We start from the raw sequence: 72,089 nt of genomic DNA, 5'->3' as shown, positions 1-72,089 counted from the left end.
AGCTGTGAATTACATGTATAGAATTTGAAATTTACAGCCTCACACCCCACAGGGAGGGGTGTTGGCCACAGACATTTGCAGAGTAATCAGTGGGTTGATTGATTGGTTTCACTGTACATGGGGGCAAAGTGTAGAGCTATATATGGGGCAATATTTTTTTTGTGGGACAGATGCCTTTTTTTTAAGATAAGAGTGAGATGTTGGGGAAGGGCTCTAAGTAAGTTTGGGGAGGTAGGTTGATTGGGCTAGGTTGCATTTGCAGACAAACAAGTCAGACAAGACAGCAGGCAGGGGCAGTATATTACACATGAGGGGTAAACACTTTTGACAGAGAGGGTGGTTGGGAATCTGAGGCCCATGAGCCCTGAAATGGATACAGTGGGACTGAGGTCCCCACCCATGGGCTGTCACCACTGTTCCTTCACAGCCCTGAAGGTGGCTGTGCTGGGGTCTGGGCAGGAGGGGTGGGCTGCCCTTGAGGTGCACCAGGTGGCCCTCAATCTGATGCAGCTGCCCACCCAACTCTGTTCAGATGGTGCTGTGCTCCAAACCCTGGAAATGACTGCAGGTGACAGGCTTCTTTCTGTGCCTGCTCCCTGGGGGGGGGGGGCAGGCCCCATCCCCTGAGGTGGTTCCACCTGAAGGTGGTGCAGGACCAGTGGACAAGGAAGGCCCAGGTTTGGTCCCAGATATGGTGGGGCCTGGTGCCATGGCCAGAGAAGGTGGGACAGGCAGATCTGCTGGGATCTGCCTTCCCAAATGTGCTATGGTGTAGAGGTTTTAAAGAATATGTTGGTTAGTCATGAACAACACATTTCCAGATTAGTTATAACAGCATGGATGGATATTCCAATTAACCCCATAAAACAGATCTGAAGCAGTTGCATAGCAAAACAAACACATGCATAACTGGAACAACTGTATGCATCGTAAGAGCATGCCAGTAACATTGATGGCAACAACAGGTCACCAACAATGGTATTTGAACAAGGTATGTTAACATGCAACCAATCAAATATATGTACAATAATAGAACACAAGTCCCAACATTAGGTTTGGAGCAAAACATACCCATAGTATATGAATTTTAGTATTGATCCAGATATGGGGTAGGGGAGAGACAAAAAAGTCCATTAACAACTGTTTATGCTTCTATTTTCCACAACAGTACTGCTCAGTACTCTATGGGTCTGCCTTCACTTTTCATCTGCCTATGGCCCATAGCTTCTGTAGCACAAACATACCTATTAAACTGTCAGCCTGGGATGGTATAGGGCAAACTGTGACAACTCTGGGTACATGCCTAGAGGGGACTCATATATATCAGGGTTACATATCTGACACAGGAGGGGTACCCTGAAGTGCTGTTATGTGAGTGTGCTACTGGCATACTTCAATTGGTTTCCTGTCTGTGTCCAGGGTTATTGGCAGCAGTGATCACTAGCCATGACAGCGTGACATGTATTGGGAAGAGTGCATGTTGTATGTACCTATCCTGCAGTCATTTTCAGGCTTGTGGTGGGGCAGTTGAACAGTTGTACAGGTTATTAGTATACCCTTCATACAGCTACTAGCAACATTTCCTTATCTGTACAACCTGTGGAGAAAATATCTGTTAACACTACCTGACTGTTTTTACATTTATTCCTGATTTCTTGTGTGTAGATATACACACATCTTAGTACCACTCCCTGGATTCAAACCATGTCTGGGTGTGCAAAATTAGCAACTAAGCTATTTCTCATCACACTGAGCTACTGGGGATCTGCTGTTTTTTTGTTTCACTGGTTTCTTCCTAATAGTCTCTGGATGGATAGTCTGAACATGTAATTGTGTGATGCATGCATGACAGAAAGTTATTGCACTGTGCATTAATCCTTTGGATTACTACAATCTTGAAAACAAAGGTTAACACAAGGCAATGCTGGATGGAACACACTTTGAAACTTTGCACATTACTATTCAGGGTTCAGAGCGTAGTGCAATATATATTTCACATTTCAGTTATATCTTGTTTTACAGCTCCACCATCTACACATTTTTTGACAGGTGGTTCACAGAACTACCTGAGTTAATGTATGCTGTCACAGCCACATTTGCTGTGAAGACCCTGTATACATTCTGTATGTCTACAACAACATATCAGAATAAACACAACCGTTTTTTGTAGGCATCTTTATTGCACATCAATATTAGTCGGTGAAACTTTTTTATTTATTCAGTTCACACAGTAACAGTATACCTTCTAGCAGTAAGCAATGTACTCCTTCTTAGCTATTTGACCAACATACTGCAAAGTAAATTTGTACTCACCAGCCTGTTGGCGCAGCCTCAGCAGTTTGTTGGCATGGGATTCTACATTCATAGCCCTTTCAGCTACAGCTGTAGGGGAGAAAAACAAACATTATGTATACCTGTCTATCACATTCTCAGGCTAGTATTTGCTACAAACTACTTGATAGTAATATTTACTCACTACTGGAGCATTCCATGCCTGTGTATCTTGCATCCACTGGGCCAAAAGCACCCCCTTCCTCCACTGTACGTCATCATAGTGTTGCCATACCTGCTCACCAGGCTGGGACATGCCAGTAGCACTGGTGAAATCATGTGCGAGATGGTCCCAGGCCTCTGCTTTGCATTGTGAGCTCTGCTACTGGCCCCGCAGCAGACTCTCCTCATGGTTTTCTACAAGGAGTCCAGCCATGACCCTGGACTCCTGAATGCTCCAGCACTGTGCTTGAAAGTGCACTCCCTATCCAACACCAAGCATGTTCCTGCAGAGATCAAACTAAACAGGTTATGACTGTATTCCCACCTGCATGGTTTAAACAAGGCAATATTCTCACCCTTTGCTATCATTGGAACATTTTGAACATGTTAAGCTCTGCTAAGCAGTGTGCAAATCCACTAAGCTGAGCTGAACAGTGCTTAAAGGGGTAATTGCTGAGCACTGCTTAAAAGTGCGCAAATCCATTTAGCTGAGCTACCTGCTGCTTAGCAATCACATCTAAGTGATGCTTAAACCTTGTAAACATAACTGAGCATTGGTGACCATTGTTCACTTTTCATTTTAAAAAACTATCAGAATAATGACTTCATTTAGTAGGTGTATATGATTTACTTTACATTATATCCCTCTACGTGTTTTCATTACATTAGCAAGGGGTGTGACTATACTGTATGGAACACTTGTGTATACATGGGTGATTTCACATGTTATATACACTTACACTTCCATTTTATACCAGCTACACTTCCCTGGTTGACAAAAAACAGTTACTGCATAATTTAAGTTTCAAAAATGAATTTTAACACTGCTTTCCCATATAAAAATAACTTGCCTGTTTTGCTACTAGAACCATGAACACCTGCATATAAAGACAGGACTCTAACCACTACACTATCGCGGTCTAGGAATTTCAGCTGTATATTTTTATTTTAATCTACACTATCGCGTTCTAGGAATTTCAGCTGTATATTTTTATTTATCTCCTATGGGATGCTTAAGCAATGCTAAGCAGAGGGCCATAATGCGCACACACACTTAGCTACACTTAAATATTCCTTAGCATGTAAAAAAAGTAAACAAAAGATGTGTCAGTACGAAAAAATTTATTATAATCCAAGGCAATAGTAAGCGCGTTCGTCTCTTATGCAAGAGACGTCTTCAGACTATGGCTTTACCATAAAAAACATATGCTTTAAATACTACATTAATTAACATTTTAAAACACCATTTAACATTTGAAAGCACAGTGACATAAAAATGCACAGTAACCATGCATACATTAATGCTTCAACCCCTTTCTTTTTAAATACATTACAAACTCTTCCCTGTTATTTAAACCTGGAGGGAAACAAGCATTTAGTTTAACTTGCCAACAATATTCTAGCCAACCTAGTTCTTCTTCAACATTTACTGACTTAATATTTTGATGCACAGTGTCCAAAACTATACATTTAAAATTAGTTTTACATTTCTTATCAACATAATGTTTGCTCATAGCATTTTTTGTATCTCCATTACTAATAGCATAATTATGTTCATAAATTATTTTGTATAGTTCTCTTTGTTCTTCCCACATAAAATGATCTACATTCTGAACACATCAATAAATAAATAAATAACATTTTTTGATTTACAAGTAAACCTCCCTGGGACTTGGACTACTGTTTTCCCCACGAATAATTCACTACTATCAGTAAATAAATATTGGCAATAGTTACAATTATAACATTTAACCATCCCTTTTCTTACCTCAGCTTCTTTAACTTTATTTAGTTTACTTTGAAAAAGATATTTAAAGTTTCTAGCCCTTTTCTGCACAAACTTGGGTTCATTCCCTATTTTCTCCATAATTTCTCTATTTCCTTTTAAAATTCCCCAGTTTCTCCTCACTATATTCTTTATAGTGTTCAAATCTGTACTATTTTGTATTGCTAATGCTCTACTATAATTTTTATGTGCTTTATCACCAACATTCATATTGACATTATTTCCAATATTATTCCTCTTAATTAATTTATCTGTGAACAACCTTTGTACTTCATCTTGAGAGTATCCTCTTATTTCCATCCTTTTACAAAAATTTAAAGCTTCAAGCTCAAACAATTCATCATCTTTAGTTAAATTACTAATCCTTTTAAGTTGTCCCTTAACAATATTATCTTTAGTTAGCTATGATCAAACATTATGTTGATAAGAAATGTAAAATTAATTTTAAATGTATAGTTTTGGACACTGTGCATCAAAATATTAAGTCAGTAAATGTTGAAGAAGAACTAGGTTGGCTAGAATAATGTTGGCAAGTTAAACTAAATGCTTGTTTCCCTCCAGGTTTAAATAACAGGGAAGAGTTTATAATGTATTTAAAAAGAAAGGGGTTGAAGCATTAATGTATGCATGGTTACTGTGCATTTTTATGTCACTGTGCTTTGAAATGTTAAATGGTGTTTTAAAATGTTAATTAATGTAGTATTTAAAGCATATGTTTTTCATGGTAAAGCCATAGTCTGAAGAAATCTCTTGCATATGAGACAAAAGCACTTACTATTGGCTTGGATTATAATAAATTTCTTCGTACTGGCACAGCTTTTGTTTACTTTTTGGATTTTTGGAGTTATTTGTTTGCTGCTTTTGTTGGAGTGTTTGACATTGTTGCAGCATGTCAGTTATGGAGATTAGTACTGCTCTAGGAATGAACTTTGCAGCTGTATCAGCAATCTGTGTGTTAAACAATACCCAGAGTGGTTTGTTTATTGTAAATGAAGAAGGGACAGTAAACCAACTCATGAGAAACTATTGCAGAGCTGGTTTCAGTAGTAATTGTGAAGAAGAGATTTTAAATGGTTGTTTAGCACCTCCTGTTAATCCTTTCAATGTGGAAGGAAGTGTTTTGTGTGAAGGAACAACAAACTCTTCTTTTAATATTCAGGAATGTTTTCATCTTTTAGAAAAAGATTTCTCTACATTGAAACGTCTTCAGTGGGACAATTTATTCTTTGAGAATTGTTTGAAAGCAAAACAAGTGCCGAAAGGGCTAAGAATTAAAAATATACCAGCAGGTAGAGATTTGCCTAAAGTTCACACAGAGAAATGGCTTGAAATTAATCAAAAGGCGGGGCTTCAGTACATGGAATTGCTTAGTGAAACTTTTGTTTGTGTCTTTCGGCTTTTCCCGGTTAGGGGTCGCCACAGCGGAACTCCGGTCCGCTAATGATTGGCAGTAGATTTTTTACGTGCCGAGTTTGCCAGCCCTGATTCACAACCTTCAATGAAGGTAGCCCCATTCACGCATGTCTCCACACAGAAGACACTCTAACTGAGAATCGAACGGCACAATGTCTTGCTGAGAGGCGACAACGCTACCGCAGCACCACCACCGCAGTATAAGGAATTGCTTAAATCAGTGATTTAACTGCCAAAGTGAAAACCAACTTCAGCATGTTAAAAGACAATACTTCCTTAGAAAATTTTAACAGCAAGATGAGTATTATACAAGAGAATTTACTCAAACTCAATGAAGAGCTATGCCAGAGAAAAACTAAGAATTTTTTCAGGGACCGGAATGAATACGCTGGGAGTGTGGCAGTGGCGTATGGGCTGAAGCTACAAAGTAATAGTGGTATGAAAGAATCCTATGGAGATGGTGCAGTAATAGAGGATGAGTTAAATGTTTTAAGAAGGTCTGAAAGACTAAATAATAAAACCAATGTGGCTGAAACTTCAAAGACAACCACTGTGAATGAAAGAATGGAACCCAGAGTTGGGCAAGGAATTAAAACGATGGAACAAGCAGTTAGACCAAAAACAAAGGAGGTCAACAAAACCAAACCAACAGTAATGGAAATGCAGCAAAAAGGAAATGTAATAGTGGAAAATAATCAAGTTATTGATGTGTATCAAAGAATTGGCAATCAAGTGAGATCGTGGGCTCAAGTGATGGCAGATGGAAGCAATGATAAATTTAATTATTCGAATAAATAGCAGTAACGGCCACAAAAAAAAACTGGTATGGCAGAAAGGGTCTAGAGAAAAACTGGAATAGGAAACAACAATACTGGAAGACTTAGGTACTGTAAATTTCAAAAATATTAATCTATCCAGTAAAAAACTGTCTTATGGAGATTGTTGTGTGTTAAGTAAAGGGTGAAATTTCGCTCCAGCGCAAAGAATGAATAAGTTGGTGATGATCAACGAAATTAGAGACTATGTGAGGAAATTAAATTTGAGAATTTTACTTGGTGCACAAATGCAAGATAATTGTGAAATGTATAAACCCAGTTGCTATAATCCACCGTTAATCAAAGAATTAGAAATGTTCCTTAATGTAAGTGAATTTCAGATTCTTGAAATATTAGATAATGATACCAATTTTAGATATTATAATCTAACAAAAAAAGAAAAGGAATGTTTAGATGCTTTAGTCAAAAATGAAGATGTTTTAATTTTTAAAGCTGACAAGGGTGGTTCTATGGTATTGATGGATAGAAATGAATATGAAAATAAAATGAAAGAAATGTTGTCTGACACAAATTTTTATAGACCTGTGAATATGTCAATAGTAAGAAAGGGATTTTCATTAATTGATTCCTGTGTGGAAGAATGGTTCTACACAGGAAGAATTGATGATAAAACTAAAAAAAATCTATCTAATAACAACCCAAAAATAAGTAGGATCTTTGGTATTCCAAAGATCCATAAAAACCTAGATTCTCCACCATTAAGACCCATAGTGGTGAGTAGAAATAGCAAAACTAAAGTGATGTCAGTGTTTGTTGACAAGCATCTACAGAGGGTAGTACCAAGGGGTAAGACTTATATAAAAGATAGTTATGACTGTATAAAAAAACTGGAAGAGATTCAGGTGTCTGATTCACATATACTGGTTACATTAGATATTAATTATTTGTATACCATGATTCCGAATAAAGAAGGAATGGAGACAGTAAGGGTAGAACTATTAGAATCTAAAGTGTTCTCCCCAAGTACAGTAGGGTTATTAATGGAGATGATTGATTTTGTTTTGAGACATAATTATTTAGAGTTTTATGATCAAATACATGTACAAACAAATGGTGTTGCGATGGGTGCTGCTCTAGCCCCTAGTTTTGATAATGTGTTTATGCAAGGTTAGGAAATAGCCAATATTTTAGAAAGTGAACATCGTAAACATATAGTCAAGATGTTAAGATTTATTGATGATGTCCTTGTAGTGTGTGATGGTACTATTAATGAGTTAAATAACTTTTTAAATTATATTAATAATGTTTGTTCCTATATAAAATTTGCATATAGTTATAATGCAGATAAAACCAATTTTTTAGATCTGACAATATATAAATATGGTAATAAATTAATTTCTAAGATTTATAAGAAAGATTTTCAAAATAATATGTATTTGCATTATTCTAGTTTGCATCCTAAAAGAACTAAAGATAATATTGTTAAGGGACAACTTAAAAGGATTAGTAATTTAACTAAAGATGATGAATTATTTGAGCTTGAAGCTTTAAATAATTGTAAAAGGATGGAAATAAGAGGATATCCTCAAGATGAAGTACAAAGGTTGTTCACTGATGAATTAATTAAGAGGAATAATACTGGAAATAATGTCAATATGAATGTTGATGATAAAACACATAAAAATTAGAGTACAGCATTAGCAATACAAAATAGTACAGATTCGAACACTATAAAGAATATAGTGAGGAGAAACTGGGGAATTTTAAAAGGAAATAGAGAAGTTATGGAGAAAATAGGGAATGAACCCAAGTTTGTGCAGAAAAGGGCTAGAAACTTTAAAGATCTTTTTCAAAGTAAACTAAATAAAGTTAAAGAAGCTGAGGTAAGAAAAGGGATGGTTAATGTTATAATTGTAACTATTGCCAATATTTATTTACTGATAGTAGTGAATTATTAGTGGGGAAAACAGTAGTCCAAGTCCCAGGGAGGTTTACTTGTAAATCAAAAAATGTTATTTATTTATTGATGTGTTCAGAATGTAGATCATTTTATGTGGGAAGAACAAAGAGAGAACTATACAAAATAATTTATGAACATAATTATGCTATTAGTAATGGAGATACAAAAAATGTTATGAGCAAACATTATGTTGATAAGAAATGTAAAATGAATTTTAAATGTATAGTTTTGGACACTGTGCATCAAAATATTAAGTCAGTAAATATTGAAGAAGAACTAGGTTGGCTAGAATATTGTTGGCAAGTTAAACTAAATGCTTGTTTCCCTCCAGGTTTAAATAACAGGGAAGAGTTTGTAATGTATTTAAAAAAAAAGGGATTGAAGCATTAATGTATGCGTGGCTACTGTGCATTTTTATGTCACTGTGCATTTAAATGTTAAATGGTGTTTTAAAATGTTAATTAATGTAGTATTTAAAGCATATGTTTTTTATGGTAAAGCCATAGTCTGAAAATGTCTCTTGCATAAGAGACGAAAGCGCTTACTATTGGCTTAGATTATAATACATTTCTTCATACTGACACAGCTTTTGTTTACTTTTTGGATTTTTGGAGTTATTTGCTTGCTGCTTTTGTTGGCATGTAAAAAAAAGTTTTATTATATTATTATTATACTATTATGTTATATAGTGAGCATTGTGGTTTTCTGATAAGTCATTGAGGGCTGCAGTCAGGAAATAATGGCATACGTTTGACTTTCAGACTTCAGTCCTTTGGAAATTCATGCTAATGCATATCCTGTTTTCTATCAACCTTCTAAGTTTGTAAGGGCAATAGTTATGCAGTTTCCCTATTTTTAGGGCTTTGTCCTCACATTGTTTTTGCCTTTGTCCACATGGACTGCTGTCAGAGAATAATGGCATACATTTGACTTTCCGACTTCTATCCTTCAGAAATTCATGCTAATGCATGACCTGTTTTCTATCAACTTTCTAAGGGATTAATCAATCAGTATCTGTAAAACCTATTCTGGATAATCGAAAGAAATATTGATTAAAAAAATTATAAATATTAAGTTTGATATTTTAATTTGATAAACTAGAAGTTGATTTAGTTAGATAATATATTAGTTTTACTTTTACATATATTTTTTTACTTTTGTACACTATCACGTGTATATGGACAGCCATGACAACACAGTTTTTCTTAAATAATTAATTTACTGCATATTAAGTTTTTTACTGGATTTTCTGGATGAAGGGGACTTATAGGTCCATTTATGAGAATTTGTTAAGAGCTGAATATGAAAATATCTTGATTTTGTCTTATTTGTATTACTTTAGTGTGGTCGCGTTTGTTCAGTGTCTATTAATCAAGTCTATTTTATTTTACACTGGTGAAATTGAGTTTATGACTGTAATTTTTATTATATTTATAGATAGTTGAATTGATGATTTTTTTTTATCTTTAAAAAATTTTTTAGTCATTAGGTAAATGTGAGCATGGTCATAGCCCATTTGTTGTTGTTTACATGCACTCCTTTATACAGCTTATATGCGATAGCAGAAGCTACTTGGGGATTGTCAATGGAATATATAGATGTCCTTGGTTATTAGAAGAGATGAGCAAGGACGTCTGGCTTCACGACAATAGAATGGATTTTCATATCAACTTTTTTTCATTTTGATTGTGATACATATTTGCGACTACATATTGGAAAATCAGTTTTTTTAGCAGTCTTCTAGTTATTGTTTATATTATTAAGACATTAATACGGGTTGTTCCAAGTAATTAAGTGCGATATTCCTTTAAGCACTTCAGATGAGATATTTGTTTTCTTTTGTCACATTGCATTATATGTAGAATAGTAGTTATTGTGAATCTTTTTTTATGGTTTTGATGTATTCGTTTGAATGAGAATTAGTTGCACGATCAGTGATATTTTGATTATAGATTTTTAAATGTAGTTAATTGCAACTCATGAGAGATCTATACTTGTTTTGAAATCTCGGACTTTTTATTATTTACTGTGTACATGAGCAACTTTTAAACAAAAGGTAAAATATGTGAGAGACGTTTTAGGTACTGTTGAGCTCCGGTATTCAGTTGACATGTTTACATTTCTTGTTCACTGTTTCCATGGAGCCCTTAACAACATTTTTCAAACAATACAAATTAACCGGGTTTACCAGCTAATCAAATTGATTCAACCCTACCACAGCAGTGGAGGAGATATAGGCTTTAAAGCGGTAATGCCTCATCACTTCTTAATGTTTAGCCATCTTGAATGTGGTAATATATATGTATTTTGAACCTAATGATGTTTTTTGAAACACATCAGTTGATGTTTTGAACATATGAATGATTAACTATCAGGTAAAACAAGAAAGAAAGTTTTAGTACGTTCCGACTGGGAGTTTGACAAGCTATAAGCCAGCATTGGCAGACCTCAAGTCAACTAGGCTTGCAGCGGTTTAGCGATGCAGTGCCTTCAACATATTTTAGTCATGTATTACTTATTTAATGCATTGTATTTAAAGATTCTCTGAAAAGTCTGTTGTTAAATGAATGTTGAGGTATAATGTTCATTTTTTAAATATTGGTCATTTCCGATTTAACTACAACATCAGCTGATTTAACCATTAGTTAATTGAAGCTTGGCTTCCTGATTTTCGCGCCGAAAGGCTATGTATAAAAACAGTTCATTTGTTTTATGTTATTTACACCTGATGAAGCGTAGTACATCTACGTGAAAGCGCTTGTGTTTTTATGGAAAAATAAAGGACGTTTTTTACTTGGCTTTTCCGTGTGGTGACTCCAGTTTGGATCTACTATTGTCAACTTTCTAAGTTTGTGAGGGCAATATTTAAGTCATGTCCTTATTTTTAGGGCTTTGTCCCCCCCTTATTTGTGCCTTTGTCTGAGGTGTCATGTAGCACTTTTACAATGCAGGGGGTGTGTCACAGAACCTGTCACACACCCCCTGCATTGCTTTCCTGCTCCCCTATGTATTTCAGTATCTGCGGCACTGAAATATAATTTATTTCCTTTCAGTGTCCGCGGACACTGAAATATCATTTATTTCATTTCAGTGCCCGCGTACACTGAAATACTGGCATAATATTAGAGCTATTCTCTAATATTATGCTGCATTTGTTTTAGAAAGTGCTGTACAGCACTTTCTGAGTGCAGGGGGTGTGTTCGTAGTCCGTGCACTACTTAAATATGCCAGTATCAGAGTTGGTATATAAAAGTTCAGGGATGTGAGCGGTTGCCTCTCTTAAACATGCACTCGTTCATGGTCTGTGTCCATTTAGCCTTAACAGCAGTGCTCCTTCATGAATATGCAAGGTGTGCTGCTGTGGCTACACAGACACAAACCACTCTATGCAGGAATAGCACTGTTCCTGCATGGAGTTTATTGAATCCAGGGGTTATATTTTTCTATTGCTTGATCTAATTACTGACTCAGATTATATACTTTTTTCTTCTGCATATAACTGTTAAATTCAGAAACCAATGTAATATGCTCTGTACTATTTTTCAAGTTATTATTGTGCCTATGCACAATTCCTATATCTAACTTTTCTGTTTATAAATTGTTTTGTTCCGTCATATATCATTTTATGTAATTTTATAAACTTTTTTCTAATTTTATGTAATTTTTTTTTACATTGGAGCTATTCTCCCTGGGCCTTCTACTGAAAATGGGCTAGCTTGGCCCAGTGGACTTTCCCGGTAAACAAATGTCAATAAATACGTAGCCACATTCAACAAATGCACATCTGTGAATGCATAGCACCTAAATCTGTATGGATCCAAAACTTTTCATATCTGGATTACTGGCTCCTAGCTGTACCCTCTATGAGTCATTTAATGTCAGTAAGGAAGTCTGTGTTTAGTATATTCCATTATCTGGAAGTAACATTGAAGTTGTCAAAGTTTCAGTCACAATCTGCACAGCTACTCATTTTAAAAGGGCTGCAATCTGTTTACAAAATTATACACAACAAGTTCAAACTTCATTCTTCTCAGACCAAAGTTTCTCTTTGTGGGTAACCATTTGATATTCTGAAACTCGTTATGATGGCTGTGTCTCTGAAGTTTCACTTTTGTCCAAGATATGCCAATATCAGAGTTGGTATATAAAAGTTCAGGGATGTGAGCGGTTGCCTCTATCCACATCAGGGGGTGTGGGAGGGGCTTGCCTACCTGAATAAAACAACTTTAAAGGAGAACTGTGATGGTGAGCATTCAATGCTCTCCTGTATTTTTGTATGTTCTCCTCTATTTTTCCATTTTTTCTTAATTCTGTGCCTTGCACTTATGAGTTTTGTAATTAAAATAGGGAATCCTTTTTGTGCCCTCTATGACCACAGATTACCTTTGTTTCAAGGTGCTGTGTCTCATGGCGCCAGCTATATAAATGGATCTCATGCAAGGTACCACATAAAACCGCTGCGGTGGACACTTTAGATCTAATATTGTCAGAACACTGATTTAATGGAGCACCAAATCTTGATTTCTCAGGTGCGCAAGTACTATTTAACATGGTGGAGGGATGTCAATGCAACCTTTCCATTGGAAATTCCTTCTGTTTACCTATTTCTTTGGTGAAAGTGACCACAGATGTGTCTGTCATGAAGTTTGGGTATTTAATTGCGTTATGATCCAAAGTTTCTGGATGTAATTGGAACTTTTCTTGCATATGCTCATGTACTGGCAATGGTATGACATTCCAAGTTTTGCAGGGCTCTGTCCCAGTAAAAGTTCTTCCTACACAGACAGACAACACAGAGGTAATATAATGTATCAATAAGAAGAGGAGAACCCAGTCCTTCCCCTCATGCCCAGAAAATCTGACAGTGTCAAAATAAGTAATGCTCAGAAAGTATTTTCTTAGCTGTCATCCACATCATTGGGAAGAACATATTCCTTGGTGGACAAGCTAAGAAGATGCCTGCTGTTATTCTGCGACTGTTATCTTAGCTCTAGTTCCTCAGTGTCAAAACAGATTTTCAGAAAATGGGTGAATCCTGCTGTGACTGCTTTGCCTGCATGGTCAAAACATAGTCTGGGGATTTATCACTAATTTCATCATCAGAGAAATGGACTAAGGATGCTCTATCCCACAGGTGGGCATCTAAACTCTTTTAAACTTTACCTTCATTTCATCTGATGGTCAGATTCATCCAGAAGGCAAAACTTCACAAAGCTAAAATTGCCTGCATAGCTTTTTATTGGCCCTGGCAGATAATGTTCCCTCTTCTTCTGCCACATCTTTTGGAGAAGCCCTTAGCTAGCCTCAGTGGCATACAGAGATAAAACTCTGACTATGATACAGGTGACTTGAGTTTAATTAGCAGTTCAGGCACTTGCTGGAGATGGCATGAGGGAGAGGTAAGAAATGACAAAGCTTAAACTAGTTCAGCTTTCTTTGTGGGATGCCTGGAGAACACGTGCCCTGGGCATACTCATATGTCTAAATCTCCAGAGACCCAGAAACTGCATGGATGTGCTGTAAGAAGGGGTGTGGGTCTTGATAATATAATGCACAATACAGACTTCATATGCTAGTTCTCCATAATGCTGCCTAAATGCACCAGGCCCTCTGCCAGGTCTTCATGCAGACCATATATATCCCTAATCAGCTCAACTGTGGTTACATTGGTCTCTGCCTCTCCCTTTATAAAGGCCCTGCACAAATACTGAGTAATAGCCTTAGAAATACTCTTATGAGGAGGGTGGTGGTACCAAGGTGTGTCTGGCTACTAATATGTAGACCCTGTCACCCTCATCTTGCACGATAGAGTTGGTAGCAAGCAAAGATGACAAAGACGCTGGAAATGAAGTTGCTCCCTGAGCCAATGTGCTGGCCACTTTCTGTTCTATGCAGCATCTTGGATCTGAGAAAGGGGTGCACAAATGCAAAAGATGTCTCTGTGGAAGTGGGGAGAGGATATTGCTGTCACACTACCCATGTTTACCACAGCAACTGTGTCCCTCATATTTGTCATAATTTAGCAACTTGGCAGTCATCACCATTGATTTCAAGCAGTTCCCCTTTATCAGGTATCCATTTTGCTGGAAAGTTAAAACACATAAGCATAACCAAGTGTAAAATGCACTCTGTACCAACACATGCAGCCCAGTTCATAAACCTATATAACTGAATACTATGGAAACTCTACCAATGATGTACCTTAACAGACTGAAGTTGTAAGTATATTCCCATTGTTCCTGTAACAACAAACATGCCATGCTCCTTAATTGTATGGCCTTGAGTCAGACAATTAGTACAGGTAGCTCCACATGTTAAGACATACACACCTCTGTCATCACCAAGTTAGATTTGAGTGCTCTCTGCATTTCAGCACCCAAGTCCATTATTCTACTATGGATAACAGAACTGTGTGGAGCCCCAGACAGTGATACCTGGGTCTCATCTGTATCTGTTAATGATGTCTGTGTTGGCTGACTCTCACTTGTAGCCTTTAACTCTTGTTCCAAGTGGGTTGTTTACTTACACACATGTAGCCATGTTGGTGCCCTTACACAAACCTGTTTGTATATCCTGTTTTGGCCACTAGCTGTACCAATCTCTTCCAAAATGACATAGTCTGATCTCTCATTCCAGAGCATCTGACAACCATACTCATGGATGGCCTGCAGCAGAATGTCATAATGTCCCTGGAAGATTGATATCTTTTAGTATCAGTCACAAATACGTTTAATATCAAAGAAATATACGTGTAAGCTGTTAGCATGTCGTATATGGTATAACTATAATTCAGCAGTACGTGAAAATGCCCATGATGCAGCACATGCAACATGTAAAGTGGCTGCCATCCATGTAGCTGAGGTATGTATGATATGTTTTCTGATGTTGCTTTGATACAGAGAGCAAGAACACCATATCCAGGATAGAAAGCCGTATAGCAAAACAGAAGTGTGCTGGACAGATCATGTCCTCTGTGTGCCTATGGACTACAGAAGCAGAAATGCTGCCTCTACCTAAACTGTTGATGGGTACAAGTATGGATAAATGCATTGTGTTACTTATCTGAACTGTAGAAGTGCTAAATGCCTTAGAGTGGAATTGCCTACCATTGTCTGACAACTTTCTGAAATGACATACACAGTGAATGTCAGCTACAGTATATCCACCCAAATAGCACACTCAGCTGGTATCTATCCTCTAACAGTAGTGTATGCCTGTGTGAGTGTGTGTGTGTGTGTGTGTGTGTGTGTGTGTGTGTGTGTGTGTGTGTGTGTGTGTGTGTGTGTGTGTGTGTGTGTGTGTGTGTGTGTGTGTGTGCAGTCCAGCAGTTGGCTGAGGCCATTCAGGATGTGCACATAATCCCCTAGTATCATCCACATAAGTCTTCCTACATGGATATCTGCAGAGGGCCTCCTCAACATTCACAATCCAGACAAACAGCACCAGGATACAGATGCAGGAAGGGAAAGCCCAAACATACTACAAAGGTTATGAGATCATCTTTCTCTAAAGTAATCCCTGAAACAGTCAATACATCTGCAGGCCAGCTGACCTAATAAGTGGTGGTGTAGGTCCCCATATCTAAAAAGATACACACACACATACACAAACGCAAAAACACACACACTCATCATGAAGGACTTTAAAGTACAAAGTCCAATACACACATACCCCATTGAGTTGCAGGTACTCTCTTCCTACACTGGAAATGTACAGCTAATTTATCACTGCCCTCTCAGCAGAAAGATATGTACCAATATAAAGTGGATGCCTGGCAGAGTCTTGTCAGGCAGTGACTACTGCTAACCAGCATCAGCAACTTTGATAAGCAATGCAGACACCACTGCAATGACCCAAAGAGATGACATGTCATCCTTCTAGGTTAATGGGAAGAAGAGGTCAGAGAGAGTGCACCTATGATAACTAGTAAGTATAAAGGGGAGATCACTATCCAGTTATTTCAGATATAGTTAACAACTTCCTTGCAAGATATTTAATTCACAATACTTATATTTCTTGTCAGTGTTCTTCAGCTCAGGAGTAGATTGCAGAGAACAAGCTTCTGTAACAAAGGAGAACACAGGATCCCTCCAGATGCAGGGGTGAGTTTGATGCCTGTCAAGGTATATATATATATTTTGCATATCATAACAATATTGTATTTACCACTGCAATAACTCTGTAGGGATAACTGTGGCATCCATGTGTCATGCTATTATATACTACCTGATACAACCTAAATATATAGGTTGTCATGCTAACTCACATGCACTCAACACATGTAACCAAACAGATGCCCAACTTGGCCTGCACATGCGACATGACAACTGTCACATATTTCCTAACATGCAAGGCTGTTGACACAGTGCTGCACTTTGGACACTGCCACAGAGCAAGAGGGCACATAGCAAGCAGGCTACTCATAACATCATATCTGATATACATTGTGACACCATATGCCCAAACTGGTGCTACTTCTAACTGGCATACCAATGGCATTTGTGCATTACAACAGCTCTGTCCAATGGCATGTAACAGCGGATCTAGTACTATTGAATGAAAGTTCAATAGTCCAAATCCACAATCACCGAACACACTTTAATGAAAGCGCTTTCACCAAAAAAGTGCTTTAGTTAAAGTGTGTTGAAAAATACAGTACATTTATGTTTTTGCAGGGGGGAAAGCCCCCCTACACCACCCACACCACCCCTACTTTAATATTCTCACTCTGAGGTTGCACTACAGTGGGGAAAAGGGAATTTTCCCTTATCCCCACTGTAGTGTGATCTCCGCAACAGGCATACTTACGCAAAAGTGCTTCTTTGGTGAAAAGCACTTCCGTGCAAGTATGCCCGGCTGAATCTGTTTGGTGATGTTGCTGTTCAGGGATCTGTACAGATCCCATAACAGCCTACATTATAGTGGTCATCACTTGTATGATGATAGCTGCCTGTGTTATCTGTACTGCCCCATATGCTATCTAGTAGCTCTCTTCAGGTCCACAAGGACTGTCTTTGTCCCTTTCCACACAACACGCCCACGCCCGCATACTAATACATGCATGCCCTCCATGGTCTCTTATGGCCAACATTACTATCCTGACATTGTTGTAAACTTCCATCCCCTAAGCCAAGTACTAAAATATGACTGCAGCCTTATGCACGTCTTCCAACAGGGGCATGTTATATTTTATAGCATACCTTGCAGCTGTTTAGTTCTCCCGCAGGTATCTATAAGGTTGACCATCAAATCCTGATAATCTACTATTTTTTTTCTGTCTCTTTTCCCTTTCTCACTATCCTTTTCTTATATTTTTCTTTCATGTTTGTTTTTCATTTCTCCCATTTATGTTCTATGTCAGCCACAGTTGTGCCTGTAGAGCAGCAGTGGTTCCTCTCTACCATTATGTGTATCCATTCCCTGATGGTTAATACTTTGCCTCCAGGACTACTTTTATCTTGGGTGATGGAGGTCCTGCAACAGGGGTTGAATGGGGGGTGTCACTGGTGAACTCTGCTTGTTCATTACTGGAGGGTAGTTTTCTAGATCCCACTGGTGATGGCATCAGTAGGTCACAGTTCATGACATGGCAGGAGTTGGAGGAGATGATGGGTGTGTTTGTGAACTAATGGCTTGGCGTCTTCATTGGCTGCTTGTAGAGGGGCCATGTGCAGTTTGCAGAGTCGTACAATTGCCAGGCACTGCACTGTGTGTAATCTAAGGCAGGAACCAGCGTTGACAGCAGTCAAACTGATCTCTTCCTGGGTTCAGTCCAGGCTGCGCAATCAGGAACTGGGACCCGACTCTATCCCTCACCATGGTCATACCCTTCCTTGTATCTCACCTCCCTCACCTGTTTGTTGCCTCGTCCTCCCCTTCGCCAGTTGTTTTCCCTCTATCAGTATGCCTATATTTATTGTCACCCCCAGCACCTTCCTTGTCTGCATTTTATGTTTATTTGCATGCCCCTGCTTCCAAACATCCACCCTCTTTATATCCCTGGACTTCCCCTTGTATCCTTCTCCATCTACCCTTGATAAAAGAAGAGAAGAGAAAAGCAATTTGATATCGATCCCAAAAACAAAACAAAAATATCTATCTATCCCTGTCTCTATCTATCTATCTATCTATCTATCTATCTATCTATCTATCTATCTATCTATCTATCTATCTATCTATCTATCTATCTATCTGCCTGTCTGTCTATCTATCTGTCTGTCTGTCTGTCTGTCTGTCTATCTATCTATCTATCTATCTATCTATCTATCTATCTGTCTGTCTGTCTATCTATCTATCTATCTATCTATCTATCTATCTATCTATCTATCTATCTATCTATCCCAGTCTCTATCTATCTATCTCTGTATCTATCTATCTATCTATCTATCTATCTATCTATCTATCTATCTATCTATCTATCTATCTACCTTAGTAGCTTTTTTGAGAAATATAGCTTTTGATGGTATTTGTGAAATGGCTATGTAGATGTCATCCCAAAGCCCTGAAAAGAATTAGAAGTGGAACACAGACAAATGTTAATATGCAAACAGTTTTTACAATACTGCTCATCTGCTCAAGATTGGCAGGTTAAATATAATGGTAGCACTCTCTGTTGGCTGATTACACTGCCAATTAACTCCACATCACTGCTAGCCATAGGTTTGTGGGTACTTATTAGGCTATTGATCAGTGAGGATTTTTAGAAGCCTAGGCTTACATTCCAATGAAGTGTTTAGCCCTGATATTTTAAGAATAACCAAGAGACATACAGAAAATGTATGTGATAAAGTAAATATAAAACTGTAGCCTCAAAATAATTAAAAAGAGGTAATATTACACAAAATAAAAAAGAAAACACTGTTTCCCCACAGTCCTGCTAAGCACTAGAGGTGGAACACAAACAAATGGAATTCTCAAATACCTTTTTCGGTATGACATGATACATTTGAGTTTGTATTAGTTAATAATAGATAATTTGCAAATAAATAGTACTGAACCTGGGTCAGATCAGTGAACTCTACCCCATACAGGCAAAGTCTCAAAAAACTGACCCATGGAAGCAGGAATGGATACTGTCTTCATATGATGGATTCTTGATAAAATGTATTGAAGTAATCTTATATAGTAAAGTAGTTTTGTTGTACTGTGTAATAATACTTTTGTACAAAACAACACCAACTGGACAACCACGGCTGAATCTTCACTTATAAAAATATTTAATGAACAAAAAGGACAAGCACCTTCATAAATTGCTTCTTCAGATCCTTATAAAATCTTGTAAAAGAAAAACATATTTAAAATACATTATAACCAATCATATACACATAAAACTGGCGCCAAAGTGACATCATAGTCAACAGTAAAACCTATTACTTATATCAATACACCTTTAGTTCCCGTCCACTTAAAACGGGCTTAATGTTTAAGTGGGTGGAAACTAAAGGTGTATAATATAAGTAATAGGTTTTACTGTTGACTATGATGTCACTTTGGTGCCAATTTTATGTGTATATGATTGGTTGTCATGTATTTTAAATATGTTATTGTTTTATAAGATTTTTATAAGGATCTGAAGAAGTGATCTGCGAAAGTGCTTGTCCTTTTTGTTTATTAAATATTTTATAAGTGAAGACTCTGCCGTGGTTGTCCAGTTGGTGTTGTTTTGTATGAAGTTTTGGTCTTATCTTTTGGACATTCAGTACGCATTGGTGATTATTTTTCTTGTTTAATAATACTTTTGCATAAGTTGTCACTGGTCCCTACTTTGGGCCAGTAATCAAGGAGCTTCAATCCTTACCACTGACACCAGTGAGGGATGGTCACTAAGAGCAAATATGGATACACACAGTATTTTCAGATGCAGCTCCCTGCAACCAGCACAATTTTCCTTAAGAGCACACAGGGAGCATGCTCCAGAACTGGGTCTGGACTCTCCTTCTCTCTCCTGGCCCCCACAAAACTCCACACTGATGACTTTGGAGCTCTGTTTTCCTGTTCCCAGTAGCTGACACACAAACTTGAAAATTTGACTTTCACACACACACACACACACACACACACACCTGGGAAAAGCTGGCACAGATTTACCATGCTGACATCAGTCAGCTACCCTAAGGCTCTTACAAAGGGTACCCAATTATATTGTGTGCAATTAGTACTAATACATTGTCGCCTCCCAGTTAGACGTTCTCCGTTCGATTCTCAATTAGAGCGTCTTCTGTGTGGCGACATGCGTGAATGGGCGTTCCTTCGTTGAAGGTTGTGCATTAGGCCCAGCAAGCCAGCACGTAAAAATATACTGCCAATCATTAGCAGACCGGAGTTCCGCTGTGGCGACCCCTAACCGGGAAAAGCCGAAAGACACAAACAAACAAACAAATAGCAGACTGCGACCAAATCAGCAAGGCTTTCAGAATCAGCCACAGTGTCACTAAAATAAGCATAAACACTCTCAAGATGCTAAAATATATTCTCTAAAGAACTAGCCACAATGAGATGTATTAAAATACTTAATAACAAATAATAAAATAGAAAACAGGAGAATATTGAATAAAATAAACAACAGAGCTTCAGTCACAGGAGATATTAAAAAATGATACAGTTGGATAGTTTCACACAGATGCAGAAAAACAATATTTAACTATTCACACTAAATGTTTCTGACTGACTAACGAAATACTGTTCCCTGGTCACTTACTAAGGCAAGGCAAGATGATGTGTACTGAGTCTTATCACAGCAAAAGCCAGATGATGTCTGTGAATGTCTTTGTGAATATGTGAGACATCTTTCCTGTCAGAAAACTTTGTTGTTAGGTACTGTGCTGCAAGACTTCCGAAGAAACCAGATGCTTGTTAGAGAACGGCATCACCTCTGGTCACCTGACTCTGGTACAATACACACACACAGCTTTGCTAAGATCTGAACAGCATCTGAAAGCTATAACACAATTTCAGAAACTTTCAACCCTTCCAGGGTTGCAATTAGTTCACCCCTAAAGACAATACAGAAAGATTCCTAGTCCTGGTTTTCCCAGACATTTTTGTCTCTGGCTACAATCAGACCTGCAAGATAAAGTATTTATGGCCTAAACCAACCCATTTAATTTTCAACCTATTGTTCAAAATTAACTGGACTGAGATTAACCTCTTCCCTTCTAGAATTCTCTGTTAAAATATATACATTTATTAATTTATAATAATACTGTCTGACATACATGTATATCTCTTTTACCCTGCCCTACTTGCTCTGGCACAGATGGCACTACCTCATATCATCACATAAGTCATAGGATGGCATTTCTCATTGCTTATATTTCTATTGCAAGAAAATAACTGCCCTTGCACAGAAGTTCTATGTAAGGTGTAACTGAGCTGCTGGTATTTAACAGGGAGTATTGTCAGGACATTCAAACAAAAAAATCACAATTTCACAAAGCCTTATATTAGTCTGCAGTGTCAAACCTTTAACTAGTGAATCAAATTTTCACTTTCTCAAGTAAAGGTTTGAGGTAAAACCATAATCAAACCTCATAGTATTTTGAACAGAATGCATGCATTTTTCATCTTTATAGATTCTTAGTCAGTAGCAGGATTGGAACCAACTGAGTTTAGCTGACACACTCACATATAAGAGCTGTACATGCATTGCAGTACAGCTTGACAGTTTTGATCAGCAGCAACCCAGTTTAAACATTTCTAGCATTAGCCAAGCTGAGCAAATTTACATTTTCTTGAATTTATTGCGAAAGAGGTTATACTACAGTGCTGGTCGGCATTCCTGCATCTTTTTCTGCATCATTTTCACAGTTATGCCATGCAGAAGCTCTGATGATCATTTGTGGAAACCCTTCCAAGAAAAAATACAACATGAGATCAAATAACCACATATTAGCGTGAATAACGTTGTTAACTATATTTAAAATAATTATTAGCAATATATTTTAACAAGTTTGTGGTTGGCCATGGTGGCGTAGTGGTTAATGTTGCTGCCTCACAGCAAGAGGTTCTCTGGTTCAATTCTTAGCTGGGGTGCCGTCTGCGCAGAGTCTGCATGCCCTGCCTGTGGTCATGTTGGTTTCCTCTGGGTGCTTCAGTTTCCTCCCAAAAACATGCTGTAGGTGGATTGGACACTCTAAATTGGCCCTAGGTGTGAGCGTGTGTGCCTTCTGTGGAAGGTTGGGTGTCAGACTGGCAACTCAACGCCATAAAACTCCTCTGTTAATTGTTCTGCTGTGGTGATCCCTAACTGGTATAAGCCAAATTGAGATGATGATATTTATTTAACATTTGTTAACCGGGAAATTCCGACTTGGAACAAAGTCAATTTTCAGCAGAAGCCTGGGGAGAAATGCTTCAGATGCATGTCTTTGAATGTGGGAGGAAACCGGAGCACCCGGAGGAAACCCACACGAACACAAGGAGGACATGCAGACTCCACACAGAAGGCAATCCAGAAGAGAATCAAGCTGGAGAACCTCTTGCTTTGAGGTAATGCTACCGCTGTACCACTGCGCCATCCATAATGAGTTTATCTGTCAGCTACATTCTGCAGTAAGCTGGATTTTAAACTTTCTCACTTAGGTAGCTTGATATTGCCTATGTATTGGCTTATCTGGTCTAACACCATCATGCTACTATATAAATGCTGATATACCGGGTCACCATGATCTCATTAGTTGGATTTCAGAAGAAGAATCAGAAAGTCACCTTCAAATGAGATTTTAAATCAAAGCCCCATCAGCCTAAGCTGATTGTAGTACAGGCAGATGCAAAAGATCTTAATGCACTTATCAAAAAGGTAGAGGAATTTCCCAGGTACTCTGTCCAAATTATCCTTTGTTAGTATGAATGCCACCTCAGATCCCAAGTGACAAGAGGACATTGGCATAGTGACACTAACCTGGTCAATAAAGTGTAAATAAATTAAAGATGAGAAAATATGCCATTATACTTGACAACTTAAAGGGATAAGAAGACAAATGAAGTATTGAAAGCAGGTACTTAGCATCCATTTCAACCTATATTTGTGGTTGTCATGTACACAAGATGGTCAAAAAATAAATTTTGATTTTGAAGACTGTAACCACACAATTTTAAATTTAACAGCAACAGTAAATCTACTGCACTTGTCGCCCTTTTTGTGGTAATTATAAAAATGCTGTTTTTGGCTCAAACATCTTTATTGAACACATTGCAAGTGTACTAGGTATTTTTCTGGTAAATCTTTAAAACAAAATTAAAGCAATCCCATTTTTATGGCTAGCAGTCACTTGTTTGGATTACGTGAGCTTGAATCACAAGGGCTCAAGCATAAAAGCAGAAGTTGGTAGTGGTTTATGTGATGTTTTTTATTTCACATATGAGTGAGCACATCTCCTTTATTAATTGTTAGAGTGTGGTCCAGTCTGGTGACTTCACAGACAGAGTGATCATGACAGGCTTTACACTGCCATTGATTACTCTTCCAAGGTGCTACGACCTCAGTGTGAAAATAATAATGCAATAATGGGTGTTTGGAGTTAAGGTCCATGCAAAGTTGTGAGGCTTGCCCTGTACAAGTAACATTTTTTGGTCATTTACCTCAGAATATAACAAGCTGTACATCTGTTGTGAGAATGTGTGTACTCAGGCCGTTGCTGTTATTTTCAAAATATTGTTTCCTAGGTTTTATGATGTAACCTCACACTTGCATAGCAGACATAGTGGATTCCACTTTATGTATGACAGACAATCGAGTAGATAATTGCATTTCCATTAAACAATACAGTTATATAAAACACCAATGAAACACAAAGTTTATTATTCAGAAACAAATGGTACACAGAGATGTGCGCAACTGCATGGCGACTGGTGATGCAAAGGGATCTAAGCACAGCCAGTAAGTGACAGCATATTAGAATGTAGATGAGTGTCAATGTGCAAATAAGATCATCATAAATGCAAATGATGAAATCAGAATGTCAGACTGATTCCAAAATGCACAAAATTAGCTCACTGAGACCCTGAAAGCATCTATTTGGAATGCCAAGATTTTCTGGTGTACAGGAGATTCGCTCACATTATGATTCTAGAATTAGTGTCAGCATTATCAGAGCATCATGTGTTAATGGCTGCTTTCAAAGACAGTGTCTGCAGTGCTGCGTTGTCATCACCTGCCATGTCACAGATGGGGCCACCAGTGGCTGACATACTCTTTCTTCCATGGCCAGCTTTTATTTCACTACTGCTGTTGTGTAAATAGAGACACTATATTGGCGTTAAAAATTTTGTGCTACCCAAACATGGACTCAGGTTGGAGATGTGAAATGCCTATCTCAGTGGACATGAAGATCATTGAGCATGTGTTGAGACTCATGAAGGCTCACTTCCACTGCCTGGACAGATATGGTGGTACATTGCAGTATACACCAGAGATCTGCAACAATATATATGTACTTACTCTGTGATGTGCTGCACAGTATAGTAGTATGTAAGCAGATGCAATCTGAGATCTTTACTATACTGAGCAATGGACCTGCTACAGTAGCAGAGGAAGAGTTGAGAAGCAGCAGTCAGAGAAAGTGGCTGCAGTAGTACTGCATGCAAGGCAGAGGTGGCTACACTATGTGTTGGCAATGGTGAAGAGGTTGCATCTAGTCCAGAACTATGTGCCATGGCAAAGACAACACAGAATAAACTGATGCATGCATTAAAACATCCAAGTTATGCATTACAGTACACAGACTGACCAAGCTATGCATCAGACTTTACCTTGCCAACACAAGTCAGAGGGGTGGTCAGGGCACAGAAATCATCACTTGTACAGATGAGGTGAGGCACAGTGACAGGTAACAGCAATGCTACCAAAAGTGTCAGGGTTATGAGAGCTGGATATATGATACATAGGTGGCTAGGAAGTTGGGGGAATCAGGGATTGTATCATAATGAATCAGAGCAGTACCTCCATGTTGTAAATGCTGGCTGGCTGTATTGAAGTTTTGGAAATGAATGCACCCTGACTGATGGATGGTGTAACAATTATACAAAGGGTACAGGAACCTCACTGCACCCTCCCCCATGTGGGGAGATGTAAGAGGTATGATTTCCATGACCCTGAGAATGGGCATAGATAGGTGGTGCACTCTGTAGAACAGCAGGGGAAAGGGATGGTATAGAGCTGTGGAACTCAGAGTGTGTGTATCCTTTTGGTGTATCCCCATGGGAGAGCCAGAGTGCATCAGGTATGATCACTGGATAGTCCATGGCTGAAAAGGAAGCAGCCATTTGCATAGACCCCAGTGATGCAGACTCTAGAACAGTGTGTGTCAGCTACATCAGCCTGGCTGTGAATATGCACAATGCATTTGTACCCTTGTGTAGCTATGGCAGGTATTTGCCAAAATCTCTAACATGGTGTGTAGCAGCCATCTATGAGTGGACCAATTACTCGCACATCTGCTGATTAATGTTAAGGGTGACATTCAGGACAGTGAATGGCCCTCTACAAACCTCTACCTAAAGGTGAATGCACATACTTAGGAGGCCATGTGGTTTATAAAAACTCTGATGGCAATTGCTGTGTAGCTTGAGTGGAGCTAATATGGATAGGACATCAAGTGCTCAACAAATGAGACCCTGGAGGTTTAGTCTGGCACTCCACTATCATCTCATGTGTGGTGGATGTCTGCATGCCCTCCAGTATTAGCATTGCTGACAATGACATTGTCATTGAACTGTGCCATGAAAACATTGCCATCATCATCAACCATAGCTGACTGACAACAGACATCTGGCATGTGCCTTCTTGTTGTACTAGAGCCACTTGTCAACCCACCAGTAGGGCTTCTAAAAGCATAAAGATAACTTATCTGTGGACAAAGGTAAGTATCACTTCCCCACCTAGTGCCACACATATTGATGCATGCTAGTTGTGATCATGTTATATGACTGCATATAAACCTTGTGCTGCATATTTCAACAGTGATGCACATGGAGAACAGATATGCATATGTGTTCTACTGCAAAATTCCTTTCCACTAGTGGAGCAGCATCTAAAAGATACAGGAAATATTATTACTAACCTGATGCTTCTCCTACAGGCACTCAAAACAGTCTTTACCAACCTTGCTTCCAGGGCAACTAGGAACTCTTATAACTTTGTGAGATGACTCTACATTGCTAGTCCACCTCTTGTGATGGAACTTTCCATGCTGTGCCTTGGTATTTAAATGTAGTATTATGTCAGCAACCTTGCAATGTGTATACACTACTGTCCTGTTATGGACACCCACAGCAATGATGTCCTGCACCACTCCCTAACAGAAGGCTTTGTCTGCTTTACCATTCTCAAGGATATGCATGCCATGTGTGGATAAGGAATATAGCAGCACCCCATCTCTGGTGTAGTTACCTTTTCATGTTCTCACAGTCAAATGGGAAGACATGTACACCTTTGGGTTATTTAGGAGGATCAGTATGTCTATATGCATGACTGTAGCTGTTCCACTCCCATATCTCAGCATTGTCACCCTACCTCTATTGATTGGCACACACCTGTCTGCTACACTGCTGTCAGCATTAACTCCCTGTACCATGGTGACAGAAATAATGGCCTTTTACTACTTCCCACTGTCATACATCATGGTGCTCACAGCATGTGGAGTGACACATATACAGAGGAGCTCACATCCTCAGCATTATGTTATGCAGTGTGCACAGATCTTACAATACCCCACACCACAACAGTAGAGTCCAAGTGATGACCTTATGATCTTTTCTTTGTCAAGGTACGGCCCCTGTAGTAGGGCACGAACTTGTCATGCCCTTTTTCTGTGTTTCATGTCAGGGAGAGTCCCACATAGTGGGACTGTGACCTGACATGCTGGTGTGCCATGCTCCACCATACACTGCACTGCTCAGTATATGTTTCTGTTGCTACCATACTAACTTGTCTGCACCCTGAAGTCCTGACATCCATTATCTGTTGTGTTATCTGCTGTCTGTATGCCTGTATTGCAAAGGTGCAGAAATACATCCATTAAAGTCTATGGACGTGCCCTTAGTTGACTTCACTGATGGAAATTCTCAATTTACTTTGGACATGGATTGAAAAGTTAACAAAGCTTTTCATTAAAAACAGGACTCAAATAAATATGAAGTAACTAGAGCAAAATGCATCATGACAGTTAACTTATCGTTTGCTAAGGTATGACAATGCACTTTAATATACAAGTAGCGAACAGACTGCTTTATATTAAAAATATAACACGTAAAGATACATAGCTGCTATGCATAGTAATCCCCTCAAGGGTAGGCAGTGTTGGCCAGTATTGCACTACCTAGATATTTTGAGGTCCACTGCCTGCAGCATTGGGCTGCAGGGTGCTCCCAAGCAGTCTGTTATCAGACATTATGCACAGCCTGTCAAGGATTATTATTTAAGCAATAAGGTACTGTTAATGTACTAGTTAACCATCCCCAAGAGTATACTATTACATAAGATATTGTGTTACATTGCACACTAGGAGCTGATTAACTAGCAAATTAATACAACTCTGATAATCCTTTTCTACTTTTATTATAATGAAGCTTGTATTTTACTTTTGTTTTTTAATCCTGTAGTTTGGTAATTTCAATAACTTGCAGAAACTGATATAAAGATTCTGTACATCAAAAGCCTCATAGATTGACATGTCTGGATGTCTGATAGGAAATGCCTGGAAGACTCACTCTCACAGATGTTTCACAGGATTAATAACGTTCAAACAAACAAATAAAATGCCCAGCCAGTAAAGAATGCTCAGGAAACAAAAACGAAGACACGAGTGATGTATATTCCTGGCAGTCATCCGCAAAGAAGGTTCCCAAAATCTAATAAAATAAAACAAAGCTGATGAACTGCAAAAATATTTATTTGTAAAGGTAAGCGCTTTCACAATCCCTCTGGATTGCTTCTTCAGACCATATAAAACCAATAAAAAACACATATAATTATATAGCAAGTCATCTCTCAGACATCCAATCATAAAGAAATAGCAATTAAGCATACTTGTTCTTTTAAAGTCACCACTTCTATAACTTTTCCATATACCAACTCATATTAACATGACACCATTTATAAATATAAATTCCTAAAATTTCATTGAATAAAATAGATACATATATATATATATATATATATATATATATATATATATATATATATATATATGAGACTTAAATATGTAAACAGAATTAAACATGTTTTCTTAATTTCCTGTCTTTAAGAATAGGCTTAAGGGGTACACAGTCATTTAATCCAGGTGTTTTATGTGCCGCTAATAATAATATCCATCTAAGTTCCTTACATTCAGTCTTATTAACTATGTCACCCAACCTGTTGGATTCATCTAACTAATCTAATACTAAGAATATAAAATAATGCCCCTCCCCAAATTGCAACATATGTTTCGCTATAGCACTATAGTCTTGACCTCTCTTGTAACAATAATAATGATCTTTAATATGTACTCTCAGCCTTCTCTTGGTTTTACCAACATAAAATGCTGAACATATCACACAATGTGCTAAACAGACAATGTTCTTACTATCACAATTGGCTGCTGTATTAAATCTATACATCTTCCCAGTAGTAGGATGTACAAATATATCCAGGAGTAGCAGTAGGGGGCCGGAAACCAAACAGGAAGCAGTCATTTGGCGAGGGCCAGACACAAACCTTAAAGAAAATGTGGAACACAGAGGGGAGAGTTTAGTACATAACATTTCAAGAAAAGCGTTACCTTAAAGTGAATAAAGGTCTGATGTTCATTCCCGCAAGTCGAGCGGATTTATCAGATACAATCAATGAACTGCGAACTTTTGTAAGAAATTTAGCTTTGAAAATGCTGTATGGACATTCGCTATGCTAATTTGTTTAAAAATCCCAGTCAGTTTATACCACCTATATCACCTTTATTAGATATATTTGAAAAAGCTTGTAAAAATGAGATTTACAATTTATTTAACTTTGAAAGTAGACATATTTTTGTAACAACATATGATGAAAATCAAGCTCTCAGATGTTTGCAAGCTGATACTGATATTTTGATTAAACCAGCTGACAAAGGTCATTCTATAGTAATGATGGATAGATGTTTTTATTTTTCTTCTATGTATGAAGTATTAAGTGATGTGAAGATTTATAAATATATATATATATATATATATATATATATATATATATATATATATATATATATAATAAAAATATATATTGATATTGAGACTGTTGAAAATATAATTATTAGTTATAATAATCAAATAGATAATTATTATAAAGAGAAGTGCATACCTGAAGATTTATTTATGTATTTTAAAGTTGAACATCCTACCATTCCTGTATTGAATGGTTTACCCAAAATACATACAAATATAAGAACACCACCATTTAGACCTGTTGTTGCAGGCACTAGATGGATAACTGAAACTGATTTGATTTTTATAGAAAAACAGTTAAGAATATTAATTAATGAACATGATATCATTCTGAGAGATTCAGAACATTTTTAAAATAATTTTTCAACTTCTTATCAATTACATTAACTGGAGATGAATATCTTGTCACATTGGATGTTGTATCTTTATTTATGGTTATACCGAATGATAATGGAATAGATCATTTACGTAATTTTTTGAGTAGTTATGATGCTATGATTAGAAAAGATAGATTTGATACGTTTTCTGACAGAATTAGTATTGGACTACAATGTTTTTACATTTGATAACAAATTTTATTTACAGACATCCGATGTGGCCATGGGGACACCCATGGCTAATAGTTATGCTAATTCAGTCATGAGAGACTGGGAGCTGAAATGTTTACTAAATAATCATGTTTTTAGAGATAATATTTTATTTTATCGCCGCTTTGTCGACAATCTGTTTCTCCTTTGGAGAGGTACTAAAAGGGACTTAGATTTGTTTATAGGATATTTAAATGAGAGTAATGAGTTTTTAAAATTCACATCTAAAAATTCACAGGTTGATATTGAGTTTTTAGATATTAAGATATTAAAAGATAATAGCAATAATAAGTTATATACAAAAATGTATAGGAAAGAATGCTATCATAATAGTTTTGTACATTGTTCTAGTATGCATCCACCACACATTGTTAAGAACGCAGTTTCTAATCAAACTCTAAGAAGATCTAGAGTACATGCCAGAGATTTAGATTTTCAAGATAATTTAGATATTTTGAGACATGAATTTACAAACAGAGGTTATAAGAGAAAGGAAATTGACCAGGCTTGTTTAAAAGGCAGATTATTGAGAAACAGTAAAGGTAAACCATATTTTTCGATGCCATTGGGGAAAGCTTTACAGGTTGAGGCATCAAATAATGATAGACAAATAGCACTCTGTTTGTCTCATACTACCGATAGTGTGGCTATTAAAAATATTATAAATAATAATTGGCACATTCTTAATACTGATACACGAGTTCCATAACTAGTTGGTTTGAAACCTATGCATGTTTATAAAAATAAAAAGTCATTGAAACAAGTCTTATGTTATGCTGAGAGATGTTATATTAATGAAATATTGTTTAGTGCAACTTGAACTTGTAATAAATGTAATTTCTTTGTTATTTAGACATCGGCGGTATATTTGTACATCCTACTACTGGGAAGATGTATAGATTTAATACAACAGCCAATTGTGATAGTAAGAACATTGTCTATTTAGCACATTGTGTGATATGTTCAGCATTTTATGTTGGTAAAACCAACAGAAGGCTGAGAGAACATATTAGAGATCATTATTACTGTTACTAGAGAGGACAAGACTATAGTGCTATAGCGAAATATATATTGCGATTAAGGGAGGGGCATTATTTTACATTTTTAGTATTGGATCTGTTAGATGAATCCAACAGGTTGGGTGATATAGTTAATAAGACTGAATATAAAGAACTTAGATGGATATTATTATTAGTGGCACATAAAACTCCTGGTTTAAATGACTGTGCACCCCTTAAGCCTATTCTTAAAGATAGGAAATTAAGAAAACACGTTTAATTCTGTTTAGATATTTAACTCTCTTATAGGTTCATAGGTAGGTACTAGGCTACTGGCCCTAGGGCCTATATAAGCCTAACCAAAAAGGTACCCTGGCTTTCACCACCCAAGAAAATTATTTTCCTGTGCCCTTGTCAAGCAGAGCCACAGAGGTGATCCCCGGGGTGAGCTTCTTATTTCCCATCCAGTCATCAAGATTTTTCTTGAAGAGTGCTAATGAGGGGCTTTGTTTGATATAGATAGGTAGTTTGTTCCAGAGTATGGAAAGTCTCTGGGACAGGAATCAATCCCTTCAGCATGTTCTGTTTATTGTGGTGACAAGGTTTAGGTACATAAAGCATGTAGCTCAGAAGAATTGGGATTTCTTTAAGTGGAGCATGTCCAACAACTCTATGTTTGACATAGCTTTGTATGTTAGGCAGAGATCGCCACTGAGTAGGTGATAAGTGACGGAGTAAAGCTGGAGTTTTTTGAGACAGTCTGTGTAGGGCATCTGTTTGAGGCTGGTAGTCCTCTTTGTGAGGTATTTCTGTGGCCTTTCCAGTTGTTGTAGATGTCTTGTGAGGTACATACCAAAAGGGGTGTTGTACTCTATAATGGGCCAAATGAGTGGTGAGTAGAGGGGAACAATGACCTCTTTTTTCCTGGATCAGAAACCTTTTGTGATGAGGTGTGCCACGTAGAAGGATTTCCTGACTACTGTGGTGATGTGATTATCAAAGGAGAGACTACTGTCCACTTGTGTCCCAAGGTGTCTTATCACACTTTCAGTGTTAAGTAGACTACCACCTATGTGGTAGCTCATGGGTACAGAGTTTTTACCAAAGAGGATGACAATGCATTTTTTGGCATTGAGCTTGAGGCCATAGCTTTGACACCAGGCATCTGTCTCCATGAGGCCCTTTTGTAGGATGTCCACATCATTAAGAGTTTTGATTATGGCTCCTAGTTTGCAGTCATCTGAGAACTTTGTTAGCCAAAGATCTTTTGTGTTAGCCTGTACTTCAAAAAAGTAGATACCAAACAGGAGAGGACCCAGGACTGAACCCTGTGGTACTCCACTTGTCATTAGTCTGAAGTCGGATTTGGAGTCTGCTACTTTCACAGTGTGGGTTCTGTCAGTGAGCCAGTTGGCAACCCATCTTATGACATAGGGATTTATACCTAGTTTAGTGAGTTTATCTATAATTGCAGAGTGGGAGATGGTGTCAAAAGCCTTAGTGAGATCTAGATAGGCTCTGTGAACCACCTTACCCTCATCTACGGCTTTTGTGACTGCTTCAAAGAAGTCTGTTGGTTGAGGAGACATGATCTGCTTTTTACAAACCTGAACTGGGTGGGGTCCAGAGTTTGGAGATTACCAATGTCTTTGTTTAAGATCCATGATGATATGTTCCATGGCCTTGCAGACCAGGGTCGTTAGGCTAATGGGGCAGTAGGTCTGTGGTGGCTCCCCCTTTGTGGAATGGGATAACTGTAGCTGTGCACCATTCAGTGGGCACAAAGCCTGAGGTGAGGCTATGATTGAACATGGTGCTTAGGTGGGGTACCAGTTCATTCTGCAGTTCGTGTAGAACACAGCCTGGGATGTTGTCAGGTCCCATGGATGCTGTGTTCTTGGCTTTGGAAAATGTTGTTTTTACATGTGCAGTCATGATTACAGGAACTTTGCATTGTTCCCGTATAGAGATGGGCCCTTTAGGGGGTGAGAGGGGGGTAAAGTTAGCACTGATCCTATCTGCCAGGATGTTGGCAATATTGGTTGGTTCTGTATATTTAGTGCCATTGTGCTGTAACTCTGAGCAGATCTGAATGTTGTCGTTGAGACTCTTGACATAGTTATAAAATGCTTTGGGGTTGTCTTTAGAATCAGTGGTGATTTTGATTTTGTCACTAGTTTTGGAGGATTTTATGAGGAATCTCAGCTTCTTACTGAGGCTGACCAGGGAGTTCCTCTAATCATGGGATTTTACTCTTTTTTGCTGCAGTTTCTTTCTTCTGTTGTAGAGTTTGTTTATGGCAGGGGACCACCAGATTGTTTCCCTTTCTTTGGAGGATAGCATCTTGGTTCTGTTATGGATAGCACATCCATGCACTCGCGTAAGTAACTCCCCCTCTAATATCACCCACCCCATCCACCCACTACCTTTCTTTCCACCCCACTAACTACCTTGATTATAGCAAGCTCAGATGCTCATAAGCCTAACTACTTATTATACAGCAGGAACTTCTTATTGTAACAATTGTTAATGTCTGTTATGTACTTCACAGATGATAAAGATTCTAGTTGTCTACTGCTGTACTATATTCTTCATCTGTAACTATGTTTGTAATTGTTAATTGCTATGTTGATCAAAATGTTAATTGCTATGTAAATCCAATGTAACTACTGTCTGTATGTTTTAACTATGGAGCTTTTCTCCCTGGGCCTCCGTTGAAAATGGACCTACGTCCAGTCGGATACTCCAGGTCAATAAATGTAAATAAATAAATAAAAAATAATAAATAAATAAATAAAGTGCGTTTGTGTAGGATTCAGCAGTCGTACCTTTATTGTCCATCTGCATGGGTGTCGTGAAGTTTGCCACTTCTGTCTTAAGAAGCGTGAAGATGGCTTTGGAGAAAAATTTTATAGTGGTTTCCCTAATGGGGGGGTGGGAGTGGGATGTGGATGTCTAGGGTGATTAGCTTGTGGTCAGATCTGACCAATGAGGAATTGACCTCTGGTGTGGAACATCGGTCACCCATGTTGGTAATGACCAGGTCTAGGATATTGCTGCCCCTGGAAGGGGTGTGGATAAGTTGATCCAAGGCATTGTAATTTATAAACTCCAGAAAACGTTGAGCAAAAGAGTTGGTACATGAGTAGTTTTCCCAGTTTTATATATATATATATATATATATATATATATATATATATATATATATGTGTGTGTGTATATATATATATATATATATATATATATATATATATGTGTGTGTGTGTGTATATATATATATATATATATATATACACACACACACACACACACACACACACACACACACACATAAAATATTTTTATATATGTATCTATTTTATTTGATGAAATTTTAGGAATTTATATTTATAAATGGTGTCATGTTAATATGAGTTGGTATATGGAATGGTTATAGAAGTGGTGACTTTAAAATAACAAGTATGCTTAACTGCTATTTCTTTTTGATTGGATGTCTGAGCGATGAGTTGCTATATAGTTATATGTGTTTTATATTGGTTGTATATGGTCTGATGAAGCAATCCAGAGGGATTGTGAAAGGGCTTACCTTTACAAATAAATATTTTTGCACTTTATCAGCTTTGTTTTATTTTATTGGACTTTGGGAACCTTCTTTGTGGTTGACTGCCAGGAAAAACATGCTGAAATACGTGAAACACTTCTTTATTAAAATACAAGTCCAAAAATGCATCAGACCTCAACAGGAAATGAGAATATACCACATCACTGAAAACATAGGCTACTTCATACTAACAAGCAACTGTTAGCAGAGCAGTACAGTTTCAGCAGGGCAGTATTAGAAGTAGCAGTAGTATCCAGTGGCAATATTCTATTAGGGGAGGTTCTTTCAATAACAGAGGAAGTCAACATAATTGTCTGGGCTAGTAGAAACTACTCCATTAGTTTACAGCACATAGTAGCATAAGTTCCTCCCACAAAGATAAAAGAACATGAGAGAGCTCTTCTGTTTTGTAGCTCATAATGTAACCTAGGAAGCTGCCCAAAAATACCTTCAAGTGAGTTACAACAGCTGCGGTTCATCCAGCACAAAAGTTAAACTAAGCTACCAACAGAAAATGCCTTGTGTTCATTTATATTAGTAGTTCCTGGGGAGCGATGGTGCGTCTTCACATGGATGTAATGCAGCTACTTACTTGTTACTGCTTGGAGAAGCTGTTGATTTGTTCTGGTGCTGAGGCAGCCATTATCACCTTTAACTTTTCTTTCTACACTGTCTGCTCCCAGAACTCCTTTCCTTATTTGACTGGAAACTGTGAAATTACCTGCTATTTTCTTTGCATACTGTGAAGATTGGGGGAAGATAGGCAAAGGCTGCCAGCCTAATCAAATATAATTTGATACATAATTCTATCATTTGTGAATATAAATGTAAAATACAGCCTTGTTTCTAAAATGAAAGAAAACACTGTAAAATGTGAACTTCACGATTGTAGCAACATTGCCATCTGTTGTAAGGAAAGCTAAGCCAAGCATTTCATCTGTTCTTTTGAAGTGAAAATTATGTCTTGTATACCCTTTTGATCTAGATAGTGGTGCCGAAGAGGCTAACTGAACACATTCTTTCTATTGTCTTAACTTAAGGAATAATAATTACTAGAGTGTACATGTGAAATGTCTTTTATTGTTGTAGTTTCCTGAGCAGGTGTTAGATTGTTAAATAATGTAGTCTTTTGGTCTGAGAACTACAGACTAAGTGTCAAAATGATGTAATGGGTGTACTGGGAAAACATGTGTCAAAATGATGTAATCTGTGAGGGCCCAGCAGAGATGTTAGTGAGTTTAAAAACTATTGTTCAGAGAGAGACTGTAAGCATTTTGATCTTGATATCCAACTCTCAGCACTGCCTTATGCTCTCTTTATGTAAGTAGTATCTTAGAAGTATGTTTTCTTGTAGTAATAGCTAGGAAATTAGAAGAAAGTTAGACTAAGTGTTTTTCTGTTATATCAGAACATTCCTACTGCATTGTTTTAACTTTCTGAGTGATCTCTGAAATCTTGAATGGCACTGTGGTGTAGTAGAATTGTCTTGTGTTTTTAATTATTTATTATTAAATATTTTAAAACCTTTACCTGTGGCTGGTTTGTGTAGAGATAAGTAAGCTCTAGAGTACATTGCATATTTATAGAGTTTATTGTACAAGGCCACTATAACAAGACTTAAACTGATTAGTCACATTACCAATTGGATAATAAGATTGCACAGTAATAATTGGACACCCTTTTAAGGACCTTTGGGTAGCTGATAAGTATTAGCTGGTGGTGGCAGAAATCACTACTGTATAGTCTGGGTAAAGGGGCACAACTGGAGAATCTGTGTCAGCCTTTCCCAGGAGTGTTTGTGAAGTTGTATAAATACTTATTTCAAAGTGTGTGTGGTGTGTCAGCTACCTGGGCAGGGACATGAAGCACTGCTGGGACAGAGAGGGTAGCTTGCCAGCTAGGCTGAGATCTGGACCCTATAGCTGTGCCAGTGGGGAGTCTTACTGGGGACCTGGAGAGCAAGGGAGCACCCAGACTCACACTGACTGTGATTTCTGTGTGCACTTAAGGGAAATTGTACTTTACTGTATGTATTTGTTATCCTTTCCTCTTATATGAGACACCCTCCCTGGTGTTAGTGGCGAGGATTAAGGCTCCTTGATTGCTGGGCCAGGGCATGGACGTCAAACATGTGTTTTCTTGCTTCATGCTAGTATATAAAGCAGAGGTTTATCTTTGATTAGTTTGCATTCTATATGTACACAGAAAAAGCTTGCTCTAGATGTATATTTTACAGATGACATTTCTTACTACTTGAAATAGTTGAATACCTTTCCTTGTCCTTTCCATTCTCCATTTGACAATGAAGTGCCATCTCTCAGATATCAGTCTTTTGTAACCTGTGACATTCCTTTTCATATTCATTCTTTGGTGAACCAAACATGTAGTGTCTAGGATGTTTTTGAGATATAATTACCAGCACTTCCAGTAAAACACTTTATTATAATATTTTAATTAACAGATATATACTTTGTGATATTCTCAAGCCTCTGCGCTTCCAAATGTATTTTCCTACCAAGTCAAATAATGTCTATTGTTTCCATGTACTGTCCATGTCTTTTGCAAATTGTTTCATAAAACAGATTATTGTTATGTTTATTACGAAAACTGGAAACAAAATGCAGCATTGTTTATATACAAAAGTGTATACCCCCTCTGTTTTGCGCAAAGCAATAAAAGTGTTTTGTCATTTACGTTGATTTTTTGTATTTGAACTAGAAAGAATATTGGACATACGCATTAGTCTTCTATTAGTATTTTTTGCAGTTAAGTCTTTCTATAAAGTTCAACATTTCATAAATGCTTATTAATACATTTCTGAATAATATTTTGCTACAGTAATTGCTTTAGCTTTAATACAAGGATGTGTTTCAATACAGGAGACCAGACAAAACATTAGCAAAATATATTCATATCTTTGACACTTTCTTAACTGTATGAAATTAATTGGGATATTCACAAAAGCCCACAATGGGCAGGAAAGGTAGAGGTAAACAATGCCTCTTGATTGATTATAAGCAAGACAAATCTCATAGTTATTAACATCTTGGAGGACCACTGAAGAACCAAGAGAAGCAACTAATCCTTTTCAATACATCACACTAAAGCACTCTTATCTGGGATGGAGCCAAGATGGCTGAGTGAAGACAGCTTATTTTTAGAACTCTGAATAACTATACATAACCACAGGAAAATAATTTTTTTTGGAAAAGTTTTATATTAACAATTTAATAATAGTCTAGTCTTTATTATACTCAGTTTTGGTGAAAATATTCAGAAGTTTTCATGTCAGTTTTACTTGGAAAATATATCAACAAATGAAGATGAACAGCTCTAAGCTCATCCACACTGATACTTCCCTGAATAGAGACTTAAAATGGTAACATCTACCCTGCAAGAACTGTCTTTGATGGCTTTCCAGAAAACTTAAAAATTTTAAGAGAAAGTTTTCTCAAACAGACATTTTTAAAGAACTGCTTCAGCAACAGCAAACAAAAATCTCTGACATGGAAAGAGCATTAAAGGACATTGATGGAAGACTTGAACAGGAAGAATCACAACTTGATTTTCTTCTCAAACAGAACCCCTGGTTACTTTATCTAGAGGGGTCGGAAGGTGAGGATATCATTTATTTGTTGTCTATCTGGATTCATGAGACTTTAAACTTACAGGAGGGGCTTTCTTATGGAATTGAAGGAGTACACAGGGCATTAGGCAAACCTTTGCCTTCATCTCCTTCTTCTCCACTGCAATCCATTGTGATAATGTTTTTATTTTTCACTGACAAAGAATTAATTCTCAAAACAGCCTGGAGGAAAGCCCCCCTTGAGGTATAAGCAGAACTTAATTAGATTTGATAATGACTATTCCACTAAGGTTTTGGACATGAGAACAAAATGCTGGCCCTTGGTAAAGTCTCTTAAGCAGAACAACGTTAAAGCACAAATTTATACTGAAAAAATCAAAATCTACCTATAAAATTAAACAAAAATCTTCAATAAATTCGAGGATACTTCAAGATCTTATATTAACAATAATAACATTATTCCCTTTCCAGAAGACATGGACTGGTCATCAATATCATTGAAAAGAGCTTCGGAGAAAAACACTTGGACAAACATAAAAAAGAAACAAAAAACACATTCTACTCATATGAAATGTAGTAATGCAACAAGAACTTCCTCATCCAGATGATTTTTATCTAAATAGTTTCTCAGGCTCATAATGTCCTTTCTGGGTTATAATATTAACATTCAGTACTTGTTTTGTCATAAAGATGGTTAAAGTTCAAATCAATAACAGTCATTCATTCTTATTTTTATTGAAATCTTTATTTGAATGATCTTCTGCATATGTCAATCAGGCAGTCATCATATCATCTCTAATACAGTATTAATCCTTTTTTACAGGTACTAGTTCTGATTACTTGTTTAAAAGTTGTATCTAATTATTTGCTTATAGAGCTTTATTACTTATACTTTGAAAATAATCCATGAATGCTTTAATTCATTAGTATGTCTTATACTGGGTTTCTGAAGGTGTAATGTTCACTTTTGTATGCATCTCGTGGTAATGTATGGCTTTGGATTTTGTGTTTAAGTCTTTTCAGTAATTATGAGAGTTCTATGCTTTGTATTGAGATGAAACGAGTGTGTATGGGTGTATTTTGATGCCTCTTTATTCCTTTCGTGTCTTGTTGGCTGCAAATGTTTTCTATGTTGTGTTGAAGGGATGTGTGTGATGTCACCTGTTTATTGATGTCTCTTTTCCTTTCTGAACTTCTTTTTCCTCTCTGTTTTCTTTGCTGGTGTCTGTCTTTTTTTTTTTCTTTTTTTTTTTAATTAATGGTGAAAGATATATGCTTGTTCTGAGATAAAACGTGTGGTGTATGAGTGTTTTCTGATATCTAGCGCCTCTTTTTCTTGTTTCCCTGGCTGGGAGCACTTTTTTTATAATGTTGAAGAGAGATGTGTGTGATGTGTGTCTGTTTATTGATGTTTTCTTTCCCCCGCTAGATTTCTTTGCACTTTTGGTTCTCTTTGATGGTGTTTGCTTTTGTTTTTTTATGTTGCGGATGTTTATTAAGTCACTACTTGGACCTAAATAAGAAATGGATGGGGTAAGAAAAGGGACATTTTGTAGTATAGGGAGGGCAGCAGAGAAAATATTAATGTTCATTAATGCTTTTCTTTTCGTTCGTCTTGACCATTATTTTGTGAATATTCTGCCTAACACACAAAGCTATGTCAAACCCAGAGCTTTTAGACATGCTCCACTTAAAGAAATCCCAATCCCTACGAGCTACACGCTCTAGGGACCTAAACCTCATCACCACAATAAACAGAACATGCTGGGGGGATAGATTCCTGTCCCATAGACTTCCCATACTCTGCAACAAACTACCTATATATATCAAACAAAGCTCCTCATTAGCACTCTTCAAGAAAAATCTTGATGATTGGATGGGGGATAGGAAATTCACCCCAGGGATCACTTCTGTGCCTCTGCTCGACAGTGGCACAGGAAAATAATTTTCTTGGGTGGTGAAAGCCAGGGTACATTTGGCTAGGCTTATATAGGCCCTAGGGCCAATAGCCTAGTACCTACCTATGAACCTATGAAGATGTTTACTCAGAGAATCTGTGCACTTACCTCGTGATGATACGCATGTTGTTTTGTGACTGCTATTCATGTTTTTCCTTTTTGTTTTTCCTTTCTCAGTTCTGGGTTGTCTGGGATTCTCAGTTCTGGGTTGTCTGGGGTTTATGCTTCTCAGTAGAGGGTGCAGAGGAAGTCACGGGTATCATTGTGCCTTTCAAGTGCAGACAACCATTCTGTTTTTCTTCCCTCTATAAACAAGCGTTGTGTATTAATATTGGAAATGGTAGTAATACTGCAACAATGAGGTAAGACTTTATTAAATACAAGATGTAAGTGCACAAGCTTTCAGAATCAGTTTTTTTAAGCAGTACTTGTGTTTTCTATGCATATGCTTTTTCAAGTACTGCTGTCTTTTCTATATAAACTGCTTGGTGTCTGAGATCATAGGCTTTTATAAACTAAAGAAAATGGACTATATCTGCACTGTACTGTTTGCCATTCATATGATCCTTCATGACACTTTATACACTTTTCCATTACTTATCATTGCAAGTAAAGGGGTGTTTAATATAGTATATATTGTGCTGTTTTCTGATATTTTCTTTAGTCATTTCAGTTCATGATATTAAATTATATTATTGTGAGTAGCCTTTCTAGCTGGAGAGGACAGCGGATGGGAGAGGGTGTGAAGGGATAATTTAGAGGAGGAGAGGAACTAAGAAGAGGGAGGATGAGGGAAGTGGTGGGAGAGAAGGGAGAGGAAGTGGAAAAAAGAATAAATATAAATATAAATGTTCTAAGTAAAAAACTTAAATGTTTGGTGGATAATCTAGTTTAATGCAATAAAACTGAAATAATGAAGTCCCATCAAGTTGTCCAATAGTGTAGGGGTGGTGATGTGTTCAGTACCATTAGAGGTGAACATAAACTAATAGATTTATTTTGTAACTGTGTCTTTGCTGAAGTTGATATACCTTTATTAGAAACTTAGTGTATGAAGATAATATGTTAATTATTGTAGAGAACCAACAGTTTATAACCTGCTGCAATTTTGTTTTGTTTTCTTTATACTCATATTTTATTATAGAATACGTTTAGTAGTAGCAATCATTAATGTGCCTAAAGTCTGGGGTAACAGAGTATTGGGAATGCTCTCAATTAATACTTATAGTTCTAGTTATTTGACTTCTGCAACAAGTATTATACATAAGTTAGGGAATTGGCCAAGGGCTTTCATGATGCTTTACTTTGTTAATTAGTAAAGTCTGTTCAGGAAGAATATTAAATGTTGTTTGCTTTTCTGAACTCTGTATTTAGTTTTATTATACAATTGTACAATCTGGTGAAATGTGCTTGTTGCTTTATCTCTTATTCCTTTGGTAAACACATAAAAAACAACATATTTATCTAGTCTGTAATTAAATTCATATAATAAATATTCAAACTCCATTGTGGGGGAACAAGGAAATGCAATGTAATGTGTTTGCTGATATTACATAAGTTACTTGTAAGTTAAATTTAGAGTTTTTAATAATTTGTCTTTGTTTTGAAGTTTAATGTTACATTTTTATCACAGGAATTGGTTACATAAATGAATTTCTGTTTATGTATGTGTATTGATGTTTACCAATATAATGACTGTATTAATATTAGTCGTGGAATTGGAAATAAGCAGACAGATTTGATCTTTTGTCATTCAGCATTAGATTTGTGCTCAGCACTCTGAACTTTCTTTAGGGGATCTTTTGTGTATGTGTGTCACACTTCTTTAAAAGGAAAAAAAGTAAGAGAGGAAAGGAAGAGTAAAAGAGAAAAGAAAAACTAATATACATACTTACTTTGATTTATTCTAACTTTTCTCATAATAATTCTCTTCTCTATTATATTTGTTGGAGTTGTGTCATCTCATAATCATTTATTAATTAATATAATCTCTGTTAATCGTTTATCTGATAGAGCTCATCTTGGATCTTGGCATAGGTAATAAGTTTTGCTGGTTAGTCTGATAGAGTTTTTATTTTCCTATTGGACTAGGAATTTAGATAATTCCATGTTTGATGTGAAGTTTACATATCTTCATTGTATTAGAGTTTTATTTATTAATTTTTTAAAATGTTTTATTCTAAGGCCTGTTCTTCTTTTCTGAATTTTCCTGGTGATAGGTTTGTTCATATTTCTCATAAATATTAAGAATTTATGCTTTCTAATTTTTTCTTGCAAAATGGAGAGTAATTGGATTTTAGCAATATATTTTGACAATCTTTTAAATTTTCATATTAATTTGTGGATTTAACTTTACTATCCTTGATTGCCAATGGTTTAAACAACCCAAGGAAAATAACTAATTTGTTAAGGTATTTAAACAATAATAAGGCACACACAGTTCTTCAGGAAGCTTCTTTTAAAAACATCCTAAAAGGATGCCTGGAAGCCTGGTAATTTCATGGGTTTAGCTCACTCCTCCTTTAAAGCCAAGAAGAGAGGTCTCATTATATTATGTAACAGAATTACTGTCATACCCAAAATAATTTATAAGTATGAAGATCAAGAAGGGAGTTTTGCTCTTATCATCTTAAGTTTTAATAACAGACTATGGAACATAATCAACATTTATTGGTTTCCAGGTATGGGGAAAATAGTGCAAAAAACGCATTTAGATTTTATAACTAGCACTTAGAAGAGTAACTTAATATTGGGGAGGATTTTAATTGAATTTTAGAAAATTCAGATACCACTAACAAAAGATCATTAAGACTGACCTCCACTGCTAAAACCCTCAAAAAATGGATTGACTCTTTTAACATATTTGACACCTTTGAAATGAAAGATAATAAATCATTGTACTTCTATTATTGAGATAATAAACATGGTACTCAAACAAGAATAGATAGAGTTCTGTTTTTTCACGACTCGAATACTAAATTATTGCAATTTATTATAACTCCTTGTCCTCTGTCTGACCATGATGTACTTGTCTTTAAATTTCAGAAGAGTATCTATTTCAACTAGAATTCCAGCTTATATAAGTAAAATAAAAGAATTTAAACCTTGGTTAATTTTGGATATCGCAACTCAACTGGATACCAAGATTTATTGAAATGCAGCAAAGAAATAACGCTTTATAATCCAAGTACGTTTTCGATGAAAATCTTCGTCAGAATCAGTACAAAACACACAGATGATGCCTGTTCTAGTTATATACCCTATCTAATTGACATAATTAATTGAATAATTATTATTAATTATGTCAATTAGATAGGGTATGTTAATATAGTAATGATTTGGGACTCCTTAAAGGTTTATATTTATGATAGAACTCTTGTTTGGTATAAGAATAAAATTAAAGAATGGGAATCAGAACTGCAAAATATTCAATCTAAACTTTTGTTAGCCAATCCACATTAATAACAACATACTAAGCATGCAATCAGTCGTGAGGAACTTGAGCACCCAGGTTAATAGCAACCTGACATTTGACCACCACATTGCCTCCATTGTACAGAAAGATTTCTACATGGCCCAAATCATAAATAAGGGTATTTCATCCTGGAACAAGAAGGTCATAACATCCTTGTACTCCTCCCTTATCAGACCTATTATTGAGTACAATGCCCCCTTTCCGTTCCTTGTCAAGTGCATGCACCAACTGGAGGGACCACAGATATTCCTGACCAGGAAAATTCAGGGTCTCAAACACCTATCCTATATAGATAGGCTAAAAGCCCTGTCCCTCTGCTGAGTCTCATATAGACTGCTCAGAGGTGACCTGTGTCTGGCATACAAGGCCATCTCAGACCCAGCCTTGATGAAGCTGCTGCATATCCATAAGTCAAACTCCACTCGCGCAACCCGCACACAAGGCCTTAACCTGGTCTGTGACATTAATAGAACTTGTTAGTAGAAAACAATGCAGATGTATCACCATAGACATGTCAAAAATCTGCCATTTAATAAAACTCTTAAAAGACAAAACAAACAAAGAGAACGTAGGATAAGCGCTTTTGGTAAAACCTTCTTCAGATCCTTTATTCACTCCCATCAAGGCAAAACTTTTAAACAGTGTTCAACCAATCATGCTGTTCAGGGAGTGGTTCCTCTTCCATGGCTAATGGAGACAGGTCCCTCTGGTGGTGGTCCTCCAAAGTTACAAGTAGCAGGAATAAGTTCTGCTTATCCCTTCTTCCTGTTTCTCTTTCTTATATTTATGCTCCGTTCTTTCAGAATGGGTTTTAGAGGTACCATTTCATTAAGGCCTGGTGGTTTATCTGCTCTCATTTCCATAATCCACTTGGTCTCTTCCACCTCTGTTCTGTTTCTCATGTCACCTCCCCTTGGGCTTTCGTTCAGTTTCATTAGAGCCATAAATCTGAAACTGCGATTTTCTTCAGCCCTAATATGCTGATACAGGGCATTTGCAGCTACTTGATTTCTTATGTCTGATAGATGGTGTAAAATCCGGTCCTTAATAGCCCTATTTGTTTTACCTATGTAGTAGGAAGAGCATGCCTCACAGCTGGCTAAATGTACAATGTTCTTGCTGGTACATGTGGCATAACCTTGAAAGGAATAATTCTTCATAGTGACTGGGTGCTCAAATATATTATTTGTCTGTCTAGAAGGGCAGGCTTTGCAAAAAACACATTTCCAGGTACCTTTACGTTGGCTCCACTATATCTACTAATAGTAAGGCCATCATGTTGACACAATAAGTGCTTCATATTTATCTTGCTCCAAAATGCAAAGCTAGGTTTATCCCACACTATGTTTCGTAATTTCTCATCCAAAGTTAGGACTGGCCAAAACTTCCTAATAGTATTACAAATTAATTGATTATCCATACTGAAAGACAGTGGGCACCTCAAATTAGCTGAAGGTCTATTATCTTGTAGTTGTCTGGTTTCTTCACACCTCCTATTACAATATAGGGGATACCCCTTCTCAGTTCTGAGATGCATGGCTTCTTCTCTACTCATTCTGGTATCTTCTTCCTTATATCATCTTCTCTTAAGGGTGTTCACAAGAGTTTCTTTTTCTTTTAAGAAGATGTCATCCCTAGAACATAATTTAGAGATACGTGTGACCTGATTTCCTACTAAATTCTAAAAGATGTGCCTCGGGTGTATGCTAGTCTGATGTAGCAAATGGTTTCGCTATATAGGTTTCCTGAAAATCATGGTTTCTAGCCCTTTACCCGGGGTCAAGCAAAGTTTCACATCAAGCATCATCTATCTCCCTTTCTGAGAATTTTAAATCAAATCTCTAATTGTTTATCATAATTCTTAATATTGTAAATATTTTTGATTCTTATAGTTGTTATGAAAGAATATGGGATCATGGATCCCTTCTGTATTTCTCCTTTGTTTTGTTTACCTATCTTAACATGCTACTGTAAATGTAACTACACTACATTGAATTTGTTCTTTACATTCTTATAATTTTTGTTTCTTTTGTTTCTTTTATTGTCATGTTTGAATGTTTTTACTAGTATATAGTGGAGCTTTTCTCCTCGGGCCTCTGCTGAAAATGGACATGTATCCAGCCAGACTAGCCCGGTTAACAAATGTAAAATAAATAAATAAAAATCTCAAAAAACTGGTTGTGTGAGAGAGAAATGTGACAAATTCCTGTAGGCTAGTGGCATCTCCTTTCCATAGGAGGAAGACATCATCCACAAATCTCATGTAGAAAATTATCTGATCTTTCCACAAGTTGCATACATCTAGAGCCCATTCTTTCTCCCATTGTGCCAAGACTATACTCGAATAACTATTGGCACAATGGATGCCCATGGCAACCCCCCCATTTTTTGCCAATAGTGAGTGCCGCCATATAGGAAGATTTTGTTCTCCAATACTAGTTCTAACAGAGTACAAAGGAGATTAACATCCAAAACTTCACTGCCAGCAAATCTCCTGATGGCTTCAATTCCGTAATTATTCAGGATGACCGTAAAAAGACTATGTACATCCAGTGTGACTAATAATAATAATAATAATCCTTCTTCCTGGGTTCTCATTTCCATTTTCTCAAACAAGAGACCTAAGAAATGTGCTGTGTCCTTCAGAACTGTGGTGGCCTTTGATAGGACCTTCTTTAATTCAGCTTCCAAGAACAATGATAGTGGCTTAGTCAGCCAGCCCCTTCCCAAAACAATGGGTCGCATATGTGGATCCTCTAAGTTCTTATGTATTTTTGGCAGTCCGCTAATGGTTGGTGTTGCAGGATGGGCTATATTGAAATAGTCATAAAGCTCTTTCATAATACTCCTAGTCATAAGAAGATCATATAGTGTGTCACACACACCATTAATCAGTCTCATCAGATCTATCTTGTTCAGTTTTTGATAGGTCCCTCTATCACTTAATAAGTCTCCATCTTGGTGCTATAGAACTCAGAATCCATTACCACTATAGCACCTCCTTTGTCTGTTGGTTTAATGACAATGTCTTTTCTCCCCATCAATTCCTTGAGTGCTTGGTATTCACTTTGGGTCAGGTTATGGAACTGATTTCTCTTAGACTGTGACCTATGTCTTGCCACCTCTTATTCTCAAAGGTGTATAAACATCTCTACCATAGGATGGTACAGCGGCACGAAAGTGCTTGGTAAGATTATTTTGTTCCTTATTGTTATCAAAAATGTGTTTGAGGGTGATATTCCTCCCAAAACATTTCATATCTGTCACAAACTCATTTAGTGGTGATCTAATGGAGGGGATAAAGGAAAGACTCCTCTCTAAGACTGAAATCTGAGTCTCCGTTAGAGCACTCTTCGAGATGTTAAAGACCAAGGAATTAGTCCCATTTTCTTTAACTATAGTACTTTGCATTTTTTCCTTTCCCTGTTGCCCTGCTGTCTGATCTTAGCATGCATATGTTGCTGCTCTGCAATAAAAAAGGGAGATTTTGTAAAATAGGTAAGTGCTGAACCCCTTCTTTGGGTCTAGTGGCTACTGAAGTAGTTTCCATATGAGAAATGACTTCTTTAGATGTGAATGTTTCAGTTCCAATTTCTTTGTTAGAATCATGTTCTTCCTGACTTAAAATCAGGGAGTTAGCATCCATAGTTTTTCCCTTATGGGTTGTTGGTGTAATTGCATCCATGCAACTAGTACTTTCCTGTAAGTTAACATGAAAGTTAAGCATTGTTACCTATGTAATTTCAACTGCTGGGTTCACCTTGACTTTATTAGCTTTTTATTAGTACCTAATGCAGTTTCCTCCTGAACAGATCTGTACTCCCAAATGATGCTATTCAGTATGGGAGCAAACCTTATTAACATGGGAGGAGATCTGAAAGAAGCACTTGATGACCAGATGAACCTAAGAAAAAAGAACGTGCTGTACAGCATGACCCAGGCAACACTGCTGAAGCTGTGTAAGAGTCTACCTTTGACTGATAATAAGGGATATCTGCACTGCAATCTTTTTTTTATCACAGACCTGACCTATAGATGAGGCTATATCTTTTTATCTGTAGAGTTAGTGAATGAAGTAGAGGAGGTTGCATTTATACCTTTCCACTGGTCAGATCATAAATACTATATAATACAGAAGAAGTACTGAGAAAAGAGGTACAGACAGAAAGGATGCTATTTTGTTAGGAACACAAGCTGTCAAAGAAGTTTAAGTGCACTGATTAGTCAATACAAAACATGATTTATTGAGAAACAAGCAGGTTTTAAATATAGCACCATGGTTGAATGGTGACACTTATTTAAAGTAGTGAATAAGAGTATGATAGATAATATAGCAAAGGGTGAAAAGAAAACAGACCAGACTGAAAATAAGTAGCTAAAAGACCATTTGTTTAAACTAAAGGAAAAGATGGGGTCACTGGGGAAGAAGATATAACCTAGGTTGTAAGAGGAGTTCTAAATAGTCAAAAGGCAATAGAAAAGATGAAGTCTTTTTAGTGGACACAAGGGGATAAACAGATAAGAAGATAGCCTAGTAGTTGAAATGCTGACATTGCAAAGCTATAGTTCTGTATTTATTTATTTATTTATTTTTATTTATTTAACATTTGTTAACCGGGAAAGTCCAACTTGGAACAAAGCCCATTTTCAGCAAAGGCCTGGGGAGAAATGCTCCTGATGTATGTGTTTGTGCCCATCCTGTGGAATCTCACCAGGCATTTCTAGGCAAGATGAGAAATATAATCCCTGCTGCAGGGCTAACCACCCAATGATGTGAACATTGGCTCCAGATGATTGTTACTGTTGAAGTGACACTCCAACCCCATGTGCTAAAATGTGGAAAGGAGGGTTATGGATGAATGGATAGATGGACAAGAAATACAATCCATCTCATTTTTTCTAGTTACTCCCCCGAGCAGTCTATGCCTAATATGCCTCCAATGGCAGATATGCAGGTAATATCCTTAAAAAGTACCCAAACCACCTCAAATGGCTTCTTTCAATATGAAGGAGAAGTGGTTTCAGTCCCAGATCCTTCTAGACTTATGAACTCCTCATTCTGCCATGGATAGTATGTCCAGTTACCTAGAGAAGGAACCTCATTTCTCCTGCTTGTATCCACGATATCATATTTTCAGTAACTGCCCAAATATCAAGATTACAGGGAGGATGGAGCCATATGTTGGCTGTAAATAGAGAGTTCTGCCCTATGACTCAACTCTTACTTCAATACCACAAACTGCTACAATGCCTTTAGCACTGGTGTCACTGCACTCATTTGATGGTCAGGTTCCCAATCTCTGCTACTATACAATGCTCTGAAATGTCCAGGTTTGGGTGGAATGTACTGATTTAACTGGCAGATCAGTGTACTGTCCTTCCTCCTGCTTTGCATACATCCAGTCCTGATTCCAAGCCTGAGCCATCCGACCAACCCACTTGTTGTGATTGACACTAGAGGCAGCCAGTCTACCAAGCCACACGTCATATTATAACAGGTTGGTTCTTCCTCCTCCCCTCCCCCTGGACAGAATGACTTATTATTTTTTTTTTTTTTGAGAAAGACAAAGGACAGATGCTTGACTGTTATAGTGACTGTGTCTTGTCAAAATTAAAAAAGTGACTTTCTGTTTAACTTTTGCAGTTTGCTGTTTATCTTACTAGCATTATTATTAAAATGATGTATTTTGTTGATCACTCTATCTGACTGGGAAAATGTAAATATATACATATTGAATTGTGCCTTACTCTATTCTTCCTTTCTGCATTGCTGCTTCATGTTGTTGTTTGAGAGGTGATTTTCTTCTGTGTTTATCTCTGTTCTGATTTTTCACTCTCAACTACTTTCACTGTGTGAGCTGCTGCCTAGGTTATGGACTGTTGTATGATACAGTAATAAGTTGCTTTTGTGTGTGTTACCAGAATAAAGAAATGCACTTACTATTGCCCATGGGGCTTTATTTGTTTGTTTGCTTGCTTGTTTATTTATTTATTTATGTGTGCATGCATTATTCATTAAATTCTCTTACTTAGCTGTATAAATTGCATATAGGACTTGTTTCATTAAAATTTTATTCTTGGCTGCATAATGTTCCTTTTCTTTCTACAAACAAGCTCATGCAATTGATTTCTTTATTCCCGTATGCCAGTCTACATCTACTAAATACCATACTCATTAACATTATTTAGGAATTTCTACCAACATTGTGGCAGAGTGCACTCTGCACTCACTGTCGGTTGAGAGTAAGTTTACATAGTCTTTTCTTTCTACTTGTGTTTCCAGAAGAGGTTTACCCAGAAATACCATCATAACCTTAGTGGAGGAAGGAAACAAATAGAGTCCCTAGTACAGAAGAACATATTGTAAGGAGAATACAACGGCAACAACAAATCTATCCAGAGAAAATGAGTCTTGTGATTTGGAAAGCATTATTTTTCAACAGAAATAAAACTCTTTATTTCTTAGAGTACAGATGGAAATTACTGTCTTCAGTTTGGTCCTTTTGTATGGGGCATTTTCCTTTAGAAATGTAATGGGAGGCTTTAAACTGATTAGGAATAACATCTCTATTTGTTTTTCATGTGTTTCATTTTAATCAGTATTTGGTTTTCATTACGCATGTTGTACTTTATGCGCAGTTCTAGCTGGTAGCTGCAAGGAGGACATTTATTTCAGTTTAGTAACCAATTATGTATTTAGTGTGCTACATGCTAACTTCTGCTACCAAAGGGTTTGAAAGAAGAGGTGACATTCTATTGAGAATGTAGGCTGCATTTTTACTTCAGGCTGCATGAGTAAATGCATTTATTCTCTGGCTCAGTTCCCTCTAAACTCATAAGTATGCATAGAATCATACAACATATGTCCTGTTATTTTTATAGCTTGTATAACACAATTTCAATTCATCTAGCTAATGTAAACCTTGTATTGCTAGCTTATCAATATCGGAGGTAAAGCTGAGGTAGAGGTCAAGAAGAATTGCTAAATGTATGATTCCTAGTATTCTTTGTATTTATTTATGAATGTATGTATGTATGTATGTATGTATGTATGTAAGTATTTCTTTAATGTTTGTTAGCTGGGTGGGTGGTATGATACAAGACTCACTGCACAGGCCATATGGCAAAGGCAGCTATAGCACAAATAGCAAATTATTGTTCTAAATGCTGTTACATAACACAGAAAGTAAAAGTAAGATACACAAACATCGATAATGATTAACCTAAAGGATGGTGCATAGAAAGATATTTTAAAGTAGTACTATATTCAAAGGTACAGTTATGAATCATGGGAAGTTAATTCCCAGGAGTGTGATGATATAATATGATTGTTCAAACTTTAATTCTTGTAGGTATAAATCATCATAGCTCTCTGCATTTCACAATTATTTTTTGCTTACAATGGCATCAGCTGAGACATGTAGCCAATGGATAAATGGTTAATACAATTGGTATTAAGGAAGATAAAAGGCTTTAACTGTGTCTTCTTTGGTGATTAATGCTATTATAGGTTCATAGGTTCATAGATAGGTACTAGGCTATCTGCCTGAGGGCATTTTTAAGCCTAGCCAGAGTGTGTTGGCTTTCGCCGCCCCATTGATTAATTAACTGAGCCTCTGTCAAGCAGAGCCAATGAAGTGATCCCAGGGGTGTATTTTATGTTACCCATCCACTTGTCAAGGCTTCTCTTGAAGAATGTTAGTGAGGGGCTCTGCCTAATGTAATTAGGAATTTTGTTCCAAAGCATGGGGAGTTGCTGTGACAGGAATCTATCCCTCCATGTTCTATATATTGTTGTGGCGAGGTTTAGCTCACTAGAGCGCGTGGCTCACAGGGACTTGGATTTCTTTTGGTGGAGCATGTCCATCAATTCTGAGTTGGGCATGGCTTTGTAAGTCAGGCAGAGATCACCTCTGAGTAAGCAATATGCCACTGAGGACAGCCAGAGTTTTTTCAGTCGGGCTGCATAGGAAAAATATGTTTGTGGCCAGTAATCCTCTTGGTGAGGTGCTTTTGTGGTCTTTCAAGCTGTGAGGTACATCCCAAATGGGGCATTGTACTCTATGATGGGTCTGATGAGTGATGAGTGATGCATAGAGGGGCACTATAACCTCTTTATTTCTAGATACGAACCCCTTAGTAATTAGATGGGCCACACAATTCCGAACTACTTTGGCAATATGATTGTCAAAGGAGAGATTACTATCTACCTGGGTCCCCAGATCTCTTATTACCTCTTCTGTATTAAGGGGGCTGCCGTCTATGTGGTAATTCGTGGGTGTTTTGTTTTTCCCAAACAGGATGACTATTCATTTTTTGGCATTTAGCTTGAGGCCATGACTTTGACACCAGGAGTCTGTCTCAGTAAGGCCTTTTTGAAGGATGTGTCAGCCAGAGAGTCAATTATGCCTCCTAGTTTGCAGTCATCAGTGAACTTGGTTAGCCATAGTCCTCCTATGTTTGCCTGTACTTCTGAGAAATATATGCCGAACAGTAGGGGTCCCAGAACCGAGCCTTGCGGGACACCTCTTGTGACTGGTTTAGAGTCGCACCTGGAGCCCGCTATTCTTACCATGTGAGTTCTGTCTGTAAGCCAGTTGGCAACCCATCTTGTGACATAGGGGTTTATGTTCAGGCTGGTGAGTTTTTCTATAATGCTTGAGTGAGGAATGGTGTCGAACGCCTTGGCAAGATCAAGGTAAGCCATGTGAACCACCTTTCCCTTGTCTATGGCCTTAGTGACTGTCTTGAAGAAGTCAACCAGGTTTAGTAGGCATGATCTGCCCTTAACAAAGCCGAACTGGGTCAGGTCAAGTGTTTGGAGGGTCCCAATGTCTTTGGTAATGAGTTCCATGATGATGCGCTCCATAGCCTTGCAGACTAAGCAAGTCAAGCTTATGGGGCGATAGTTACCAGGGTCAGTTGTGGCCCCTCCTTTGTGGTGCAGAATAACCATTGCTGTGCTCCATTCTATGGGCACGTAGCCTGTGGAGAGGCTGCAGTTGAACAGCGTGTTTAGGTGGGGGGTTAGTTTGTTCTGTAGTTCATGCAAGACGCAGCCTGGGACACAGTCTGACCCCATTGATGCTGTGTTTTTGGCTTTTGAAAGGGCTGTTTTCACCTGTGCTTCTATGATTTCTGGGACACTACACTTTTCTGGTATTGTTGTGGGCCCTTTTGAAGGTGAGAGGGAGGTGAAGTTTGCACTGAATCTATCTGCCAGGATGTTGGCAATATCAGTAGGTTCAGTATATTTTGTGCTATTTTGCACTAGCTCAGAGCATATCTGCGAGTTGCTACTTAGAGTCTTGACACAGCTAAAGAAGGCTTTTTGGTTATCTTTCCAATCCTTGGCTATTTTTCTTTCAAAGTTAGCCTTGGATGATTTTATGAGGGACCTTAGTTTCTTACTGATACTGATCAGGGATGTCTTTCCTTCTTGGGATTTGTATTTTTTCTGAACTAGTTTCCTCCTTCTGTTGTATAACCTGTTTATGGCAGGGGTCCACCAGACTGATTTCCTTCTCTTAGGGGAGTGAGTCTTGGTCTTGCTAGGGATGGCACGATCCATGCATCCTTGTAGGTGCTCATAGAGTGCAATTGTAAGGGATTCTGCATTTTGGGCAGTGTTATCATTTAGCGTGGGGGCTGTGAAACTTACCACCTCTGCCTTAAGTAAGGTGAAGTTTGCTTTAGAAAAGTTTTTCACTGTGGTTTCCTTGGTTGGGGGTGGTGGTGGGGTGTGGACATCCAGGGTGATTAGTTTATGGTCTGATCTAACCAGTGACGGGTTGACCTCCGGTACGGAACACCTGTCGCCCATGTTGGTGATGACCAGGTCCAATATGTTGTGGCCTCTGGTAGGGGAGTTTACCAGCTGATCCAGGGCATTTGAGTTGATAAATTCCAGGAAGCGCTGAGCCTGGGAGTTTGTACTCAAGTAGTTTTCCCAGTTAATGGTAGGGTAATTGAAACTGCCCAATATCAGGGTGTTTGGTAGGACCTTCATGTTTTCCAGTGTCTCCAGAAAGGTGGATTGGTGGTCCTGGGTCATGGAGGGTGATCTGTAGCAGGCCACAATTTGCATTGCAGATTTGCCCGATGTTAGTTGCACATGGATGATCTCAGAGGTATCATGCTGCGCCATTAACCTGGAGGTGTGAGTATCCTTGATGAATATGGATAAACCCCCTCCTTTTGTGTTTCAGTCCGTGTTCTGTATCCAAAATGTGTGGTATGAGTTGTAGCCCAGTAGTGCTGGAGTGCTCTCTGGAGCCTTGAACCAGGTTTCAGTTACTGCACAGATGTCGACATTCTCCATACTTAGGAGTGCTTCGAGTGCATGCATTTTGAGATTTAAATGCCTGGCATTGAGTAGCATAACCCTCATATTTTTACTTGTGCTGTTTACGATGGTTGGTTTGAATTTTGAGCCTTGCCTAAAAAAGGCACTATGGGGGCAGCAAGAGCCTTGGCCAGTATTCGAAAGCCAAGGGGTGACAGGTGCAAGCCGTCTCTTGCAAAGCAACGTGGCTTGTCAAGCATGTCATCCCAGGCTGACAGAAACTGGATCCCTTTTGAATGACACCAGAAGCTTAGCCAATTGTTGAAATTGATATTTTTTCTTTATACTGAGGTATCATTCTTGGTGAGGGCTGGATGCTACTCAGGGTCAGGGTCATACCCACCTGGGCTACATGATCAGAGAGCTCTTCCACGTCTCTTTTCATGTAGTCCAGGGAGGTACATCTCAGGTCATTCACACCAACATGAACAATGACAGAGTCATATTTGTACTTGTTCTGGAGTGACTTGAGTGCTTGTGTTATGTGGCGGATTCTGGCTCCTGATAGGCAGCGAACAGTAACCTTCTCCTTGTCCAGCCTAGTGAGTGGGGCATCACTGTGCCTGACTATTGAGTCACCTATTACTAGTGTGGTAGGTATGTTATTTCACCTTAAGGGCTGTGATTGTGTGGCACATTGATTTTGTGTTTTATGTGTTGTCTGGTTTGTGACGGGAGGTGCAGGTTTTGTGGGTGTCTGCTTTGGAGCTCTCTGATGATTTTGCAAGTTTTTATTTAGAGTCTCCAAGTATGATTTTGTGTATTTATGTGTATTTTTTGCCAGTGCTGGTTTATTAGGTCTAGGTGAGGCTGGAGGTGTGGTGCAAGTGTTAACCTTCTCCTCATAACTGTCTGTTCCAGTCTTGGGTGGAGAGACCTTAGCCTCCAGTTTGGCTGTATAATTGCACCTCTCACATATGTTAGTGTTTTGTGGTAGGAGGAGAGGGCTGTCTGTGTACATGAGGCAGTTGTAACATTGCCTCAGGATACCTAGCTTCACCAGCTGGACTGGTGAGTACACCTGAAGTTGCCCTTTGGTCATGCCTGAATAGTAGGGTGAGCTGGTTAGTCGCTTGGTTGATGAGGGATGGATAAAGAGCCTTGCCCTGCTGGGCAGTCAAGTGTCGGGGTATATTAGAGCTTGCTATTAGGTCTGAGCAAGTGCTGGACTATAGGTTGCTTTTTGAGTGCTTAGGTTGAGAGTTAGACTAGTTTCAAGTGAAAAACTGAAGAGGAGACTTAGTGGAGCTGGGAATAATTTAACCCTAGCTAACTGGTGTTGCCTGGCTCACAAAACTGTGCAAACGTGGTTTTTAAACTACTAACTTCTGGACTGGAACCACTTCTCCAGGGACAGATGGCTGCTCAAAGTTCCCCTCTCTCACAGGTGAACAGATAAACTTCCCTCTATCCAAGTAAGGTATGGGCAACTCAGAAACTTGTAACACAGCCCTGAATTCAGCACTAGCCTGACAACTGGACTATACTAGCTTAGAAAGGCGGGAAACAAGAATTTTTTTTTTAAAAGATAAGGCAAAAACAGTACAAAGTACATTTAAAACAGCTTTAAACGACTACAAGCGATCAGAAAAGGCTATCGCACTTTAGTGTGTAGCCTACAACAGTTAATAATTTATTTAAACAAAAAACAACTTTTTAAAAGTGCAGGCAGTCAAATAAGTACAATATGTGAAAAAACAAGCTTTTTAATCACAATAAGTGCTGAAAAAATCAGCGTTTAGGCGGAAAACAGTTAAGTACAGCAAGAAAATACAGAAAACTGATACTCAATCACTCCAAAGTCTCTCTTTTAAGCTAGAAGGCTTGTATCAGTTTAAGGCTTTCTAGTGCTTTCCAGTAGGTTAGTTACAGGAAAGATGGGAAACAAGCGCAGATGTGGTCTTTTAAACCAGAAAGTTGAAAGAGATGGACAACTTCTCGAATGATCAATAAACTACAATTCCTGGGCCAAGAACTACTCCTCTTGTGGTAGTCAGGCTACCTAGTACTTACCACTCCCACTGATAAGCTAGAAGGCTACACTCCAACACAAAGGCTTGGGGGGCTCAGAAGCTTACAAACAGTCCTGGATACAGCAAATCTGTACCTGGACTAGACTAGTTACGGGAAAGTGGGGATCAAGTGCAAACACCGGCTTTAAAACCAGAAAGTTGAGAGAGATGGAAAAAGCTGCCCAAACGGCCAATAAACTACAATTTCTAGGCCGGAACCACTCCTCTTGTGGTAGATAGGCTACCTAGTGCTTACCACTCCCATTGATAAGCTAGAAGGCTTCTCTCCAACACAGAAAGTCTTACGAGGCTCAGAAGCTTACCAACAGTCCTGGATACAGCAACTCTGTATCTGGACTAGGCTAGTTACAGGAAAGGTGGGAAACAGTGCAAGTGCGGCTTTTAAACCAGAAAGTTGAAAGAGATGGGAAAAAACTGCCCAAACGGCCAGTAGCTACAATTTCTGGGCCAGGAACCACTCCTCTTGTGATAGATAGGCTACCTAATGTTTACCACTCCCACTGATAAGCTAGAAGGCTTCCCTCCAACACAGAAAGGCTTGGGGGACTCAGAAGCTTACAAACAGTCCTGGATACAGCAAATCTGTACCTGGTCTAGACTAGTTACAGGAAAGGTGGGGAACAAGCGCAAACACAGGCTTTTAAGCCAGCAAGTTGAAAGAGATGGAAAACTGCCTAAACGGCCAATAAACTACAATTTATGGGCCAAAACCCACTCTTCCCATGGCAGATAGGTTACCAGATGCTTACCACTCCCACTGATAAACTAGAAGGCATTCCTCCAACACAGAAAGGCTTGGAAGGGCTCAGAAGTTTAGAAAGAGTCCTGGATACAGCAAATCTGTACCTAGACTAGACTAGTAACAGAAAATGCAGGAAACAAGCACAAACACAGGCCTTTGAATCAGAAGGTTGAAAGAGATGGGAGAGCCTTCCAAACGGCCAATAAACTATAATTTCTGGGCCAGAAACCTCTCCTGCTGTGGTAGATAGGCTAGCTAGTGCTTACCACTCCCACTGATAAGCTAGAAGGCTTCCCTCCAACACTGTGTGAAAGTGTTTAATAGAAATTTAGGAGAGGGAGGAGCTGCACATATAAGAAAGTTAAAGTAAAAAAAAAAACATTCAGTAAAGCAGGAGTCAGTCAGTAGGCAAACAAGTTATACAGTTTATTACACATGAGATGAAAAGTGTTTGGTTACCTAGCATACCTTCAATGCATGTGAGTTGGGGGCACTTGAGTGGATATACCAGTATTTCTGGCATATGCAGCATATTGGATCTTTAATGGCCCATACCACTGCATTTAAACAGTTTCCTTTTAATTCTGTAAATATTTTCCCTGCTGCTGCTAAAATTCAGAGTTGCAGCAGCAGCAGGACTGCCTTAACCCGAAAACCTGCTTTTAAAGTATTCTAGAATCATATAGACCTTTTGCAATACCAATATAGAGGGAAACACTAATCCCACAATTTTACTTATTTACATTTGTTTACTAAGAAGTCCATCACCACCATCACCATCATCATCCTCATCAACCCATTTTTCCAGTTTTCTACATGGGTTCAGGGTGGCATGTGAACTGTCACCATCTTTCTTAATTAAGTGCCACCCTCCTACTTTCTTCAATTGTCTTGTCTGACTGTAGTAGGTCTTCTCTTAGACAATCTATCCATCTCTTTTCTTCTTCCTATCCCACTCAAACTGTCTTTGCAAGATTGTCTTCTGATTTCCTTCACATGTCGCTGTACAACTGTAATCTGTTGTCTGACGTTCTCTGCAATTGCAGTTAGTTTGGAAAGTCTGACTGATAAGAAAAATGGCACATTTTTGGAGGACACATAGGGAGAAAACTTCAGTACAGTAATAATATCAGTAAACAAAAGGAGAAAAGACTGAGCATGATAAAACTGTGCTATAGGTATATGTCTAACTAACACTGCAATATCCCAGCAGTAGTAATAATAAACACGCAGAAAGTACATTGTGTAAGAAAAGCTTTCCAGCCTGTGGAATGTATACAGTTTAGTACAGGTGATGTACCCAAAGTCAAATCAAAGAAGTATTGCAGGTAGCAAAGAATGAGATTTAAGAGTTACAGAAAGAAAGGGATAAAGGAACACAGTTTAAGGATAAAGGGATGTTGTGAATCTCAGGACAGAAGACATCGTGCAAGTAACATTAGAGAGTAGGCATATATGTTATTTTATTTTAAAGAAGAGTTGTAGGAATGGAATTAATTAGGGTAACATACAGAAAAAAGATAAAAGCAAAAGTTATGTGCAGTGAAGATTAGTGAGCAAAAACAGATATGACCAGGGAAGAAGTGATCACTTACACTGATGGAGAAGAAGAAATGGTAGGGAATGAAAAAGGAAACTTCAGTAAAATATGAAAGGAAAGGATAGGCAAGAAAGTAAGAGCGGAGAGAGGAGGGCCTGAATAAATGACTAGTAATAGAGAGGCTATCTCAGCTTTTTAAATTGATAATATACTACCCATATGGGGCTAGTAGTAAAGACTGCATCATATGGAAGAAGTATGGATATTTATTGTGTATTAATTTGTGGGGCTTATCCAAGGGCAGATGAGTAGGAATAAAGTCATGTGTCTTTGAGGTATAACTTTAATTGTGTTTTAAAGGAATGTGTGTCTGCTATCTGTCTGACAGTGACTGCAGTAGAGTTGACTCCATTAATTCAGTCTGTTAATATATGTCTACACTCCAAAATTGCAACTTTGTTACAATGGTGTGTAATCTTTTCAGCAATAATCCATCGGTGTTATTTAACAGTGCAGTCAATTTTTGGAAGTGTCTGTTTGTATTGTGAATGCACATTGTCCAAGGATGAGACAATATAACTGACAGCCACAAAATAAATGGTTACTATTTCCTTACAATCATCCTGGGATAAACTGTCATGAATGCTTACTTGACAGTCCATTTTACAGGTATATGTCACTCAGAGTAACACAATGTACATGAATGACAGTATATAGATGTTATCAGAACAGTATGTAATTACATGGGACAAGCACAGTGCTGTTACATTGGCCTGTCTAGACACATGCATTTGCTACAAAACCATTGATGTGTACTAGTTTATCTTCAAAACACTGCCATGTTAATACGTACAAATGTGCATTTTCTCAACTTTAATGTCAGTCTTCTCCTAAGGTGTTTACAATTCATACTGTGTTCTCCAGATTGTGTAATTAGTTCAGTAGGTGGGTCAAACATGAGACTGGTGAACATGTGTGTGTGTGTGTGTGTGTGTGTGTGTGTGTGTGTGTGTGTGTGTGTGTGTGTGTGTGTGTGTGTGTGGTTCTAGTGTCAGTTCAGTAAAGCTTTAACAGATGTACTGTGCCCACTTCCACTCAGGAGAAAAAATTAACTTAGAACATAGCTTCTTCTGTACTTTATCCCACTTTTAACACCAACATCTTTACTGAAACAGACTGATGAAATCATACTGTCAAAAGTACACTTTCTCCCCTTAAAAGTGAGACTTCTCCTGTGGTTCTTGCAATTCATACTGTATTCTCCAGACTGTGTAACTAGATAGTTGGGAGGTTCAAATCTCCCATTGGTGAACTTGTGTGTGTGGCTTAGTGTTGGGTATGTAATACATCATCAACAGAAGTGCTGTATCTACTTCAACTCAAGAGAACATTTACACTGGGAGATGACTTCCCTTATCTTACTTTTACCACAGACATCTTCTCTGCAACACACTGATGAGGTCATCATTTCATAAGTGCACTCTGTGACTACAAAAGTCAGACTTCTCTTGCAGTGCTTGCAGTTAATGGTGTGTTCTCTAGGTCCTGCAACTAGACAGGAAGGGGGTTCAAATCCATCAATGTTGAATTTGCATGAGTATGTGTGACTCATGGGTTAGATAAATATAGCTTCATCAACAGAAATGTTGTATCAGCTTCAACTCAGGTGAATCATTTACAATGGAAAAGGAATCCCCTTATCCTACTCTTACCACAAACATTTTTTCTGCAAAAAAAAAATGATGAGGTCGTCACTATAAAAGTCAGGCTTCTCCTCTGGCACTTAGAGTTAATAGTGTGTTCCTAGGTTCTATAACTAGATTGGTAGTTGGTTCAAATACAGCAGTGTTTAAATAGTGTGACTGTGTGTACTATCATGTACAATTGACTCCTTAAGAATACATCTTATGTACACTTCTAATTAGGAGACATATTTTCATTGGTGGAGGGCTACCTATAAGTTTCTATCATCTTCAGGCAAAACCCAGGTCTGGATCTGCAATGATTACATCATGCTTTAACACTGTACTATCTCACAGCTGCAATATGACTTTTCCTGTGGTGCTGAGTGTTGATACTGTACTGCCTAGACTGTGTAACTAAATAAGTAGGTGGTTTGAATCCTGCGAAGTTTGACTACTTTATGTGATTTTCTGTTATGATGTGTAGAAAAGGCTTCCAATGCATGTAGTATATGTAGCTGTGTAGTGTTATTATCCTCTTCCAGCACTTTCTCATCTTTTTAGCAGAAACATCAACCTTCTAAACAATAATGATATCACCCATTCAAATGTGCACTGTCATAATCGTAAACCAACATCTTGTGTGGTGCATGTGATTCCGGCAATGTTCTGTACCTTGTGATCTTAGGTAATCAATTAAAATCCATTGCTCCTTAGACTCAGTTGTATCAGTATGATGTGAATTTGTGTATTGGTAACAATATTGTTACCCAACTATTTGCTGCGTACATGTATAGTGGGGGATTCCTCTTACAAGAACTTCTGCTCATTTTTCACAAAGAACTGCTTTATTTGATATTGATAATGTCATTTGATTAAATTTGGTGTTCAAAGAGAAGTACTAAGTCTTCTGTAGTGTGAGAAAATTTATTTTTATTTTATTTTGCATTTGTTTACCAGGAAAATCCAACTGGGCATAGCCCATTTTCAGTGAAGGCCCAAGCAGAATCACTCCAGATGCATGTCTTTGGAATATGGGAGGAAGCCAGAGCACCCACAGGAAACCCATGTGAAGGCAGGAAAGATATACAGATTCCAAACAGAAGGCACCCCAGCCAAGAATCAAACTGTTGAACCTCTTGCTGTGAGGCATCAATGCTAACCACTGCACCACTGTGTTGTCCAAATGAAAGGATACAATGTTCTGTATGTTATTGCTTTAGTAAGGCAGGTGTTTGAATCTGTGATTACCTACACACTGTGCACATTTGCTACTGTACCATGATGACTGGATTATGCATAGCATATGTTTGGGTATACCTAACATCAGGCAATGTTGTGTGACAAATAGACATATAGTGGCAGTCTTTTAAACAAATTACAGGCACACATGTCTCTTGCAGCAATAACATGATGCAATGCTTTCAAATACTTGAATATCTCACAATTGTAGCAATAGTTATAGTGTGTCTTATGTATTATTCACAATGTCAGGTACCTTTTGTCATCACATAGATGTTCAAAATTCATTAAATTATTGCAAACATTGTGTGTCATTATACTGTTATGCATGAATGACATCCATTAAAGTTATAATGTGTACAAATGCAATGTTGGGGGCCTTCCTCATCTCTTTTATCTCATTCAAATTGTTTGCAACACAATCATATGATGTAATGACTTCACACAGGTGGAGTTTCATAGTTGTGTTAAAGGCGAACTATACCCACAGACTGAAAAACACATTTATTTCATTGTGTCTTGATGTTTCCTATATTTTAACACCCCGTTTGGGCTCTATATCCTTTTTTGATATGTTAAAATGTAATTCCATTGTCTGCCCACATGGGGGTCCGGCATCTTGATTTTAGTCTACTTCTAGGTATCCCACAATGCAGTATTTGGCTCTAAAATATTACATCATAGCCCCTAAGCTCCTGTTAATGCATTGACTTTACATGTGTTTCCACATATACCCTGCTTTCTTTCAGTCAGCTTTAATAACCATTTCTTATTTTTCAATGACTACTTAAAAGACAAATAGGGATAATCACACAAAACAGTATTCTCAGTGCCTGTTACTTCTTTGTTGTTTGTCTCTCGGCTTTTCCCGGTAAGGGGTCGCCACAGCGGAACTCCGGTCCGCTAATGATTGGCAGTAGATTTTTACAAAACGCCGAGGTGCCAGCTCGATGCCCAAGCTTCAACGAAGGCACACCCATTTATGCACGCATGTCTTTTGAATGCTACCCAACCACAGGGAGGATATGCAGACTCCACAAAGAAGGCACTCCCAAGCCCAGCCGAGAATCAAATGGGAGACCGTCTTGCTGTGAGGTAGCAACGCTACCACTGTACCACCGCGGCATAGTGCCTGTTCTTTGTTTTTTCAAAATGGTCAATTTTCATTCTTTTGTTGTGCCTGAGCTGTAGTCCTTAAACTCATCTTCCCTCCCTCTAAACACCTCCCCTTCATATATGTCACAGTTGCAAAGGTAATTTGAGCTGTTTGCTGCTGTGATTGATAGCTCACAGCAGGAGACAAAGTTCATGTACTGTTGCCTTGTACTATTCACCTACTTACAGTGGGACACATGTTTTTGCTGCACCATAGCCTCTTTCTGTCCTCAAATTTTAATCCTTACTACCTACCAATTGGTAAAACATTGTCAGGCAAACCTTCCAACTCCATTTTTCAGGGATTCAAGAAAAAGCAAAATTCTTAAATAATTGAGTCTCAAAGGCCTTAAAAAATAAAACATTTGGGTTTTATATAGCACTGTGATGTACTTAAAATAAGATTTTTTCATCAACATACATTTTCTTTTTTTTTTAAATATTTTTATTCATTTCCATAAACAAGAAAACATGAATGCAGGTTATTTATGACAATGAATTATTTACAAATTATTTAAAAAGGTAGACTAAACTCTAAACAGATATCAAACATTAAAACCAAAATAAAATATTTACAAGGGTGTCTATTGTTGACATATAATTGACTTTCTATACAATTGTTTCCTGATTATAATCTGCTGCAGTCATTATTCTCCAGTATTTCAGTTACTTTTTGCCATGCTACGTATAATGATGTAGTTCTTTCAGTTCTTCCTTTGATAGTGTTCATTTCCAATTGTGATACTGCTGACACCATATTCATGAATTGCTTAAAAGTTGGAGAAGCTTTGGATTTCCAGTTTGATGTAATGTTCTTCCTTGCAATAGCTAGGAGAGTCCATAAGATTACATATTTTGTTCTTGGCACACAGTCGGGTACTGGTGCATTAAACAAAATAATAGATTTGGAAATCTGGAATTTATCATTGAATACCATTTGCAGAAAATAATTTATTTTATCCCAATATGGTTTAATCAAATGGCATTAAGTAGAACATATGTTGCCAGTCTGCTTTTATTGATAAATCACATCTCCAGCAGCCAATATTTTTCTTAAACATAAGTTCCATTTTATGAGGGGTTACATAAGATCTGTGTATGAATTGCCATGTAAAAGTCTCCAATGTAATGAAAGTGATGTCTGCTTTGGAGAGAGAATAATTAGTTTTTTATCTCTGTCATTTGGCACATGTCCATTAACTGATCTATAATAATTCCATATTTTGTCATTATTATGCATTTTTATTTTTTTGTTTGTTTTATAAGTAGATGATAAGTATCCCTTTCCAGTAATGGGTTGATTCGTTAGTAATATTATATGTTCTATAAGGTTAGGAACATTTTGTCTTATTGATGGTTACATTGTTTCTTGTTTGCTTAATATATACTGTCTTAATTCTTGTACATGTAACCACGAACTATCTTCCATATTTAATTTCTGTTTAATCTGGTCTATTGTCAGAGGTTTTCCAGAGTTTAGCAATTGATGCCAATATATTAATCCCTTTTCTTTAAGCATGTTGACTACTTCCATATTAAATGTTATTATATTATCTTGTGTGTACGCTACTGGATATAAAAGAAATGACCATGCTTTAATATCAGGATTGCTATTAATAAGATTTTGGAAAATTTTTAATGTATAAGTAATGTATTTGGAACTTATATTTTTATTCTTATGTATCATCATATATTCCTTCATCAGCCATAGAAAATTGTTTGGTATGAAATCTGTATACTTATTTGCTACTACAAATCCTGATTTTAACCAGATTCTCTCATAAACTAGCTTCCATTTTGATGTATATTTTGTATTTAGCCATAATGATATTGTTTTAATAATGGATGAATGTAAATATATTTCTATATCTGGTAAACCTATGCCACCTATATCCCAATCATCTAGATGATACTTCATAGCTATCCTTGGTTTTTTTGGATACCATAGGAATCTTGCCATTAAATCATTTAATTGTTTTAGATGCGATTTAGCTGATGGCAAAGAACAAGCTTGTATGACATAAAGAATTTTTGGAAATATGATCATTTTAATTATATAAAGCCTTTCTTCCATTGAAAAGAAGAATTTATTCCATCTTTGTATTAGATTTTTAATATTATTTAAGGTCTCTTTATAATTTGTTTCAATTGTAGTATCTAGGTTGTTAGTTATTATAATTCCCAAGTATTTAATTATATTATCGGTAGAGATATATTTATGGTATTTTTTATTTAGATCTTTTTTATTAGTATTTATAAGCAATACATTTGTTTTGTTCTCATTAAATTTAAGACTTGAAAAGTTTTGAAAGTTTTGAATTGAGTCCCATAATGCTTTTAAACTGCTATTATTATTTTTAAGGTAATTAAAATATCATCAGCAAAAGTTGAATTTTAAGCTCTAGGCTGTTGTCTAGTTGTATTCCTTCAATATTTTTATCCATACGTATATTATTTGCTAAGGGTTCAATGACTAGCGCAAACAATAATGGAGAAAGAGGGCAGCCTTGTTTTGTGCCCTTAGTTATTTTAATAGATTTAGACAGACAAGATCCCAGTTTTATATAAGCCAATGATTTTTCATATAATGATTTTATTAACAAAGTGAAGTTGTTTGAGAAGCCATATTCTTCTAAAACTAACCACAGATAATCCCAGTTCACTGAATCAAATGCGCTATTTATGTCTAAGCTAATAGCATTCATTTTGTTTTTTGTGACATTTATATAATCAATTAAGGAAATAATTCTTTTAATGTTGTCATAAGTGTTCCTATCTTTTATAAAACCTGTTTGATCCTCCTCTATCAAAAGTGGTAGTAATTGTTTTATTCGAGCAGCATGTATTGCCATAAAAAATTTATAATCTATATTAAGAAGTGAAATGGGTCTGTATGATGAACATTCAGTGGGATCTTTATTTTGTTTCAGAATTGGTGATATTAATGTGTACTTCCAAGAAGGAGGAATGTCTTTACCATTTTTAACTGATGTAAAGACATTCAATAACAACAGCAAAGCCTCATTTGATAGTAATTTAAACATTTCTGGGGTGATATTATCTATACCTGGAGCTTTGTTTAACTTTAGCTTATTTACTTCAGCTTTAAGTTCTGTCATTGTTATTTGTTTATCTATTAGTTGTACCTGCTCCTCTAATAACCTAACTTTAACATTGTTTTGAGAAAAGCTTTCAATACTGAATGTGTTTCTGTTTTCTCATTTTGATTATTAAGTTTATGAAAAAATAGCCTAAAAGCTTCTAGTATTCCTTCTAAATCAGATACTTTCTTTTTGGTTTCTATATTATGTATTTCCTTGATTTGATTTGTTTTAATAATCTTTTTAGTCCTATTTGCTATTCTTCATTGGTTTTTAGGGTTCATTGAATAGTAACATAGTTTAATTTTTTCTAAGTTGATCATTGTTTTGTGGTGTAGCATCTCTGAGTACTTTTTATTAGTATCTTCTAGTTCTTTTATTAAGTTGGATTTTCCATTTTGAATATCAAGCTTTAAATTATCTACTTTTGACTGTAATTCCATTAATTCCTTATTCCACTGTTTTTGTTTATTTTTATACCATCCCACCGCTCTTCCATATAGGTATGCTTTCAATGCATCCCATATATATATTTCAGATACATCTTTTGTAAAATTGATATCAAGGAATGTTTGTGTCTCTTTAATATAAAATTCCTTAAAATCTTTGAGATTTGTTATGTAAGATGGTATTCTTGTTACTGATATCCTTCTCTTGAAACATAAGTCTATCTCAAACGTTATGGTGTTATGGTCCAAAAATGGACATGAAATTGTCTTGACTTTATTTAATTTAGAGGTTAAATCCTTTGTTATGTACACTCTATCTATTCTAGAGTATGCATTATGTCTATGGGAAAAATGTGTAAAGAATAGTGAATCTGGGATAGCATACTCATTTATGTCAACTATATTAAAAGTTTCAACAAACTCAGATAACAACTTTGTTAAAGGTGATCTCTTATGTGTAGTTTTAGTATTTGTGTCAGTTTCTTTTATAATGCAATTGAAATCTCCAGCTATGATTAAATTGCCTTTGGTATATTGTATAATGTCTTCTAAGTGTTGTTTGGCCACTCTAACACCTAGTCCTGGTATCCAATAAATATTCACTAATGTATATATCATTTAATTGATAGATATTGTCACTAGACAAAACATTCCTGAGTTGTCATGGAACGTGTTTATGATTTTAGGCATTAAAGTAGTGTTTTTCCACAAAATTGCTACTCCCCTTCGCTTCTGATTATAGGTGGAACTTACTAGTATTGTATAATTTTTATTGTTTATTTTATTTATGTCTTCCTGTGGAAGGTGTGTTTCCTGTAAAAATACTAGTTGCACTTCACATAGCTTTAAATATCCCTAAAGACTTCCCCTTTTGCAGCTATTATTTAAACTATTTACATTAAGAGATATACATTTTGCAATTGGATTTATATTAGCTTTGCTTTTATCCATATTAATATACTCGTAACAATGTGTAGATGTGTGTACATGAAGAGAATGACTTGTTCTTTCTTCTTCCAACAGTATTACAATAGATTATAGACACCCAATAAAAGTAAATTACAAGATCATAACTGAGAACAATATAAGATAAACAACCACCAAACCCCTCCATGAGAAAAAACATCTCATCCTTGAATGATCTAATCATTCAAGCGATCTCTCTAAGTCTACATTTCAGCATCCTCCCCCGGCCCCGCCATATGGTAGTTTTATAATGAAAAGTATCTTGTATATCTTTTAAGTATACATGTATCTGTCTTTACAGATTACTTAAATACAGTCTTTATCTATTTTTAATATTTTATAAAACACTAAGGCAACACAACTATACATAGATTTAATACTTAACTATTTGGTTTTGTTTAAATTGTAAAGGAAACTCTTTTATTTTAATATATCTTTTGTGTAGCAATAACGGTTATGCATCTTAAAAATAATATGCTTGCTGTCTATCTCCTTTATAGTGTGAGTGGCATTCATAGGTATCAAATTTATTGTAATGGTCTACCTATATATATATATATATATATATATATATATATATATATATATATATATATATATATATATATATATATACATATATATATACATATATATATATATACACATACACACACACACACATATATATAGATACATACATACACACATATATGCATACATACATAAAAAAAATGTTAAGCATTATATGCATCAGTTAACCATGCCACAAGTTGATTAAATCAGAAAGTATCCGTAACAATGAATATAACGTTACATTTGTATTGTCATTTATCAGTAATCTTATAGTTTTCTTTTAATTCAAAAAGTCATATTTTAGTGGTATGAATGCTACTAATTTGTTTTTGGCATAGGTATTATATAGTTTAAGACTATATTTCTTAGCAATTCCTATATATTTATTAGTGCCACTGGCATATTTCATCGCTAGTGTACCACATATGTCATATGTCAAATAGCAACTCATACTCCTTATGATATTACAGGATTTATCTGCAGCGTTATAACTGTAAGGTTGGAAAATATGAGAAGCAAAGTGGGCTTTAAATATGCTATAACACAATTGTTTGGTACTTATTACTGTCAACTCTTCTACATACACAGGAAAAGATAACCTTATATGACCATCAACCATTTTCCTTCATTTTTCTTTTCATCCTTCTATTCTCCATTTTTAATAAATATTTGTTTCTATTGTGGCTTCTTTGAATTTAGTGAGGGTACTCCATATCATATTATAGATAATATACAACGTTCAAACAGAGAACATGCCCAATATAGAGACATATTCTCAACTTAAGTGGTCCACATCATATATTTATAACACTGCAGTCAGAAATTAACTAATGAATATGCAATAACTAGCAGCTTTGCAGCATGTGTGTGTCTCTAACAAGTACATACCTATAGGATATTAAAAAGAATAGATAGCACTCTCTTGTTTCATAATTAACAAATGCACACAGCTTGGTATTTACTTTCATAGACAGAAATTAGACCTGTTACTTATATGCATATCAGGTACCAACAGCAATATGTTAGTAAATGCCTATGCTATTCAAATCATATTTTAATGCTGATTGATATGAGATGTAGCTGACAATGGCTTTAGCGTTTGTGATGTTATATAATATATATTCAGTATTATAAGTAAAAGTATGTTGCATGTCTATTTGCAATCTAAGGTTCAAGGCTGATCAATTTAGACATACAAGACAACCTCTTTAGCCTTGGTTATATAATGGGAGTTACTGTGTCTCTATACAACCATTCATTTTCAGTGAGGTTGTTCAATATTAATATAACTTGCCTTTAATAAAAGCATACTTATAATTCAGCAGTTCTTTCCTATATATATATATATATATATATATATATATATATATATATATATATATATATATATATATATATATATAAAACAATATCATAAGCAAGTCTGAGATTTTTTCTTGCTCATTACTGCTTAATGATTGTGCTACTTGAACAATTTAATATTTACAGAGTATCTTGATAATTAAACAGCAACTCCTTTTTACCCTTAAAATGCCTAATAACACATAGCTACATTCATGAACCTTAATTGACTTACTAAGGTTGAGTACACTAGCTGCAGTGTGTTTACAAATATGTTATATAGTTCCAGTCAAGGACTTAAATATATTATTTTTTTATAAAATTAAGTTAAATTATAGTAATTTACGTGGGTGATCTTATCAGAAAAGATTATAGTAAAGTCTGTATGTGTTAACTATTCATACAGTTTCTTCCAAGTGATATACTTCTTTTTAAGCTTTGTGTGCTGTTTATGTGTACAATTCAAAATGAATAACAAATATTACAATATAATAAAACATCAAGTATGTGTTGATACCTTCTAAATTCATTAGGTATTTCAATGTACTTTTAATATTTGTTAAAACTGTAAAAGCACTTTGCCATCTCATAAATAGTATGCTGGTTACTTTAAGTAGTTTAGGAGCTGACACCACACCCATGCTGTCTTGATTTAGTGCTGACATCACTCATGACTGTTTACTTTCATTTTGTGCTGTTAGAAGGTTTAACACACTGTAATGGATTCTAACTGAAGAACCTTCATTCAGGGGTGATAAAATAAGAGTTCCCAGCTCGTGACCATGGCGGGAAGACAAAAACAAAGTAAGTGAAGTTTTTAGGGCTTTTTTTTTAAACTGAACACCAGCTCATTAAACTTCTATTAGTTTTCTTAACATTAAGGGCAGATATACAATCCAAACAGTTGTTTGTTAGTCAAAAAGGCACTTTTAGCATCAAAGAATAGATAATTACTTTTCAAGGCACTTTTTGACAGTTATTACTATCAGTTTTTATATATTATTATGTGTATTAAATACATCAGTTTAGATATTTCATGCAGCTTAGTGTAAATAATATAAAAAGGAATCATGCTCATTTAAACACACCACATTAATATGTCAGTGTAAATACATCATATTCTATACTAGCAGTAAAAGGCAGGTAATTTATAAATGAACTATCTAAACATCATTTAGAGTTAGAAAAATCATGACTGTAAGTATTTACACTGTAATAGAGAAAGATATGTTACTTTGCTTTCTTTAGGGTTGTTTCCTTTAGTTATAAAATGTCCTGCTTATCTTGTATTTATATTGTTTCAAAGACTGACACATGTGTAAAGCATGAATGCTTTCAAATAACTTTTTTGCCTTACAGAGCAAATAGAAGACAATAATGTTTGTGTTTTTCATGTCTTTTATTGTTTCTTCTTCTTCTTCTTGTCAGCAGTGCTCCATTCATTTTTTTCTAAGTGACGCTTAACCCCAAATTGGGAGAAGTCCATTTCTTCCACATTATCCAAGGTTTTATTAGCTGAAAGATAAGAAACTGTTGCTTGCAGAGTGTCAAAAGTTTTAGGACCTTCAGTAAAAAATATTTTTATTCTTGCAGGGAACAGCAAGTGGACTTTAAGTTGTCTTTTTTTCAATTCCTTTATCAGAGCGAGACATTCTTTTCTTGCAGTTATAACTCCAGCAGAATAATCATTATCAGATCTGATTATGTTGTCTTTGTATTTAACTGGAGAAGTTGACCATGCTGTTTTTAAAATAAGTTCCTTGTCCTGTGATGAAAAAAAACTTTACTATTATTGATCTCGGGTGATTTTTTGATTTGATGGTTGATGAAGCAGCTCTTAAGGATCTGTGGGCTCTTTCAATTCCATAAGAAAGAGCTTCAGGCAATTTTAAAACTTCTGGTAACCAGGTAGTAAGGAAAGTCACCGTGTTATCTCCCTCTGTTTTCTCTGGTAGCCCATAGATGTGAAGGTTATTTCGTCTGGACCTGTTCTCTAGATCCTCTATTTTATTTTGTAATGAAGCATTTTGTTGTGATAAAAAATGTAGCTGAAGATCTTGTTCTGAGAGTCTGCCCTCAGTATCATTTAAGGATCTCTCTATGTCAGCTATTTGAGACTTCTGTTGCGTCATTATTTCTTGTAGTTGCTGTATTTGTTTTGTAGATCTCTCCTCAAAAGTGTCCAGTTTGGTATTCATTTTGTCAAATTTCACTGACAAGTCTTGTATAGCATTTAATAAAGACTGTATCTCCTTTTTCATCATCTGGTCCTGTGTGGTATGCTTAGAAAAGCTCATTTTCAGTAGATTCAGATACCTTCCTTCTTGTTTTTGACAGGAAAAATAATGTTTAAAGCCAAATTTTTTGCACTGTAGACTTCTAGTGATATTAGTAGAAGTAATTCAACAAAATAGGTTTGTCTACAATATCTAGTTTTTAAAAATTCCTGTCAGAAATATCTTTTGAGTGCAGAGCTGAGAAAAGATGCTGCCAACCAGTCTACATCCTAGCCACGCCCCCCCAACATACATTTTCTAAACAATAGCAATGCAAGTGTAAGCTGCCACATTATTGACTTAAGCAATAACCAATGACATGGTGTGGTATATTGAAGATTTACCCATGGTTGGTGAAGCCTGAGTGATGAAATAAAGCCAACCGTGGGTAAATTTTAATATACCACAACCACGGAGTCAGTTATTGCTATTATACAATGACATTATTTAAGAAAAAAATACTTACTTTTCTTAAGTAATGCCTTTGTATAACAACGCTATACTGTTCTTCCGCATCTGGTGGTATCTTGCTGCCTTGTTTTGATGTACTGCGCATGCGTATGGGACTTGCGTTCCCATGTATACCCAGTACATCAATGCTTTGAAAAGGGACCAACAGAGTCCATTGCTCCGTTTTTGTTTTCTTTTTTTTTTTCAATTAAAAAAAAGGTTTGGGATACTTTAGGGGTAGGAGAGAGACAGAATGGAGGAAATGCAAAGAAAATCAGGTACACGTCTTTAGATTTAAATAGCGTACCTGATTTTCTTTGTATTTTCTCCATGCTGCCTTTCTGGTATGTCTGAAGTCAGGACTTTACATTTTTTTGGTTTCTATTGAAAAAAAAAATAAAAGTT

Source organism: Protopterus annectens, chromosome 6.part0 (assembly GCF_019279795.1).
Source record: "Protopterus annectens isolate FY-2018-M chromosome 6.part0, PAN1.0, whole genome shotgun sequence".
Lineage (NCBI taxonomy): Eukaryota > Metazoa > Chordata > Ceratodontiformes > Protopteridae > Protopterus > Protopterus annectens.
This window is presented reverse-complemented; position numbering follows the sequence as displayed.